This window comes from Macaca fascicularis, chromosome 14 (assembly GCF_037993035.2).
Source record: "Macaca fascicularis isolate 582-1 chromosome 14, T2T-MFA8v1.1".
NCBI classification, from domain to species: Eukaryota; Metazoa; Chordata; class Mammalia; order Primates; family Cercopithecidae; genus Macaca; species Macaca fascicularis.
The window spans coordinates 81,637,971-81,710,059 of record NC_088388.1 but is presented as its reverse complement, the minus strand read 5'-3'; the positions used below and the strand labels follow the sequence as shown (position 1 = coordinate 81,710,059).

At 39.4% G+C, this 72,089-nt stretch overlaps 3 long non-coding RNA genes across 3 annotated transcripts in view; all 3 read left to right on the top strand.

Moving 5' to 3' along the window:
• The window catches only part of LOC141408498 (uncharacterized), a 21,748-nt gene extending 16,081 nt beyond the window's left edge, over positions 1-5,667 (top strand). Inside the window, exons 3-4 of the long non-coding RNA XR_012423573.1 lie at positions 5,050-5,095; positions 5,416-5,667. This is a non-coding gene — a long non-coding RNA (uncharacterized lncRNA). The remainder of the gene's footprint in view (positions 1-5,049; positions 5,096-5,415) is intronic.
• Positions 5,668-39,910: 34,243 nt separating this feature from the next.
• On the top strand, positions 39,911-41,478 carry LOC141408499 (uncharacterized). Its single transcript, XR_012423574.1, has 2 exons — positions 39,911-40,029; positions 40,756-41,478. It is a non-coding gene; the product is annotated as an uncharacterized lncRNA (long non-coding RNA).
• Positions 41,479-42,572: 1,094 nt separating this feature from the next.
• LOC102129235 (uncharacterized) lies at positions 42,573-44,601 on the top strand. Its single transcript, XR_006692195.3, has 2 exons — positions 42,573-42,699; positions 44,083-44,601. It is a non-coding gene; the product is annotated as an uncharacterized lncRNA (long non-coding RNA).
• Positions 44,602-72,089: the final 27,488 nt, after the last annotated feature.

The following is a 72,089-nucleotide window of genomic DNA, read 5'->3' as shown; positions in this document are numbered from 1 at the left end:
CTGGTCCCTAGAACTCTCTACATAGAAATCTCCAAGCCATTTCTCCTTTTGTGGTGTGATGCAGATGAGCACAGCAGTTTTGGAATTCATGTGTTGAAGATGGAACCACAAGATGCAAGGAATCTGGGTCTTCAAGTCACCTTGGAGGAGAGCTACCTGTCCATGAGGAACTCCTCTTTTGGACTTTTCATAGCAAGAAGTAAACCTCTAAGTGTCTTTGAGTTATTATGCATCTTTGTGTTTGTTAGTTTGTCATAGCAGTTAGGGTTACCTGAATGAATATAGTTGTGGTTAATCAAGTGAACAATGAAAATCAGAGACAGATTTACCATGAAGCCAATGAAGCTCTAGCTTCAGGGATCTTCATTTGCGTAGGCCCTTTCCAAGGTCCAAGGTGTGGATGTGAGGAAGTGGCGGCCGGGGAGGGGGGCGGGGGGGGTTGGGGGAGGGGGAAGGGGAGTCCCCTGGCAATGTGTTCTTATGGTTATGTTTTGTGAAATTTGCAAAAGTAAGATATTTTCAACTGCATGAAATTGGTCAGGAGTGCTGCCTCTTTCCTTGTCAACTTCCCCTCCATCACATTTTACTCTGTGTTGGATGGTGTTGGGGAAGCATGGACATTTTGGGGACCCAGCTAAGGGAAGTTGAGTGGGAATACAATTAGTCTGAGTGTAGTTGTTGCATTGTCGTGGTTTTCTGTCTCTTTCATGTAGTTATTGCTAGCTGTTCTGGTATAAGAATGATTTCCAGGAATAATACTATGCCCACTGTGCAGCTGTGAAAACACGATGCAAGGTCAGAGGTTGTACTGTAATAGAGTCTGTTCGGGGTGCCTGGTTCAGGGAAAATGTGAGCAGAGGGGAGAAACAAGGCTTGAAATGTGTGTGGAGTCAGAAACTAGTCTATAGAAATTTCTTCTAATCCATTCTGATGTGTAAAACTGTAAGCAGAGAATTTAGTTCTTATTGATGCTTTGTCAAAATTGAATTTCATTCCTGTCAGGACACACTTGGTAATTTTTAAAAGCATATACAATTTTAAACATACTTTATATTTTCTCTGTTTTTTTTTTCATGGGAATAGCTTAGTTGATAAAGCTTGAATACAGCATTTAAATTGAATTTCCAAAAGACATTATGGAATGTTTTAATAGAAAAATGAGAAATTATGGATTTTTGATTTGGACCTTCTTTGACACTTTAAATTTAGCTATTAAAGAACAGAGAGAAAATTCAGATAAAAGTAATGGAATATTAAAGAAAAGCAATTAATAAGAGATAAAAATAAGAAAAGATCTGACTTTAAGAAGTGAGTTGTAACAAAAAATTCTTCACATCGTCCCCAGCACAGTAATTCATTAAAGGAAAAGATAAATTGCAAATAGAAATAATTAGTAGGCTCTTGGATTACTTGGTAATCCATTTACTGAAGAGGAGTAAATCACATGCACACATCAGAAATGATTTCAATTTCTTGCTGATTTGGTGCAAAATTCGTATCTATAAAGCTCACAATATGTCACTATGGCAAGAACATCAACAACAAACTAGTTAATGAGTGTAATCAACTCAAGAATGATTTAAGACTAGCCACTGCATAAGAAAATTTGAAATACAGTGAAATCTTACTGTTCAAATATGAAAGAATTGATAGAGTTCTTCCCACATATAACAACCATTCTAAAAATTTATATGGCACAGCCAATTACAAATTGTGAAGCTGAGAAACACTTTCTTAAACTATTAATCACCCATGCTAAAGGAAAACACATAATTTAAAAAATCAATCACTCATGCTAAAGGTAAGAGAATTTTATATTCTCTCTATTGAAAATATTATACAACCATTGTCATCATATGAAGAGGCAGTTACAGGCAACATAGCCAAAAGTCCAGGAGAAAAAGCATTTTAAGAGCAGTTAATTAATAAAAATACAATTGTGCACTGCATAACACTTCAGTTAGTGTCAGACTGCATCTAGGACAGTGGTCCCATAAGATTATAATGTTGTATTTTTACTGTACTTTTCTATGTTTAGATATACAAATACCATGCTGTTACAATTGCCTACAGTATTCAGTATAGTAACATGTTGTACAGATTTGTTGCCTAGGATCAAAAGTTTAGACCATATGGCCTAGGAACGTAGTAGGATATACCAACTAGGTTTATGTAGTACACTCTATGTTTGCAGAATGACGAAATCACCTAAAGACACATTTCTCAAAATGTATGCCTGTTGTTAAGTGACACGTGACTGTATTTACTTTTCAGTATTTTGAATTTTGTGATGTTTATGGCATCTGATAGATTTTATATGGCATCTGATAGATTTGTTACATTTTCATTTTAAACTAGTATTTAGTTTTGTAATTAATTTTGTATTCTTTTTTTTTTTTTTTTTTTTTTTTTTTTTTTTGAGACGGAGTCTCGCTCTGTCGCCCAGGCTGGAGTGTAGTGGCGAGATCTCAGCTCACTGCAAGCTCTGCCTCCTGGGTTTACGCCATTCTCCTGCCTCAGCCTCCCGAGTAGCTGGGACGACAGGCACCTGCCACCTCACCCGGCTAGATTTTTGTATTTTTTAGTAGAGACGGGGTTTCACCGTGTTAGCCAGGATGGTCTTGATTTCCTGACCTCGTGATCCACCCGTCTCGGCCTCCCAAAGTGCTGGGATTACAGGCTTGAGCCACCGTGCCCAGCCAATTTTGTATTCTTTTTGTAGTCATTTCTTGAGCACACCCCTAAAATAGAGTAAACTTCTTGTTCACAAAATCCAAGTTTACTCTTGGGACTGGAACATATCCATGGCTCGCAGTGAGGCTGAAGTTTCTCGGGAGACGAACTTCAGTGTCCTGATCAACGGGTGGCCCTGGCAGGAGGATGGAGGGCAGGAGACACAGTTTGATTTGCCCATTTCCCTGCCTCCCCGGCACTGGTTTCTAATTCTGGCAACAGTTGTGTCCTCTTTGGTTGTACAATGGTGTTTTATTGCTGCCTAACAAATCACATTTAGTGTCCTATAACAACACTCATGTATTAGTACACAGTTCTGTAGGTTAGAAACCCTGGTGGGCTCAACTGGGTTCTCTGCTCCGGGCTTCAGAGGCCTGAAATCAAGGTATTTGTAGAGCTGGTTCTTATCTGGAGGCTCACATGGAGGTGGGATCTACTTCCACGTTCATTCAGGCTGGAGGAATGCAGTTCTTGCGGTGGTCAGACTGAGATTTGCATTTGTTGGTTGGCTGTCAGCTGGAAGGAAGCTCCACACTGCTTCTGGAAGCTGCCTGCATTCCTTCCCACGTGGCCCTCTCTTCATCTTCAATGGACCAGAAACATCACATCAAGTCTGTCTCACAATACGAATCTTTCTGTCATCTCCTCTCGCTTTCCTCTTCTGTTACCAGCTGGAGAACGTTGTTTGCTTTTAAGTGCTCGTGTGATTTGAGTGATGTACTTGGATAATCTCCCTTTTTTGTAAAGGCCATTTGTGAGATATAAGGCATAATACAATGATGGAAGGATTCCTCATCACAATCAAAGGGTGGGGATCAGGGTTTTGACTCCTGGGGACATTCTCAGGAATTCTGCCTGCAGCAGGCTGTGGTTCCTGTTTGGTAGCTTAGCAGCTCCAGCTCTGTCCAGGGTCTCTAACACTGCTTCTTCCCTGGCTCCCTCATGCCTGGGCGTAGTAAATGCGTCTTGCTGTTTCTAGCGCCTGGGTCTTCGCCATCCCTCATTGGTTCCATTACCTCTGCCCATACATCTGTAAGTAGTATTTTTTGTGTGAAACTCTCTTTGGTTTCTCCCTTGGAGCATGTCATCCATTTTTGGCTAAGACTCTGACCGATAGAGCTGGGAAAATACATTTTGGTGAGAAGCCATAATTTTGTGTTCTCTTTATCCCTTGAGAAGATGTTAGATCTTAGGCCTGGGGCACTCACAAGGGAAAATAAGGAATTTTGCATCCATGGCCTGTGAGATTGAGAACGTATTGTTTCAAAGGTGCTGAGAATGGAATGTGGTAATTATATCAGACAGCGTGATTCAGACAGCACTGGGTGTGGGCTCAGATTTCTTATGTTCAAAACCTGACTCCTTCATTTATCAGCTGTATGGACTTGGACAAGATACTTAACCTCCATAAGTTTTAGTTTCCTCATCTGAAAAAGAGGGATATTAAGGATATTTCCCTTATTGGTGGACTAAATCCACGCAAAGCACTTCGCAGTGACTGGTGCATAGTAGGCACGTAGTCAATGACGTTGTTGTTATTGATATTATTTGATATTGAGGGCTACTTTGATGAAGTTGCTCTCTCACTGATTTGCCAGTACCAGGCTTGGTTAAAACAAAATTAGCCTGTTTCATCTTTAAGCTGTTTGCTCTTTCCTGTTGTTGCTCTCTGTTCTGATCCTTATATAGAGATCTGAAATTCTGCTATAACAAAGCGATATTTTGTATTTCTTTCACTCTTCCGTTTTTACTTATTTTTGAGGATATAGAAACACTTACTTACTTAAATCCAATGCAATATGCGGTGGGGCCCACCCTGGATGTTTGTACATGTTTTAAAGCAAATTATGATAGGAAGAGAAAATACTCAAAGATTACAAAGGAAGCTTACTACCTCCCTTGCTTTTCCTAATTTATGATTCAGAGAAGCCCCCACTCTATGAGGAGAGTTCCCACTAAGTGAGTAGTTTTGCCAGTCTAAGACTGATAAAAGCCTTTAGGATCCCTGACTAGCAGCATCAGTATCACCAGGGAATTTGATAAAAATGCAAATTTTGGAGCCCACCCAGGATCTAACATAGAAATTCCGAGAGTGGACCCAGCAATTTGTCTTCTAGCAAGCCCTCCAGGTGATTCAGATGAACCCAGAGTTTGTGAACCCCAGCATTGACACGGGATTCAGCCTTGCTTCAATGTATTAAACTACCTTGCCCTTGGGAAAAATCAAATGCTATAACCTGTCCACCTTACCCATCTGGCCACTCTTACATTCTCCTTCAAATGCTCCATTCACAAAACCTTCTCTTCTTTTTTTAGGTTGGAACTTCAATGCAGAGGGTTGAAGTGATCATATCATTTGAAGGTACATTATCATCACTGGTCTCTGCAAGTCTCTTTTCTTTTATGTATGTATATATATATTCATCTGTTCATTAATTTATTAATTCCACTTTCATTCCTCATTCTCCACCCCACCGTGTGTGTTTAATATGTATCTTCTTGGTATGTATTCTTGTAAAATGCATATTGTTTTGTGTACATGTGTTTTTATTCATATAAGTGGTCCTGTGTTATATACCTTGTTTCATCCTTTCTTTCCACCGTTCATCACCATATTTTAAAGACCTATTTGAGTTGCTCTGTGCTCACCTTGTATACTACCTCTGACTGCTCTACTCCAAGGTAGACACCTACTATGTTTTACCCAGTGGACACCCAGATTGCCTCCAACTCCCTGTCTCTGCAAACAATACTGTGATGAACTTCCAGCCCGAGGAACAGCAGCCTGAACTAGTCTGAGGAGGCACAGCTATCTGCTAACATAGAGGGTCTCGCTCAACAGAAGTCTGTTTGCTCAGGGGGTCTGAGAAACTTCCTAAAAAACTTCTATCCTGAGGGAAAAAGATGCCAAGCTGAATAAACTTGGCCCAGCAAGGAGGACTTGGTAGTGTCTTTTCTTTCAGTTTGTCTCCTCATGCAGTTCCCACTGGTTCTGGGTCTATGTTGCTTGGAAAGAAAGCAGTGGGTGGGAAGAGGAGAGAGGCTGTGGACCTCACATGCTAGTTGCCTGGCTTTGTTCCTGAGCACAGGTGAGATATGTTCTGGGGATTCTTAGAAAGACTCTGCAGTTACTTTGCAGGAATTGAGTTTACGTATAAAGATAGAAGAGAGAAAGTGTGGAATTTGGATTTTGACTGTTACTGTGACCCCATCCTCACTCACAAACAGAGTTTGAAGCTTAGGACAATACAAGATCCATGCAAAGAACTAGAAGGCTGGAGCGGTTGTAAACTCTGGGTTATCACACAATATACCAGATGCTGAGTTGGTGTCAATATTATGTGGCAGAGCTTGTGCTTCTCTCACAATCTGGAAGGGGATACACAGAACTCTAGTGCAAGGCTGACCTTGGACATGGATTATATTAGGGGATTCAGTCCCCAATGAGATGGTTTTGCAACACTAGGAGGATAAATTGAGATCTGTATTTATCAATATGGCTTAATCATGGCAGAAAAGACCCAGTAAAAGTTGCTGTATGTGCTTGGGCTAGAATGATTAAGAAATGAATCATTGCAACCACCTGCCCATTAAAAAGTAGGACAGAGGATGCTTGGTATGTCTTTATTTTTGCCCCAGGACTGTGATCTCCATGTAGTTTTCAGAGAAACAATTCCATTGTGGAATATACTTCAATGGACTTTTAATTCCCTAATTAAATCACTCTTCTGGATTATACAAATACATGTTCTAGGATAAAATGTTTTGTGAGATTTTCCTTTAATAAATCCCACTGCGATCTAACTGAAGCCTAATTAGCCTATTTAATTGGCATGTTCTATGAGAGAAGGCTCAAGCCAACTGCTGATACTAGAGCTTCCTCACTCTGCTAAGAGCTTCAGTCCCTGGTTTTTGGCGGTTTTTATTTACCCAGACAGATGGTGGATGGACCCGTTATCCCAGTGACTTGTGTAATTAGAAGAAGAGGAAAAAAATCAATATTCTTGTTCAAAGATTGACCTGAATCTCTACCTGGCATTTACTTCATTCTTGCTAAAAGCAATAATATTAATTAGCTCCCCAGAAAGTGACTTTATGAATTAAATGAGTTTTGTTACCATATTTGTAGCCACCATGATATAACTTGGGGTCATTCATGCAAAGCTTAATTTGCATAAAAGTGTGGGTGTCTGTGGGACATCTTAGGCTGCGGGACACCAAGTCTACTTATCTCAGGCCCCATTCATATAGCAGTTCCCTGTCAAATCATCTTTGACCTCCACTATAAGGCACACTATAAGGGGTAATATGGTGTAGTGAAAAGATTCTGGGTTTTAAAATGGCACCTAAATTTGTATCCCATTTCCACCAATAGTTAGCTTTGTGTTGTGCAAGTTCCTTAGCTTTTCTGAACCTCAGTCTCCTGAGCTATATGAAAGAGATAAAACAGGCCAGGCACAGTGGCTCACACCTGTAATCCCAGCACTTTGGGCGGCCGAGGCAGGTGGATCACCTGAGGTCAGGAGTTTGAGACCAGCCTGGCCAACATGGCGAAACCCCGTCTCTAGTAAAAATACAAAAATTAGCCAGGTGTGTAATCCCTGTAGTCCCAGCTACTTGGGAGGCTGAGGCAGGAGAATGACTTGAACCTGGGAAGTGGAGATTGCAGTGAGCCGAGATTGTGCCACTGCACTGCAGCCTGGGTGACAGAGTGAGACCCTATCTCAAAAAAAAAAAAAAAAAAAAAGAGAGAGAGAGAAAGATAAAATATTATAAACAGTGTTATTGCGAGGATAAATTCGGATATGCTAGATAATGAGTATCAGATATGAATTGTAGAAAACGTCACAATTTCATCTGTGCTCTTCTAAGCACATGACCTAAACCTCTGCCGAGCATTTACTTCATTCTGTCTTGTATTACAATCAATTTTAAAATTAGTTTGTGTAGGCTAGATTATGGTAACAAAAGGATTCATGCATCTAATGGTTCAACACAGATAGAAGTTTATTTTTTGCTCTTATAGCAGTTCAGAGGTCCATGGAAGAGTATCTGTTCTGTGCAACAAAATAAGATACAACTGAGAAAGTTAACATTATAAGGCACATAAAGATTTCTTCAATAAACAAAGGGAATTAAGCAAATACTAAATTAGGGTGTTATTTTCCCACTCAAGTCTTTTATTTCAGATGGCCTCAAGGTAGCTACTCTCATGTTGAGAGAGAGAGAGAGAGAAAATGAATCACGGGGACTAGTAAGGAAAGACATAAAACAGACTTCAGTACTGCGTCTAGCAAAGGGACTAGACTGTAGTAACATGCACATGGAAATGAAAGCAAATCATTTCCCGTCCATTTGGGCATTTGCCTGTCTCTTGTTAGAAAGCAAGTTCTTTGAGAGCAAAGATTTTGCTTAATATTTTCTGCCTCTTCCTTTATAGTACCTCACACTATAAATGTTGAATTGAAGTTAATTGAGACTTTTGTATCCTTCAAATGAGGAATGAGGAATATATTATGTATAAATATTGGAGACTTAAATGGCAGTGTCTGGACACGCAAGGAGGGAGGGGTAACTACAATAACCTCAAGGCTGGTGAAATGAAATGTGTCAAAGTAGAATTTCAGAGTGCTGCATCCAAGGAGGAGTGCTGTTTATTAAATGTGCCCACAGAAATTATTCTGCTACCTATATATTCACATATATCTCTAAAGAGGGCAGGTTACATTAGATGGCAAGACCTTTGTTCTTTTAGTGGCTTGTTGATTTTGGTGCTATAGTTTTGGATGTAGGGCTGTAGGGTGATATGGTTTGGATGTTTGTCCTCTCCAAATCTCATGTTGAAATGTGATTCCCACTGTTGGAAGTGGGGCCTGGTGGGGGGTGATTGGATCATGGGGGTGGATCCCTCACGAATGGCTTAGCACCAACTCCTTGATGATAAGTGAGTTCTCACGCAGTTTCTTCACCCAAGATCTGGTTGTTTAAAAGAGTCTGGGACCTCCTGCATCTCCTCTCTTGCTCCCGCTCTTGCCATATGATGTATCTGTTTCTGCATCAGCCATGAGTAAAAGCTTCCTGAGGCAGATGTTAGTGCCATGCTTGAATAGCCTGCAGAACCATGAGCCAATTAAACCTCTTTTCTCTAAATTACTCAGCCTTAAGTATTTCTTTATAGCAATGTAAAAATGGCTTAACACCTGGGGCAGAAAAATATGGAGTTCTGGGATTGGGGAGGTGGGAACAATTGGCAGGATGAGGTAAGGAGCAAAGAAGACAAGAGGGAGAAGTTTGAACTGGAGAAGCTGGAAGCACGCAGGCAAAGGGTCAGGAAGGCCCCTGGTGCAGAGCCTGAGGAAGGGTGAGAGATGATTCCTACTGGAAGCTGCTTCTGTGAGTGAAATCTTCCGCTGAGGTAATCAGCTTACATATGCACACGTGGTGGGAGGCATTCTTGTAGAGCTTAAAGGAGAGAAAAGGTTCACATCTGGAGAAAATGGTGGAAACCAGAGAGAGATGTGCAAAAGCAGGTATCTAGAACACAGAGGAGATGAGGAGAAAAATACCCACCTCTCACTTCCTCATACTCAAGGGCTTTGTGATTTTGCGGCTCTTGGCATTGAAGTCATTGGCCTAGATCTCCAAGGGCTGGTAGATCTAGATGATTTCTTTTCCTCTGAGGAGAAGGTGGCCAGGATTTGAATCTCAGACATTGCTTGCTGTGACTGTATTCACTCCTATGTTCTGGAAGGTGAAGGGGCAGTCTTAGTTACCACATGGGCTGTTGTCCCTACATTTCTTGGTGGGTGTTACTGCCGTTGGGCTGAAACACCAGTAAGTGTTGAGGTCATTTTTTTTTTAACCCAGACTAGAGGCCAATCTGAGCAGCTTGCCTTGTGCTTCCTTCCTTCTTGCCCCTGCCATGTTGCCGTCTTGGAAGGACCTAAGCTATATCAGACACAGGGCCTTCATATCATACCAGCTGCCTGGAAAACTGATAGGAATGGAACTAGAGGTAGATGGATGGATAGATACAACTCAGAACATAAAGAGGTGCAGAAGAGGCCAAGAAAGGACTTACGCAGTGCCTTCAGACACAATCTCTTAGCCTGGTGGCCTAATTTTATGTCCTAAAGTCTCCATTATGCCCCTGTGCCAATTTGGGAGCTCTTCCTCCTCTTTGAGAGGGTGACAGGTGGGGATTGTGGGCAGAAAGTCTTGAGCTGTGCCAGTATGTTAACCCTTGTGCCATGTTCCACGTGATGGGATTAGGAGGCCCCTTTTTGGCTTGGATCCCCATTTACAAATTTATTTTTCATCAAAATAAGTGATTCACAGCCCCTCCCAAGGCTTGAGTATGCTTACAACACAGAGTTCACAGAGTAGAGAGGGTAAGAAGGCCATGGTCACCCCATGCTCGGGTTTCTCAGGAGTCTTTGTGTCCCTGTGCCATTGTCCTTAGCATTCTGAGTTGTAATTTTTCAGTGTACGTGGGCGACTCCACTAGTTTGTGAGCTTCCCAATGACAGGTGTGCACATTATCCATCTTTCTATCCCACTCTGGCAACTTGAACAAAGTTTGTTAAATGGATTCTCATTTTAGTGGGTGTGTCGGGAAACACACACAGGGCAGAGTAGAGCAGAAACTTTAGTCAGAATCAACAGAAAACAGGAATCAGCAAGGGCGCATAAAACAAGACAAAATGTGGATTTGAAGTACGGCATAGGGTGGTTGTCACCTTAGTGGTCTGGGTCCAGGACTCACCCAGCACACCAGGTGCCAGGCATAAGGAGGCAAGAGTAACTTCAGAGCCTACTTGCAGGAGGGGAGAGGGTCGCTGCCGAGTTTCTCAGGTTTAACTTAGGAACTGGTAGTGTTTAAACCTGTCGTTTGAGGGTCCTCTCTGACTACAGCTGAACAGGGCAGAGAAAAATAAACACTTGTCATTTGTTGGGTTCTTACTAGGTGCTAGGAATTTTTTTATTTTTATTTTTATTTTTATTTAATTTTATTTTTTTTTAAAGACAAGGTCTAACAGCTGCAGCTCACTGCAGCTTTGACCTCCTGGGTACAAGTGATCCTCCCACATCAGCTTCCCAAGTTGCTAGGACTACAGGTACATGCCACCATGCCTGACTAATTTTTATATTTTTTGCAGAGACGAGGTTTTGCTGTGTTGCTCAGGCTGGTCTCGAACTCCCGGGCTCAAACCATCTGCTCACCTGGGCCTCCCAAAGTGCTAGGATTACAGGCATGAGCCACCTCATCCAGCCAATTCTAGGAATTCTTGTATCATTAATTCTTAAAGCAACTTTACAATAAAGTATTACTATCACTATTGTATAGATGAGTAAACTGGGTTCAAAAAGTTTAAGTCACTTGTCTAAGGACTCCTAGATAAGAAAGAATTGAGACTCAAGTTCAGAATATTTTATTTCTTATACATATATTTCTACTTATCATCCAAGTATTTATTATATACTTACAATGTGTTCAAAATTGTGCCACATGCTAGGGGATACAACAGTCTTCAAAACATAGTCCCTATTTTTATAGAGCTTACAGCTTAGATGGTGGGAATATAGGCAGAAAGAAGACAGCTAAACTCATAGGGGCCAAGGAGGCAGGGAGCTGGGTGACTCCTTCAGTCACCACTCTTTCATTTGCACCCATATGCATTTTTGATGTTGTGATATTCTGGCACCTACGCTAGGTCCTGGGGATGCTCTGGGAGCATCAGATATGGTCCCCACCCACTCTCATGCAGCTGTCAGCCTACAGGGGACACTCATTAATCCAATGATCACAGAAATATTTAATTTTGATCTGTAATAAATGCTGTGAATGTTACTTAAAACTGAAGAGAGGTGAATGACTGAATTTCAGGTATTATGAAAGGCTAGCTTGAGAGAGTTAATTGCAGACAGAAGCTTTTGGGACCTACTGAATCACTTCCAAGTAGGCAGCTTCTTTTTTTGCTACACAATATTCGGTGTGCAAAATGTTTAGACAAATGGCATTGCGGATAGAACTCACTTTTGAAGTCAGGTCAAATTTTGATTCTGTTTCTCAGTAGCTGGATCACACTGGGTAAGTAACTTAGCCTCTCTCTGCCTCAGTGTTAAAGGGTTAAGTGGGATTGATGATATTGATGATGCCTGTAGGTCATTTCTCCGGTTGGCCTTGAACCGACCTAGTTTAACCTCCTTTCTTGCATGAAGTTCTCAAGAATAGTTGTGGATGTGCAGGGGATGTAACATCCTAAAATAAGGAGAAACTGGCTGGAAAAGCCCAGGCTCTGTTCTAGTCCTGCCTAGAACTGTCCTTCAACACATTAGCCCAGAGAATCACGTTATGCCTGGGGTGCAAAACCCAGGGCAAACTGCTTTCTGGGCTTCCTCAGCTGTGGTGGATGTGGAGCACGTGCAGATGAGACTCCATCCACCCCAGGCAGATTTCCTGAGCCTTGAGGAACAAGGGTTAGGAAATGAATCCTAGGTTTCTATGGTCCCTTGCTGTCCCCTCATGTAACTTGTAGATGTGAGTGTTTTGTCTTGCTGAACTCAGGCAAGTAGTACAAGTGCAGCCCAAGATGAAGTGGGCTGAAGTGGTAAACAATGCACAGAGAAACTGCCTCACAATTATGATAATGATAACTAACATTTATTGAGGCCTTAGTGTGTGGTTGGCAATGTCCTGAGTATATGCACTCATTTAACAGGATTGCTGTGAGGGTTAAATCGGATAATGTATTTCAAGTTTGCAGCCCAGTCTATGGCACAAAGCAGGAGTCTGAAAATAGCAGCATAACAGTGATGCACCAAGGGTGCATGTTGGAAGTGGTTTACTGCATGTGTAAGCAATAAAGGAATGGTTTTCTGTATGGAATTCAGAAACAGTAATAAAGCTGTCTAGAAATTGATCTGACTTTTATTATCACCATAAATGAGCAAGTCTGTACAATGTCAATTACAAATACCTATCTCTAAAAAAAAAAAAAAAAGACTTACCATAGGTACTGTGGCATTTGAATAATTCTTTTTGACGTGTGAATTTATGAGATACAGGTGTAATTTTGTTATATGGATATGTCATGTAGTGGTGAAGTCTGGGTTTTTAGTGTCTCCATCACCACAATAACATACATTGTACTCATCAATTAATTTCTCATATTCCATTCCCCTTCCACTCTTTCACCCTTCTAAGTCTCCAATGTCTATCATCGCACACTCTACATCTATGTGTACACATTATTTAGCTCCCACTTATAAGTAAGTAGATGTGGTATTTGTCTTTCTGTGTCTGACTTGTTTCACTTAAGATAATGGCATCTAGTTCCATCCATGTTGCTGCAAGACACGATTTCATTCTTTTTATATGGCCGAACTGTATTCCATTGTGCATCTATACTACATTTTCTTTATCTAAACATCCATTGATGGACACAGGTTGATTCTATATCTTTGCTATTATGAATAGCACATGAGCTGCAATAAACATGTGAGTGCATTAATATATGCAGACATATTTGTTTTATACTAACATGTTTTTGTTATTTATCTTTTATTAAAATTTGTAATTTACATAGAAGTTAAGCTGGAGACCTCCCAGTTATTCAGGCAGCCTCTGACACGCGTAGACTCAGCTACATATGTGTGTTTGAAGGGTACATTCATAATCGTGTGGAATTGTTCCAGCTCCTTTTGGGCACAGTTCCCTGTGTCCCCAGTCCCTGTGGTACTATATGTTTATGCATTTAAACAGTAGTTTCAAAATAAATATTGATAGCACAATGATTTAAATGTGAAGAAACAGAACTTGAGTTATTTCAATTCTATCATTCTCTATGCAAATCATTCTTAGAACACTGCTTCTCTCGGAAGCATTTCTTAATTTGTTTACTACTCCCTCCTTAAAAAATAGGTGGTGAATGTAATCAAAAAATGTTAACGTATTATTTCTTTCCTTTTCTACTTTAACATTTTTTTCAGTTTTTATTTTTATTATCATGAATAATACAGTATAAAAAATTTCACTGCTTGCTTACCTTGTCTGATTATCCATTAAATACCCTCTAGAATTTAATTTATTATTTGCTTTATTTCATGGTTATTACTGAAAATAAATTTATTTTATTGAGGAGGGAGGTATTAAGAATGATCCCCACCAGGTATCAAATATGCTAGATACGGTCTATTAATATTATTCCATTCACTGTTCTTATTTCATAGGTCAGTTAAGAGAAGCTTCATTATCTTGGTTAGATAAACTTGTCAATAAAGTACTATTGTTCTGGGCTTCACTGCTTCAGTTTTGCTTTGGAAAAAGATTGACAGGGGGATGAGGCATGACTCATTGACTTTCCTGAGACCGCAGAAAAGATTCCTGAAACTCAGGCAATTAGTGGCTAAAAGACAGATCATTTATTCTAAAAGCACCAATCACAGGAGCAAAAGGGTGTGACAAAATGCATGAAGACCTATAAACCTCTCGCCTGGGGTGAAGAAAGCAAGGGTGATCATTGAATTGAAGAGCTGGAGACACAGGGGAACAATTCCCAGCTAGCACCTAAAACTGCCTCCTGGATAAAATCTTTTTGAGAGGCGTCCTGGGTAAGAGAGCATGTACTGCCTTTTCCACATTCAGTTTAGGGTAACCATTCTTACTGATGACTTGACTATGTGATGGCAGTGGGCTGGGTTGTTCAAGTTTTCACTGGGCAAGTTTGCATTGAGCAGTTACTACTCTAATTTACCTTCAATCTCTTCTTCCATTTATTGAGTGTCTCCGATGTGCAGCCACTGAGCTAGGAGGGGCTTTCACATGTGCCCTTTTGGGAAACTTGTGAGGTGGAATTAAGAGATGGCAATGTGTGAAGAGGCTGGCCTACGGAGTTCCATAAGCCTAGGATCAAATACAAGCTCTGCCACTTCCCAGCAGAGGGACCTTGGGCAGGTTACTTAACCTCTCTGAACCTCCACTTCCTCATTTGTAAAAGGAGAATAAATGATAACTGCCCTGTTAAGTAGTTGAGAGAAGTAAGGTGAAGTGTAAAGTAAAGCCCAAGCATAGCATCCGAGACACACAGGCCATCAAATGGCTACTATTATATCTCCTGTTGCAAATGAAGAAGGCCTAGAGAGGCGAGTGACCTGTTTAGAGTGTAACAAAACCAGCTCCTTCTACTTTACTTATTGTTTTCTTATTAGAGTGCACTCTGCTATGGTTGTTTCTTGGGGGCTTGGCAAAGCCACACTTCTTTTGTTAGTTGGGGTCTCTCCCAAACGGTGGTGCTGATAGTGGCTGATTCCTACCTGAAATTGCTCTTAGTTGCTGTGGTGATGAAAAGCAACTAAAACCAAGAAAGAGTTATGAAATATTGCCTTGAGAAAAGTTTTCTCCCTCTCTATCTTAAGTAAATGTGTTCAAAATGTACTCTTTGAATCCAGTGGGAAACTTCCATACCTCTTTTTCCCATTAATGGCAGGTCATATGACATGGATACAGTCTAAGATTATGTGGTTCTGTTGTTATTCAAATAGGGTTTTGGTATATTAGCTGATTTACCTTTTTTAATTGTAGTCACCCTTGTCTTGATCTGACAGGATTAAGAGTTACATATGGACTAGTTTGGGCTTTAGATTACAGAAATGCAGAATTTGGTCTTCTGTTTCTTTTTCTCTTTTTTAAAAAAATTTATTTTAGGTTCAGGGGGTACACATGTGTGTTCCTTACATGTTTGCTTCTTTAATACATGCAGGCTCAATAAATGCTCCTTCAATAGAATGAACAGGGATGCTTTTCCCCAGCAGAGGTGGTGTTGCAGAAGTAGATTCTGAGATGGTTATTCAGCTGTGCCTTTAGGATTGACACCTAATGAAGAGAGAGACTATAAGTAGGATTAGCCAGAGAGAGAAACTGAGCAACAACACGGGCCCAATATCAGCCCCAGCCCACCTTGTGGGAAGATCTGGAGCCAGAATGGCCCTTCAGAAGTCTCGAGTTGGGCTAAGATGGTCAAGCGTCTACACTACCGCCTCAGTCAGTCGTTGTTATGTGGGTCACTCTGGGGAGGGCGTGACCTTGGGAGAGGCAGCTTTCTGTAGTAGAGGCAATTTGTTAACAGCCGAAGTCTTTCCACATGTGCACTCCCAGCAGCAGGCAACAAGTCCTTCACTGAAGTGAATTGCAAGCAATGCACACCGTGCCTGCCATGCCTTGGTATTGTAAGGGGCTGGGGTTTTAAAACAATGTGTTTGTATTTGTGTGATTAACACTCATTAGACTGGACAAAGGAGACTGACCCCCCACCCTGTTTGCGTGGTTCAATTTGGATGGCATAATGGCCTTTGAACAAAAGGTGGCGCTGTAGTGTCAGTTTTGAGGTGCTTTGACGCAGCTAGGAATTGCGGCAGAACGAGAGTAGTACCACTTGATTTTCTTTATAAAGAACCATAGGAAAGAAGATGAGATGCTATTTTCAAGGTGTTTTTTCCCCTGACACTGACATACTTGGAAGAGGTGAGATCCAAGGGCTGTGTGTGTGTGCGCGCACACACATATGCAGGTACACATGTGAGTACATGTTGGCAGTGACAAAGGGGGTGGGAGATGGAAGACTTATTTTTTCCTCCTTCGCTCACTCCTTTTCTTCTTTCCTTCAGAAAATACCTTAGTGCTAGCTCCTAGGTTTTTAGCTCTGGGCTGTTCACCAGGGTAACAGAAATGAGCAATATCTGGACTTCTCTTCCGGAAGCTTTGATGGAACAGGGAAATGGCACCTGTATGTGCCTCATAAAATAAAAGCTTCATGGGTGCTTCATTTCTAAGTCAGAGATTAGAGAGTGATCAGGGGAGGCTGGAGAGAAGTTAAAACCAAGGTTTGAATGGTGATACTGAGCTCTCCATTCAAGAGGCGACTGTAGCACAGGGGCTGGGTCCAGGGTTTGGGGTTACGTCCCTGGGCCTATTTGTGACCCTACTATTCAGCTGTGTGCACTTAGGCAAATGACTTAATCACTCTGTGCTTTAAAATGGCCTCAGTTGGAAAAGGGGATCTTCCGATTCCTAATTACAGGGCTGTTGTGAGGATTAATTGAGAGCTAATAAATATAAAGAGTTAAGATTAGTATATTGCATATGATAGGGTTTAATAAGTACCAGCTATTATTTTTAATATTCTCTATTATTAGTTTCAAAACATTCTTGGGCGTATACATTATGCTAGGTCCTATGCTAGTTGCCTGAAAAACGAAGATGAACACAGCACCATCATGGAGTTAAAGAGGACAAGTGCATGTAGTACACAATTAAAACAAGGAGTGAAGCCCTAGGACTGAGATCCAGGCAGGGTGTATGGGAGCAGGTGGAGGGGCACCAAAGTCACCTTCGACGGGGAGGGGTGTTGGTGAGGAACCTGGGGAAAGCTTCCTGGCTGAGGTGCTTCTTCAACTGAGCCACTACATGATGAGTAGGGGTTCAACATCAGAGGGTGAGAGAGGATGGCTGGATGAGAGCAATCCATGCAGAGGGTGCAGAAAGGAAGCTAGTACCAGACACTGGTGAGCAGGCAATGACTAACAGTTCGGCATTGCCAAAGTATAGTTCAAGTGTGAAGTAGCAAGGGTTTGGGGTGGGGAGGGTCATGGCTGATAGGAAGTCACTGAAGGTTTTAAACAGGGTAGTGCATCCAGTGACCATACCTGGTACCCAGTGGGGCTTAAATGTTAATGGATGAATGAATAAAAGCTGAGTAGAATTTTAGCATATGAGTGTAGGGAGTATTGGTGAGATTAGGCCTAAGGTGGAAGATTGCATCAGTCCAAGTCTACTGACTTGCTCTAAGCGCGCGCGCGCGCGCACACACACACACACACACACACACAATGTATATTGTAAAGGTAATGTATGCTCATTATAAAAATAGTCAAATAGTACAGAAAGCCATATAGTGAGAAGGTAAAAGTTTTCTTTGCATTCATTCCTTCAGTTCCTTGGAGGTAACTAGGATTAAGAGTTTTCTTGGGTATCTTTCCAGACAGATGTAGGCATACACACCTGCACAGAAAAACACAGAACAGTGTGATGCTTAGATGCAAGGATCTGGAGCCAGCCTGCCTGGGTTCCAATGATAACTCTTAGTCTCTGCTATTACAGCTTTATGAGCTTACCCTAGTTACATAACCTCCCTACACCGTGGTTTTTCTATGTGTAAAGTGAACACCTACCCCGCAGGGTTGTTATGAGGATCAGATGAGTTATGTATAAAGGATTTACAGCTCCTGGCATATAGTCTTTGTTACTTGTATAGATAATCTCTTTTCTAGGATAACACAATGGAGTCAAAATAAAAAATATAGATAATCTCTTAAAATGATAAAATAACATATTTTAATAGTGCTTTGCAGTGTGCTTTTTCTCACATACTAAAGAATCTTTCACATCTTTCCACATCAGTAAACATAAATTTACCTCATTGCTTTTAATGCTGCAAGGCACTGTATGGGATGCATATACTATAACTTATTTAATCACTCTCATATTTATGGAAACTTAGGTTGTTTCCATTTTTTCACTCTTACAAACAATGCCACAATGGCTATCTTTGTGCACATCTGTAAGGTAAATACCTACAAATCACGTCGCTTGTATAAGGGAACCCTACCATAGGATATCTATTTTCTTCTTCTTCAATGGAAGCAGCTGCCAACCGATACTACCCTGAACAGGCACGTGTTGAGGGACACATCTTAAATCTGCACATGTGTACCAGGCTGTGATCCTATCCTGGATGAAAGGTGCCATGGAGTCACTGGGAAGTTCAGGGGAGGGGTTAGGCCAATGGACGTAAGAAGCTCATCTGGAGGCAGGGAGTTCTACCTCTCCCACCTTTCCTTCCTGCACTCATTTTCTCCCTGAGATTCAGAGTTTAGGAGAGGTTTTGGGGTGGATGTTGATGGCCTTGCCTATCTTATCTATGGCCTAATGAATTTCCAGAACCCAGCCCTCTTACAACTCTCTTGCTGTCATGGGAAGTAGCTCTGAGAGAGCTGAGAGAACAGCAGAGTCTGTGACAGTCAGATGAATGGCTCTGGTTTGGCTGTAACACTCACAGATTTTAAGAGAACCATAGGTCACTGGAAAGGGTCCCACACCAACCACTCTGGCAGGGACCAGGTCTATTACCATACTTGGGACACTGCCTCCCCTACCTCTGAGCCTTCCTAGGCCATGTTTCCACAAGTACCAGAAGTCCCACCACCCACCACTCCCAGCCTGTGAAGGGCAGACTCTGGACCTGCACCTCTGCCACTGTGAAGCAGCCTCCAGACCTGTCTATGGAAGTGGAGTGGCTGTATGAAGAAATCTAAGTTTTGACCTCAAAGGTCCAGTGTGATGAGAAGCCCTCTTCCTTGAGCTGACTCTTGGAAGTGGACATTTCACGCTGTTGAAGAATGCCAATCACTGAAATAGGGATCATAAGGGCAACAGGAGCAGTGGGGCAAGATTCATCTGAGGAGCATTCCAGAACTAGATTTCAACCTGATTGGAGCTGTGGTGAATGAGAAACACTGGAGGAACAGACACATCCCATTTTAGTTCTCTTTTTGCTGGAAGCTGTGAGCAGGGCTGGCGCCCACCCTCACCTTCTGACTGTGGAGCCCTTGGACTTTCAGAAAGTTGGGACAGGGCTTCAGGAAAGAGATTCTGGACCTCCACATGAGACCATGTGTATTAGTTCCTTTGTGTTTCTGCAACACTATAACATACCTGTGACTAGGCCATTTGGTAAAAACAGAAATTTATTTCCCTGACAGTTCTAGAGGCTAGGAAGTCCAGGATCAAGGCACCAGCGGGTTTGGTGTCTAGTGGGGGCCCTGGTCTCTGCTTCCAAGATGTCACCTTGAAAGCTGCATCCTCATATGGCAGAAGGACAGGAGACAGCAAACCTATTCTCCCAAAGCCCTTTTATAAGGGGACTAATCTCATCCCAAGGGCTCTGCTCTCATGACTTCATCACTTCCTAAAGGCTCTACCTGTTAATACTATCACAATGGTGACTAAGTTTCAGCATATGAATTTTGGGGAACACATTCAGACCATAGCAGTATGTATATTTAGAAACAAAAAAGATGCTGGTATTTGCACTTTGAATTGGGGTAGATGTTCCCAAATTCTTCTTTTAAAACTTGGACCAATTTTTACTCCCACAGTGTATGCAAGTACCTATTTCCCCTTATCTTTGACAACAGTGAATTTCATTAAACTTTAAATATTCTGCCAAACTGACAGGGATATAAAGTGCTATCCCAATTTCTATTTAATTTGTATTTTCTCAATTGTGAACGTAATCAAACATATTAAAATCTATGTATGAGACATTAGCATTTCTATTGGGTGGTATGGCTTTTCCTTAAGATTTGGAAAAGCTCATTTGATAAGCAAGAAAATTAGCCCTTTGTCTAGCAGATGTATAGCCAATATTCTCCTAAGTCCTTTGTGTCTTTTAACTTGTTTTCTTGTGTGCGAGTATAAACAATTTATGTCGTCAGATTTATCAGTCACTTCCTTTAGGACTTCTGGGATTTATACCATGCTTAGAAAGGTGTTTCCCACTCCAATACTATAAAATTATTGACCTATTATTTTCTGGTATTTCTGTGATTTTATTTCTCTAGTATTTTTTTAAAACAAATTAAAAAACAATTCCTGAAATAATATTTATTTGTTTAAAACAGAAAAGGATAAGGAAGAAAACAAACAAACAAAATCCGCCTATTATCCTAACACCCAGAAAATCTCTATGTTAGCAGAGATTAGCACAATTAAGAAAAGATTATACATGCATAAGATTTTTAAAAGTAAACAATATAGAATGTAAATATTAAACAATATCTCTCTTTCTCACCCACACAGTATTCTACCATCCCTCTCTCAAGAGGTTTACCTATCACCAATTTCTCATATTTTTTTCAAAGAAAAAAATTTAAGTTTATAGCATATATACTTTGAAAAAATGTATACACTATACTGTTACTCTACATCTTTCCTTAAAAGTAAAATTAATGATTAACAATAAAACTAATAATTATTAAAAATAAAATTAATAATCATTAAACAATTAATAGTTACACCTTTTAATTAATCTGGAGTTTATTTTGGCACAGAAAGTGAGGTAGGGATCTAACTTAATTTCCTTTTGTAAAGTGGTCAGCCAGTTATTCCAACACTATTTATTGACTAAGTTTGTCTTTTCCCTGTTGACTTCAAATGTCTTCTTTTTTTAATGTATCAAAAGGTTTCACTCTCTTAGGAGATCTGGGTATTGTCCCCAGCTCTGCCACGAATTTCAGTGTGATCTTTGAAAAGCTCTGTCCTCTTGGGGCTTTAGTTTACTCCTGTGTAAAATGAAGGATTGGGAGAGTTAGTGTTTAAGTTTCCTTCTAGTCGTTATGCTGTATGTTGATACCAAAACTCCGCTGTGATTTCAGATCCTCCTCCCTCTTGGATTGTTTTCAACCCATTGTCACGATGGGCTCACCTAGCACCCAGTGCCTGGGGGCAGTTTCCAGGGCTGTGTCTGCATCACTTTTTAAAACTGTCTTTTTCTTCACAAAATCATTATGCTGGAACCTTGCCACTTAAGCCCTCTCTTACGAGCTACATGAATTCTTGTGTGGCCTGTCACAGTGAGCTAGAAGGCACAAAAAGGGTCTTAATAAGTGGTTCTTAACTTGGATCTCTGGGACCTCTGAGGCGATGGCGTATTATGGGAGGTGTTCTTTTAACCCTTGAAAAGCTTTATGAAAATTGGGACCCAGCAACTAGTTTCAACATTGCCATCTTTGATTTGGGTCACAAGTCTATCTACACAAAGAGCTCACACTGATGGTTCATGCTGGTCAGGGAAGAAGCGAACAAATATTTGCTGAGTTTCGTATGTTCTGTATACAGTCACTGATTTAATTTGGTCCCAGACCTTGCCAGATCAGTACAGTTATGCCCATTTTGAAGGCATGAGTAGTAACTTGCCCTAGGCTACCCGGGTCAGTAGGTTTTAAACTCTAGGATTTAAATTCAGGTCCGCACCGCAAAGCTTTTGCCCTGTACTTCCCAAACTCCAGCTCCCCAGTGGGGTAAATCTGACTGGAATGTATTCTTGAATAATTTTTAAAAAGGGGTAATGCTCCCCGCCACCGCCCAGACTATGACGGCTTTGGTGCTGGGATTAGAGTAGTTGTGGTGGCACACAGTTCCCATCAGGTGGCACTGTGAGTTCAGCAATGGAGTCAACTTTCCCTGCAGCATGACCCAGAGCCCACAGGCACCTCTGGGGACCTGGCTGTAGATTCACCCTCTCCTAGCAGATGGAGTTTGCCTGTGTATTTACTCTGAACTCCGCCAGGCGGGGCACAGCTGTGTTGTTTCTCTTTGGGTTAAAGAGGGCCCTAGGTAGTTCCTCTTCTTTTATGACCTGCAGCTGGTACAGGATCTGTCTCCCTGGCAAACAGGTGGCCCAAGATGGGGTTCCTGTGGTACTGGGTGGTTGCACCTCCAGTTTTAAAAGGTGGTGGACTTCAAATTGTAGGAAGATCCTTCTGCCACAGCTTTTGCTGTGGTGCAAACAGGAGCATTTACTAAATATGGATTGGAAGGGCCTACTGGAAAGAGCGGAGTGAGTTTAAACCAAGAACAGCTGTGTTAGGGTTGAGCAGCAAAGAGGAAACAGTATAAGAGAAGGGAAGTATCATTTATTGAGTGCCTACTCTGTTCTGGGCACTGGGAGGGGAGCTTTCCCCATATTATCTTATTTAGTCCTCACAATAATTCTGTGAGTTAGCTACTATTACTTCCCCATTTTATAGATGAAAAACTAGCCTTGGATAGATGAAAGGATTTGACCAAAGTCACAAAGCAAGTTAGCTTTGGAGACAGTATTCTGTCCCAGTCCAAGACCCCAGGACCAGATCTCAAAGACCTGGAAGGAAGGAATAAGTAGAGATTTAAAATCTGTCATTTAATTCTGTAGCTAGCATGAACCTTTCTTTTACTTTCTCAAAACTTTGGTTCTTTAAAGTGTTTGAGAGACTCTTTGTAAAAGAGGCATAGGCTGTATTATCACCTTGTTATAGATTAGGAAACAGACTCAGAGGGGTTATACAACTTGCTCAAGGTCACACTCAGTAGTAAGTGGCAGCCAGAATTCAAATAAAAATCTATGTGATCAGAACACTTGTTCTTTTAAAAATGCAAATGAAGGCCAGGCACGGTGGCTCACGCTTGTAATTCCAGCACTTTGGGAGGTGAAGGCGGGTGAATCACTTGAGGCCAGGAGTTTGAGATGAGGCTGGCCAACATGGTGAAACCCTGTCTCTATTAAAAATACAAAAAGTTAGCCAGGAAATGGTGGTTCATGCCTGTAATCCCAGCTGCTTAGGAGGCTGAGGCCCGAGAATTGCTTGAACCTGGGAGGCAGCGGTGGAAGTGAGCCAAGATCATGCCACTGCACTCCAGCCTGGGCGACAGAATGAGATTGTCTCAAAAAATAAATAAATAAATAAATAAAAATAAAAAAGAAAAAGAAAAACAAAAAGCAAATGTAGTAATTGTAACATAAGCATTCATTCATTCATTCGTTTATGTAACCAGGCAGTATCTAACCACCAGGTATGGAAGCAGTTACTTTTTCTTAAGATTAGTTCTATCTATTCTTTAGTCCGGCAGGTTCATGCTTGTATCATCCATCCTAGCACAGTGCCCTGCCATCATAGATGGCCAATAAAGGCTTATTGAATTGAATTAAATGGAATTGAACTGATTAGATGCAACTGGAGACTTGAAGTGGTCGAACTCTTAGGATTTTCCTTTCCAAGTTCCCTGAAACCAAATTATTGAAACTATTTGATTTAATTCAATATGGCCAGCACTTGTTGAGTGCCTGCCATTTTGTTCCTTTATTATTTAGCTAATTTTGGCCACGCCTCCCAGCCTATTGCCCAAATCAGATTGTATACTGAAATATAAAGCTACATTAAAGTCTAAAGTAAAGGCAGGCGCCTATGAGCCTCATACTGCTGGAAGGTAGAAGAGGAAAAGCTGAAACTTTAGGCTATGGGAAGGTAGCATTTTGTTTACAAAAAGAAAGAGGTATTTGAAGTTTGGTTATCCTGTTAACTATCTGTGTGAACCTGAATAGGCAACAAAACATTTATAAACATCTGTTTCCTTTTTTGTAAAATGCGTTCCTCATCTTATTGGATTATGACCAACATAAGCTCCTTGAGGGCACAGTCTGAGTATTTAGGGTGATATTTTTAGTCCCTGACAGAAGGCCTGGCACATAGTAGGTGCTCAGTGAGTATTAAAAAAAGGAAAACTGTTCTTTGAAGTAGGTAAAGCCAATTCAGTTATTCTAATTTTATAGCCAGGGAATGATCTTCCTAATTGGCAGGGGTGAGGGCAAGAGATGGGCTTGAGTTAGACTTTGTAGGATAGGTAGTGTTTAATTAGGCAGAAGTGAGGACGGAGAGCATTTCAAGGTGAGGAAGTCACTGCAGCAAGGTGTGAAATGTGTAGGACAAGCTCAGAGTACATGTACACTCTGAAGAAGGTACATGTTGGAGAGGAGTGAGACAGCATGTGAAGAGGTATGCGAATGTATTAATAAGTTATAAAGGGCCTATCTATTCTCTGCCCTTGGGGGCTTACAACATTTTCTCCATTGCCTCCAGCAGATTCTAGGGCAGTGCTTAGCCGGTGGGTGTTAATGAGGCTTCCTGTGGCTGCATTTGGTAAGGAGTTGTATATCAAACATAGTGATGAGTTTGCATTTCAAGCCACTGTCTAGGACTCTCAAGAAGAACTCTTTTGGGGCTCTTTGTTTATTGCTATTGTCCAAATGTGCCCCCTTCCCTAAATTCATATGTTGAAACTTAATGGCCAATGTGATAGTCTTAAGAGGTGATTAATTCATGAAGCCCTCATAAATGAGATTAGCAACCTTATAAAAGGGCTGGAGGAAACTGGCTAGGTCCCTTTTGTCCCTTTTGTCTCTTCTACTATGTGAAAACTCAGTGTTAAAGGCACCTTTGGAAGCAGGGACAAGGCTGTTACAAGACACAGTACCTGCCAGAGCCTTAATCTTGAACTTTCCAGCTTCTAGAACTGTGAGAAATATACTTCTATTGTTTAAAAATTACCGAGTCTTAGATTTTGTTATAGCAGCACAGGCAGACCAAAACAACTACAATAAGAATGAAAGAAGTTATTTACCCCCTGAATGATCAGTGGAGATAGGTCTATTATCCTTCTTTCAGGATGAAACAGACTCTTTATTCCTTTACTACACAAGAGCAAATTCAAGGCCGTGATCCACTTGTCCAAATGGAGGGGCTTCCCCAGTCATTCAACATTCTCTGGACCAAAGCATATTGCCTGAAATTATTTCCTGATGCCCTCTTTTCTTGCATAACCATGCCAGGAGAGCAAGCTACCTTTGAGTGACTACAGCCTTGCATTTCCAGTTATCTCCACTGCTTCTGGGAAATCTCCTTGATTGGGTATGTAAACACAATTCCACCAAGTACCCAGTTCAGTACCGGAATGCTTTCCTCTTTGTCCTTAGTCAACCCAAAGAACTCATTCTGTAGTGGGAATCACTTGATGGTCCCCACATAACAGGCCATTCAGGTCCATTTGACAGTGCTGGTGGCATACCCTTTAATGCAAACTAACCATTCAAACATCTAAAGATTTCCCTGGCTTGGAGACATATGACAGCCACCCTGGAGGCAGTCCAGTTCTAGTTTTGTGTACTCATACACTTGCTCCTGCTGATGTTTTCTTCAGGCCCCTGTTACATATGCCATATACTATGGTCTTTATGTGTTTCCCCAAATTCACGTGTTGGACACTTAATCTCCAACTGTGTTGGGAGGTGGCACATAATGGGAGGTATTTAGGTCACGAGGGCTGTCATGAATGGATTCATGCTGCTATAAAAAGGCTTTACAGGAGCAGGTTTACTCTCTTCTGCTCTTCTGCCATGAAAGGATACAGCGTTCATCCCTCTTTAACCCATCTGTCCTTTCTGCAATGTGAAGACACAACCAGAAGGCCCTCGCAAGATGCCAGTGCCTTGATCCTGGGCTTCCCAGCCTCCAGAACTGTGAGAAAGCCAATTTTTGTTTTTAATAAATTACCCAGGCTCAGGTATTCTGTAATAGCAGCACAAAACAGACTGGAATGAGTGAACCCACACCACTTTTTCATTCATGAGTGAATGCCACTTTTACATGGTACATGGTAACTCACATTGCTAATGGTATATGGTGTTAACTATGAAAAGAATTGTTGAGAATGATGTAAAAGCATAGGAGTACCATGGAGCCTGTACAGTTGTACAGTGAGGTGTGTTTGGGCTGCAGAGCTGAATAGTGTAGTAAAAAGTGCCTCAGTAGAAAGATGTTGTTAACTGCTTTACACATTTACAGGTAAAGCCGGAGGACTGGGGGAGGGGGAAACCTAGTTTTCTATGTAACAAAGAACGTTTTCGTTGAAGAAATAACCCTGAGAATCCTTCCAAGTTTAGTTAGGGGGTTTGTGAACCAACCTTGTTGTCAGTGGAAACTTTATTATTATTCTTTCTAGTTGAACTAGTTTATTGTAAAGACTTCAGGGAATGAGGAGGAAAGGGCTGTCCCTGGTCATTGGAAACCAATGGTTTGTCTTCTCTTAAAAAATCACATGCATATTCTGGTTCAGAAGTACTAAATTCCCTCCACTGGGCCACAAATTATCCCTGATTCTCACAACTTTGCAGCTCAACTCTTTTTTTTTTTTTTTTTGAGATGGAGTCTCGCTCTGTTGCCCAGGCTGGAGAGCAGTGGCACAATCTTAGCTCTCTGCAAGCTCTGCTTCCCGGGTTCACACCATTCTCCTGCCTCAGCCTCCAGAGTAGCTGGGACTACAGGCACCTGCCACCATGCCTGGCTAATTTTTTTGTATTTTTAGTAGAGACAGGGTTTCACCGTGTTAGCCAGGATAGTCTTGATCTCCTGACCTCATGATCCGCCTGCCTCAGCCTCCCAAAGTGCTGGGATTACAGGCGTGAGACACCGCGCCTGGCCTGGAGCTCAACTCTTAAGTCATTTCATTCTCATTGTCTTGGGCTACACACCACAGGATTTAAAAATCAGATTTTGGGTTTGAGTATATGCTTGGCCACTTGCTAGCTGTGTGGTCTTGGATAAACCATCACTCTTTCTGAATCTGTTTTCTCATCAGTAAAATATCTCACTCTTGGGGCTTCTGTAAAGATCAAATAAAACAATAAATGTCAATGCTCTTTGCAGACTCCAAGGCACTTTACAAGAGTTTGCTATGATTATTATTGCTACCTGCAAAATTCTAGGGAACCTGATGGTACATAAATGGCACTGTTTGGCATACCCTGCAGCAGCTGCTCCAGTTCTGTTTACTGCACATGGGTGAACAGTTTACTCCAAGGGAATATTTTACTCATTACAGGGTTGTAACTGCTACAAATAGCACAGGGTGCCTCCCACCTAATGTAGAACACAGGCTACGCCATCCCAAGAGCCAGCCAGATGCCAGATGCCACACTATGTGTGCAATAGAGAGTGGCCGAACCTGCTGTCTTGTAAAAATGAAATGGCAGGTATCTAATGTGATTAAGGCTTGGAGGAACAAGCCTGATTCAGTGACATGTTGTTCTGAATCCCACTACAGACATTCTTGGACAGCAAACTCCATTTTTCACCTGATTGCCCATATGAGTTTTCCTAAATTTGGCTGCGCCTTTGATTTGCTCTTCATTTTAAGCAATATGCTGTAGTGGAATGAGCTTGTGCTTTGGAGAGACAATTTTGGGTTCAAATCCCAGCTCTGCTTATTAAGAGCTGAACGGCCTTTGGTGAGTTACTATAACTTTTTGAGCCTTGGATTTCTCACCTATAAAATAAGGATAATAGTACCTACCATGAAGGGTTTCTAGGATGATTAAGTAAGATAATGTATATAAGCACCCGGTCTAGTACCAACTGAGTTGTACATATGTGTCAACTGTCTAACAAATGGCCAATGAGCAATTTGCAACCCACCTGACCCCAGGGTTGGATCGCTTTGTGACTTGTTGTTAAGCATGTTCTAGTGCTTTTCAATCTTCGATGTGCCTGCAAAGCAGCTGAAGCCCTTGTTAAAATGCAGGTCCAGATCCAGTAGGTCTGGGGTGGGGCTTGAGATTCTGCATTTCTAACAAGCTCCCAGGTGCTGCTGCTGCCACCACCCAGGGGACATACTTTGAGTAGTGACACTCTTTAAGTGCACCCAGAATGTCTAACACAACTGGCCAAGAGGCCCCAACCACCTGTTTTCTACTGTTTTTGCTTAATTCAGAAGTTTGCAATCCCTAGTTGTTTAACTCTCTCTGAATCAATTCTAAAAATACAGATTCCTGAATCCACCCGAGGAGATTCTATTTCTGTAGGTAAAGGATATGGCTTAGAATCTACATTTTAAAAAGGCACCCTAGATGATCCTGCTGGGAACTAGCTATAAAACAACTACGGCCAGGTGTCAGGCCAGCATGTTGAGATCCATTCGTCATTATACAGTATTTGAAGCTAAACATGACTCATGTATAATCCTGAGAGTTACATCATGAAATGGGCACCATGAAGGTGCAAAATATTCATATGCCTACACATACATGAAATTTTGATCATGTGGCCACTAACAGGAAAACTTGGCTGCTCCTGACTTTCACTTTATAGGTCAGCAATGTGCAGTGTTTAAGTGCTTAGACTTTGGTGTCAGATAGATCAGGGCTTACATCCTGGCTCTACATCTGAAAAGGTGTGACTTTGGATAAGTCACTTAACCATGCAAGCAACAGTTTCCTCATATGTGAAGTGCAGATAACATTACCTGTTTCATAGGTTTGTGGTGAGGATTATCAAGACAGACAATTCTGTTCTCAGTCTTTCTCACATCAAGTGACAGCAACTCTATCTTTCCAACTTCTCAGGCCAGAAGTCTTACAATCATCTTTGAATCATCTTTTTCCCCTATGTCCCACATTCAACCCATTGGCAAATTCTGTTGGCTTTACTTTCAAAATAAACACAGAATCCAACCACTTCTTACCAACTCCTCTGCTGCCCTCTTGGTTCAAGCCATTGTTGTTATTTTTGTCATGGCTTCCAAACTGATTTCCCTGCTTCTACGCTAGCCCCACCATGGTTTGTTCTCAACACATTAACCAGAGTGATTGTATTAAAAAGCAGGCGAGATGATGTCACCTCTCTGATCAAACTCTCCAACAGCTCCCCATTTTTCTCAGAATACAAACCAAAATGGTGTTTACAAAGTCCTGTACAATCAGATTTACTGTTAAATCTCTGACCTCATTCCTGATTACTCTCTCTTCTTTTTTTTTTTTTTTTTTTTTTTTTTTTTTTTTTTGAGACAGAGTCTTGCTCTGTTGCCCAGGCTGGAGTGCAGTGGCCGGATCTCAGCTCACTGCAAGCTCCGCCTCCTGGGTTCACACCATTCTCCTGCCTCAGCCTCCCGAGTAGCTGGGACTATAGGCGCCCGCCACCTCGCCTGGCTAATTTTTTTTTTTATTTTTGGTAGAGACGGGGTTTCACCATGTTAGCCAGGATGGTCTTGATCTCCTGACCTCATGATCCACCCGCTTTGGCCTCCCAAAATGCTGGGATTACAGGTGTGAGCCACCGCACCTGGCCTACTCTCTCTTCTTCACTCTGTTCCAGACACAAAAACATCATCAATTTTTGACAAACATTTCAAGAATACTCCAACCTTTAGTTGTTTGCCCTGGACTCATTCCCTCTGCCTGAGGCGTTCTTCCCCCAGATATCTGCATGACCAATTCCTTTCTCCTCCAAGACTTTGCTCCTCCAGACCACCCTATTTAAAAATTTTCCTGTCCCATTCCTGTCCTCAGAACTTTCTTTACTCTACTTTTATTTTTTCCCCACAATTTTCTTACACACTATAATTATGTTTGCTATTCATTGTCTTGCTCCAGAAGAATGTCGGCTCCAAAAGGGCAGGGAATTGTTTCCTCTGCTGATATAATCTATGTACTAAGCATGCACCAGCATTTGTTACATAGGATGCTTAATACACATCTTTTAAAAGTAAGTGAATTATGCATGTAAAGTACTAATCACAGTGCCTGGCACATAGACAGTATTGAGTAAGTGGTAGTTTATATTATTTTTGCAACACCTGAAAAGCTATTTCTGTCTTGGTTGTCCCAGCCTAAAGCTCTGCATAGCACATATTTGCCTCTCAGTGAGTTTATGCCTCACCATAGCCCTGTGAGGTGAGTGAGACTGAGATCCCTCTGTATTCTGTCAGGGATAAGCAACAAAACTCACAGGTGCTAAGTGATTCATACAACTAGTGTGCTATAGAACCAGGACTGAATAGATTCCAGGTCTCTCAGTTCTGAGCCCAGTGCTCTTTCTATGCTGCCATGGAAATTAGAAAGGAGAGATGACTTCTTAACACCAAGTTCTTAACTTCCTCAAGCCCAGCTTATGTGTTAATCAAACACCCAAAGTGCTGATGTGCACAGGTGCCAAGATAATGTCAATAGTCTAACATGAGCCTCATTTATCTGCATTACCTTGAAACAAAAGAGATCTGTAAATGTGGCAGACATTGAATTGAATGACAAGATCAATGACAAGAACTTTCACACAATGGATTAAAAAAAATACTGATTCCCCAGAGTGTGTAAATGTCTTGTTTTTTGCTGTTGTTTGGATAAAAGACGGTCAGTTTAGGGTAATGCCAAGCTCTACTTAAAATGTACTGGAAATTTAAAAAATGAAAAGAAAAACCCACTTATAATTCCGTCACCCTTACAAATGAATAGTTGTTATTTCAATGCTCCCTTCCACACTTTGCTTATATGCATATGGTATTTTTGCATAGTACAGACATTTTTCTTTTTAAATTTAGTATACTGTGAACTTTTTATCTTTATCTAGTGTTTAGAAATATATTTTACAAGTTACATAATATACCTTCTGGTTGATATACCACAGTTCATTTAACAATTCCCCTATTGTTGGATTTGTAGGTTATTTTCAACGTTTCACTGTATAAACGGCATTGTAATGAATGTCTTTGTATATATAGCTTTTCCTTTAGGTATTTCCCCTCTTCCTATAGCAATTCTCAAGAGTGATACTACTAGATTTTAAAAAAGTCTTTTGTGACTCAATAAATATGGTTCCTTTTTTGCTCCTTTTTACGGCCTTAGGTGATTTTATCAAGTAGCTAATATATATTTTATAGACGGGAAGTTAGAAAACGATTGATCACTATTCCTTGCTTGTTAATTTTCTCATCAAGACATCAATCTATGATACCTACATTCCTGAGATGATACTGTTGGAATTGTTTTATTCAGTGGGAATTGACTCAGTAAATAAGGAGGTTTCTTTTTTCAGAGATGCTATTGTCTGATTGTTTGTGTCCTATCAAAATTCAGATGTTGAAATCCTAACGCCCAAGGTGATGGTATTAGGAGGCCTTTGGGAGGTAATTAAGTCATGAGGGAGGAGTCCTCATGACTGGGATTAATACCCTTATAAAAGATTCAACAGAGAGCTAGCTAGGCCCTTCAACCATATGAGAATAAAGTGGGAAGGCATTGCTGTCTATGAAACAAGAAATGGCTGTCACCAGACACCAAATTGCTGGTGACTTGGTCTGAGACTTTCTAATCCCCAGAACTATAAGAAATACATTTCCTTTGTTTATAAACTAACCACTCTATGATATTTTGTTGTAATGGCCCAAACAGGCTACAGAAATACTATGTTAGGCAGGGCACAGTGGCTCATTCTTGTAATCCCAGCACTTTGGGAGGCTGAGGTGGGCAGATCACGTAAGGTCAGGAGTTCAAGACCAGCCTGGCCATCATGGTGAAACCCCATCTCTACTAAAAATACAAAAATTAGCTAGATGTGGTGGTGTGTGCCTGTAGTCCCAGCTACTCCAGAGGCTGAGGCAGGAGAATTGCTTGAATCCAGGAGGCAGAGGTTGCAGTGAGCAGAGATTGCGCCACTATACTCCAGTTTGGGTGACAGAGTGAGACTCTGTCTCAAAAATAAATAAGTAAATAAACAAAAATACTACGTTGTCTTCCTTCAGACATCCAAAGTTTGGTTTAGAGTCCCTTTAGTCAGCCTTTAGTTGGGAAGAGGCCTAGACCTGGAGTCAGAAAACTTGGATTTAAATCTTAGCTATGCTATTTATAAAAAACATTTTGTAAAATTCTTCATGTATCAAGGTGTGTTACTTCATTCTCATACTGCTATAAAGATTGAGATAGGGTGATTGATAAAGAAAAGAAGTTTAATTGACTCACAGTTCTGCAAGGCTAGGAGGTCTCAGGAAACTTACAATCACGGTGGAAGGTGAAGGGGAAGCAAGGCATGTCTTACATGGTGGCAGGAGAAAGAGGGAGAGAGAGAGAGAGAGAGAAGGGGGAAGCTCCAGACACTTATCAAATGATCGCATCTTATGAGAACTCATTATCATGAGAATAGCAAAGGAGAAATTCGCCCTATGATCCAATCACCTCCCACCAGGTCCCTCCCTCCACACATAGGGATTACAATTGGAGAGGAGATTTGAGCGGGGACACAGAGCTAAATCATATCAAAAGGTGTTATAATCTTTTTACTGTGGAGAAAGAAGCAAAAATCAAATGATCCAAAATTGACTCTCAAATTCCCTAAGCGTCTTCCGAGTGTTTGAATCTCTGCTTTGGCTTTTGTGCCTAACTCATTAGAAAGGTGTATCTTGTGGTGTATGTGAGATTGTGTGTCTTCTATTGAGTTGATTGTATGCAGTGGAAAAATAGACCTGGATTTGACTCTAGCTCCATTATTTACAAACTGGATGAATGAGGGGGAAATTTGCCAACCTCTCTGAAATGGGGATAATAACAGGATTAAGGGAGGAAATAAAAGAGGCAGTATATGTCAAACATCTAGTAGAGTGCTTGGCATTTGGGCACCAGTAGTGTAAGTTCTTCTGTCTCTTCCACCTCGATGCTTTATGGAACGTTAATAGGTATTTTCACAGATGATTCAAGGCAGTAAGATTGTATCATAGCATCAATGTGTTTTAGTTTGGTTTCTATAAAATATTTAGGTATTTTAAGCAGAATTTTCTTATTTCAAGGGCATATTGAATTATTTCTGGAGATAGACTGGCTCGGTTGTCTATTTTCAGCCAGTCATAGCCAACATTTAAGCTATTTATTTCAGTATATTTGCTATACAGTGTGTCTTTCCTGTTGGTCCAGATAGAATGGATTTATTTTCAAGTCAAGATGAATGCTTAAGCCCAGGGCTGAGAGTTTGGATGCAGAAGTGTAGGTATTAGTAGTTTAAGAACATAAATACTGCCACAACTTGTCCATGAGATGGAAAGTAATAACTTCTCTCATCCACTGCAATCCTATCTAAAAAAATCTTTGTTTTACTATTGAAAAATATAAAAATTCTTTCTATTTCTGTATCACACTACACTTTTATATAATAGGTTCACATGGATTACCCTAGCCAAATCTTACTCCCCTGAGGGATTCAGATTCAAAAAGCATTTATTATTAAACACCCACTATGTGTTAGATTTGGGGGCACTTTCACACAACTTTTTTATGTAGTCTTCACTTTCAGCACTTAATGAAGGAAAAGTAATTGGAAAGCAGAACTTTTGAGAACCGGTACTCAAACCTAGATCTTAAATTCCCAGTTCAGTTGGTGTCTTTTTTGTAATAATCTTGTTCCTCAAGGAGATGATGTGATGCTATGGAAAGAGCACCAGCCTGCATCAGGGAACTGTGTTCTAATTTCAGCGAATGGTTCATGGTGGGCTTTTGGGGAGTCATGCACCCTCTGGGAGTTAATGAGGCATGATGACCTCTTTGGTCTCTCTGTGCCCTGACAGTTCATGTGTCTATGGAACACACTCTTATAACGGGAATAATACAGGAAATATTAATAAATTATTATAGGCAGATAGAGAGTGTAAGGACAGCTCCTGAAACATGTTTTTTCTAATAGAAAAGTGGCTTGAAAAGCCAGGCCAGCAAGCTTTGATATGCAAATGCCAGCAATTAGAAACTGGGTTCATCCAACATGGTGATTCCCGCCCTCTTCTCTTTGACACCATGTGTGGCCGCAGTGTCATGGCCACCTGCAGATGACTCCATGTGTGCATGACATCATGGCGACCTGCACTGGCCTATTAAAAGGCTAGAGTGGGGCCAGGGGCGGTGGCTCACGCCTGTAATTCCAGCACTTTGGGAGGTCGAGGCGGGCGGATCACGAGGTCAGGAGATTGAGACTATCCTGGCTAACACGGTGAAACCCCGTCTCTACTAAAAATACAGAAAAAAAAAAAAATTAGCTGGGCATGGTGGCGGGTGCCTGTAGTCCCAGCTAGTCAGGAGGCTGAGGCAGGAGAATGGTGTGAACCCAGGAGGCTGAGCTTGCAGTGAGCCGAGATTGTGCCACCGCACTCCAGCCTGGGCAACAGAGAGAGACCCCATTTCAAAAAAAAAAAAAAAAAAAGGCTAGAGTGGGAGGTCCAGGTTTTTTGTAGGCTACATGAATGACACAGCTGGTCAAACCAATCCCCTGGGCTTATGCAAATCAGACACTGCCTCCTCCCAATATAACTGACTACTTTCCACGGCACACAGGGTGTTTCTCCACTTGGAGCCCCACCCCCCAACTCCCCGTACAGGGGGAGACTTTCTTCTTGTTTCTTGACCATTAAACTTTCTGCTTCTTAAAACCACTCCACCTGTGTCCATGTTGTTTATCTAACTGGCACAAGACAAAGGACCCTGGTGTTTCTCCATTCATTGGAGCCATATCATTTTGGTGCATTGGCCAGGAATCCAAAGTACAACATTCACTTGGAGTGGTGAGTATGGGGTGAACATCAACTTCAAATCTGTCTTTTAATTTCAAGGCTCTCTTCCAGCTATCCTGTCACCAAATTTCTCTCTCTCTCTCTCTTTCCCCCTCCCCTGCTGCGCACCCCCCTCGGCTTTTGTCTGGCCAGCGCATGGTATTTCCAACCCAACAGTACCACCTAGTGGAAATAGAAATCCTCTTCATAAGACACATGGCTGGTTCTCTGCAGTAAATTGTAGTTTCACAACTTTTCCTTGTTGCGTCTTTTTACTGGAAACTAGGCATTAGGCTACTTCTGTGAACGGGAGAGCTCTGCCTTCAACAGTTAGGAGTTAAATGTTTTCCACAGCCAAATTTTAGTCTTAATATTGTCCCATCAGCAGGAAAACAGCCATTTGATTCCTATGTTCTTTTAAGGCACCTATTTCGTCTCCAATTAAGACAGTACTTAATTAGTAAGAGGACTTTAAGTCTGGAAGTTAACTGAAACCATTTTTCTAAGGGTAGATGCTTTAGCATGGGCCATAATAGCAGGCAATCTAGCAAATTTCCTCCATTGAGGGAGCCTTGCCTTTTATATAGTCTTTCCCAAGATCCATGTTTTTTCTTTGCGGGGGGAGGCACACAGGTCACATAAGTCTAGGAGGTCAAAGGGAAATAATAGGCAGAGGACTAGGACTACTTGGGTAAGCATGACTAGGCCTCAAAAGTCTAGTCCCTCTGGTGTCATGGCTTGGAGGGTCATACCTACAGCCATGGGTAGCACATTTAACAGGGTGCTAGGACCCAGGAATCAGAGAGGGAAAATAGTTGGGGGGATGCTCCCACTGTTTTCTTCTCCACCTTGGGTCACATATGGAAGGGAAGGAGACTAAAGGGATGCCTTCTCTCACTTCTCTTTCTGGATGGGTAACAGATTGTCTTCAGCAGACACTCCCCTGGAATGTATTTTAAAGCACTGGCACTCTTTCGACCCTGAGTCTTTGGAGAAAAAGCACCTCATATTCTATTGCAGAAGGGCATGGCCTTCTTGATTTTAATATTATCCACCAGTTAGATCTTTTCTGCAGACGGAAGGGCAAATGGACTGAGGTCCCCTATGTACAGACTTTCTTTGCCCTGTGAGATAACCCAGACCTTTACAAGTTCTGTACAATCAACCCAGTTCTTTTAGTAGCCATGGCAGGCAAGTCCGTAGAGCTGAAGTAGATTCCAGAGGTGCAATCTGAGACTGCTATTGAATGTTCCAGTACCCCTCCAATCATACCATCAGCCTCTCCAGTTCCACCATCTCCAGTATTACCCACTCTCCCCTCTTCACTCTGACCTCTGGAGGAAATGCCTGATGGGAATGGTGCCATGAGGGTTCAAATTCCCTTCTCGTTACAGGACCTTAAGCAAATAAAGGCAGACTTAGGCCAATTTTCTGAAGACCCCAATAAGTATATAGAAACTTTCCACAATTTAACTCAGGTCTATGGTGTTTTTCCTTCGTTCACAGTTTAAAATGGTTCTTTTATAATGTTCTTTCAACCTGGGAAAAGTTAATTTTCCAAACCTTAAAATGCATGGCTTAGAGTTGAGCTAGGGGGAAGGGAAACCAGAAGCCTGATATGCTGGCAAAAGGGTAAAATTTTTTTACCAGTTGGGCTTTTGGCTTCCCTCTTACTGTGCACACTGGTAAAAGGGATAATAAGGATTATTGTTTGTATTCTCTGTAAAGTTTTAATTAATGAAAAAGGATACATGAGGTTGGTCTTAAGCTGTAGCTAATCTGATGTGCTTTGTGTGTCTTTCTGTATGGTTCTGTCAAAAGACAGGGTACCTTAAATTAGAATGCAGGCCCACGACCCCATAAGCCTGCTGTTCAAGCCAGTCAAACAAAATGGTCAGTAACAAACATGGCTACAAGCCTCTATCTTGTTTCTTGTCCTTGGGAGCATGACCTGTAACTATATGGCAATTCTTTGTTTTAGTTGCCATGATTTTACAATGGTGGCTGTCTTCTTGTGCTAAGTCAGTTCCTGGATGAAGGCCACAAAATCAGATAAGCCAATTTATTGATCTGTTTGGTGCCAGCTAATCCATCAAGGGCAGGGTTTACAAAATATCTTAAACACTAATCTTGAGAGCAGTTAAGGGAGGATCAGAATCTTGTAGCCTCCAGCTGCGTGACTCTAGGTCATGGTCTCTAATCTTGTGGCTAGTTTTTCAGTCTAGTCCCCAGGCAAGAGGGAAGTATATCTTAAGAAAGAACTGTTACCATCTTTGTTTTAGACTATAAACTGTAAACCAGGCACCTCCCAAAGTTGGTTTGGCCTACATCCAGGGATAGGCAAGGACAGCTTGGGGGCCGGAAACAAGATGGAGTTGGTTGAGTTGGAAGTCTTTCACTATCTCAGTCACAATTTTGCAATGATGGCTTCAAAAGCTGCCTATCACCCCCTTTGAAAATATATTGTACACTCATGATTAAGTAATAATTAAGGCTTGTTGATTTCACCTGTGAGGTTACTTTTCATGAAGTTCACAAGCTGAAAATTATTAACTGCTTGGCATGGCTAAAGTCGAGTAATAAGGGATTTAAAGAGCACTCAGCTTAATTAAAAGTGAATATTCAAGTTATAGGTATATTTAAAAGGCCTTTACATTTTTCTCTTCTTGGATCTTGTTTTTCTGGAAAAAGGTTTTTTTTGGTCTCAGTTGACTAAATTATTTTTCTCCATTTTTTGTTTTGTCACTCTTAATGCATGCATGAGAGGGCCTAAGATAACTTCTGGTAGCAGGGGACTCCATGGGAAAACAGAGGAGCTGCCACAGACCCTGTTTTGTGAAAAAACTTCTGTTTTTCTCATGAAAGCCCAGGAATAAAAGCAGATAGTTCCCTCTCGAAATCAAAGGCTCTGTTCTTTAATTTTAGGGATCTGTCTTTGCCTTCAGTGGTGCTTGCTTATTAGGCCCTAAAATTGCATGCTATCTTGCCCCTGCTCCTCCCAGAGCTCCATCCTGAAGCCAGCAATCCAATTAAAAAAGTGACAGATGAAAAATCTTACAAATGCTGAATCTTCAGTTTGTTTGTGTCACTATATATGTGCCATATATGTGTTATGTGTAGTGTGTATAGAAAGAGCTCAAATTAATTGGCTTAAAAAAATAAGCACTTAAATCAAATATTTTTTAGTTCACATGACTTTAATTTTTAAACTGGTACGTAATTAAAATTGCTTACTAACCGAGTTTTTCACCAAAAGTAAAAGTTGCTAAGAGTTAACAGTGCAGTATGTATTTGAGATCATTAAACAGTTTTACATGCAAGGCATATAAAAACCAGTAAAACACATTTTTTAGTAAAAGATTATAAGAAACATGGAAATGTAAATTTTGCCTAAGGATAAGGGATTATCTTAAACTTAATAAGATAAAGCTGAACATTTAAGTAAGTTGTGGAAACATTGTAAAAATTAATCTTACAAAAATATATAAACATTAACTGAATTCAAAGGGGTATTATATGGTCTTTTCATAAATTGAGCATTAAAATAAAAGCACAAAAATGGTTTTCCTATGATGGTAATCTGCCTTTAGCCAAAGGGGTTATAAAGGGCTTGTAAAGATTTTGCCTTACAGTCAAATTGGTTAAGATTAGATGGAATTGTCTATAAGGTTTTATTTAAACAAATTGGGGTTAACATTAATAAACTAATGCAAGGGTAAAATTTGGCTTTGAACAGGATTTTCATGTAATAGTAAAGGCTAATGAAAAGTTTTTTTATTTTTTTGAATCATTATTTTGGCAAAATAAATAATTTGTGCCAATTTGGAATTCTATTTCATAACATCAAGTGTTTTAAACCTCTAACATTTAACGGCCATCTCAAAATCAAACTCCAAGTTTCAAAATTATCTTTCCTGATGTCTGAATTTCTGGATGGTTCAGAGGGCCCTTGAAACATTCAGAAAAGAGATGAAACAAATTATTTAGCATTTTTTAATCACATGAGATTGCCAAAATAATGTCCAATCTTCTTTCAGTTATATTTTGGTGAATACTACTAATATATTTTATAAAATTGTATGGGGTTTCTAAAATTCTAATGTCTGAATATATGCTATCAATCATAATTGAGGGTAAAATTACTGTAAGCTATGGAGATAACTAAGCTTCTTTGTCAGTCATGTTTTTAAATGTAACTACCCTGGACATTTTGTCATTCACAGACAATTTTTGTCTTGGTTTGTTCCTTCTCAAAAGATGGTTTATAATCAAGCTATATTAAGGACTTTAACAGGTGTTCTCAAATGCAGGTGTCAAATAGCTTTGAAGATTATGACATTGGAATAGAGAAAAACTGTACAGGACTCACAGAGAACTGGCATGTTCATGAATATCACGCAAAACAAGAAAGTTAAAGCAACTTTCTGGACTTTTGCTTAAAACATTGCTGATCCTTGTTTTGTTTTTCAAAGTTGAGGACACTTATTTTGAACTATTTATGGCCTTTAATAATTAGGTAAGGTATACTCCTGCAAACAAAATTTGGAGCATGTTTTTTTCTCTCTGCCTGGTTCCTCTAGAATTTGGAAACTATCTGTAAGTACTCTTAACCTATGACAATATAGTTGTTTGCATCAGTGCAATAAGAATCCATTTTTCTTTTTCAAGAGGACACAGTTGGAAAAACTGGTTATTTTACCAAGGCTTTGACTGGAAGGGTGTGTTTCCCTTTAAGGAATTAAAACCTGACAGGCAGAGGCAGTAAAAGCCCCTTGGGGCTTGAGAACTGGCCTCATATCTTATCTACACAGTCCCTGCAAAGGGTTCCTAACCTGTGGTCAGTAAAGAATGTCACTTTCTAACAGGTCCAGGAGCTCCAAGTTTATCTTAGGACCTCAAGAGAAAAGGATCACCCAACTTACAGGTATTTGAGGATATAAACCCATGGCTGGGCTCAGCTTTAACAGGTCTTATCTGAGATTACTTATGGAACAGAGTTCCATCAAAGGCAATCAAAAAGGCCTATGTGGAAATAATTATTCTTGTTGTGCTTTATGAAAATAATCAGGCCAAGTATAAGACTTAAGTTTATTCTACAAATAACATGGTCCTATCATAATTTGTTTTTACCAAAAATGAGGACTAGAGAGAGAAATTATGCTTGAAAGCTTATCATGCATTAAATCCTAGTCTTATTGATTGTTCTTAAGCTTTTTGTCTACATTTTAGACTAACCCTGCTTATTCTTGTGAATCAAGTGGTGATCTTCTGCAGTTTGGAAGAAACAAAAAGGAATGGTAATGTAAAAATCTGGATCAGTATGCTAGTTCTGGGCAATTATCCTATAAATTCTGCCAGGCAATGAAAGTGAGTAGGGTGCCCGTAACCCAGAGGTTTCTTTGTTGAGGGAAATAGAATGAAGAAACTTCATGGATCCCCCAAAAGGAAATTCTATATCTTAGCAAGTATAATTTTAGATGGAAATTATCCACCACACCACACTTGCAGGAATTGCTATAGTCTCTGTACTATTTGTAGTAGAGCTATACATGGTGGCACATTCTAACTGAAATATTGGACAGAGAGTTTCCATCATTGTAATATTTTGCTTAATTATTATCCTTAGAGCAGGGTTAACAGCCACCAACAAAAAAGAAGCATGAGAGTTTTACTATCACTGAGTTTGCTAGACCTTCTTATTGAGTTTGGTAATATGTCACACCCTGGCTATGAAAAGAAGGTTCAGGAAAAATCTAGCTGAGGCTAACACTAAAGTTACTCTAGCCACCCAAATCCAAGGTCACTAATCCTAAAAGGAATGTTACTTTATATTGTTTCTAGTAATGTACAGCGATATCTAGTGGAAGGCAACAGGTATTACAATCCATTAGTGTAACTAACAGGTATCAAACTCTTCTGTCAGTTATGGTCTGTAGGACCCCCATTAACAGTGGTAGTCTTAATGCTCATATTGTGACCCTATATTTTAAACTTTCTTGTAAAATTTATCTCTTTTCACCTAGAAGCAATCAAATCCCAAACAGTGCTGTGAGCAGAGCCACACGTGGACACGCCATTCTTCCGAGAACCCTTACATCAACCTCAGGAGACGGTCCAACAGCTGTCCCTCCAGATGACACCCCTTTTCAGCAGGAAGTAGTCAGAAATAATCATCATCCAACACCCCCTAACAGCAGTTACGTTTACTTCTCTTGAGGGAGGAATAATACAGGAGTTATTAAGAAATTATGTTAGGGAGATAGGGTAAGGAGTCCTCGGAAAGGCTTTTCCTTTGAAAAGAATCAGCTCCTGAAACATTTCTTTTCTAATAGAAAGGTGTGTTGAAAAGCCAGGCTGGCAAGCTTTGATATGTGAATGCCAGCAATTAGAAACTGGGTCCATCCAACATAGTGATTCTCACCCTCTTCTCTTTGTCACCTTATGTGCCAGGTGTCATGGCCACCTCCAGATGACTCCACACGCGCAGGATGTCATGGTGACCTGCATTTCCGTATTAAAACGCTAGGGTGGGAGGGCCAGGTTTTTCATGGGCTGTGTGAATGACACACCTGGTCAAACCAATCCCCTAGGCCCTATGCAAATCAGACACCACCCCCAGCCTCCCAGTATAACTGGCTACTTTTCTGCTGCATACGGGGTTTTTCTCTGTTCGGAGCCCGCCTCCCTCTCTATACGGGGATACTTTCTTCTTTCTTGCCTATTAAACTTTCCCCTCCTTTAAACCACTCCACGTGTATCCGTGTCATTTATCTAACTGGTGCAAGACAAAGGACCCCGCTGTTTCTCTAGTTATCAAAGACATATCAGGAAGATTCTGAGGATGTGTTTTCATAGGACACCTGTCCATATTTGGAAAGAAGTTTATGAATTTCAAGTTTGGAATGATCTGGTAACCTGTCTCTACCGGCCTCATCCCAGCAGTCTTCACTTTCAACACTCACAGAGAGGCTGTCCAGGGTAAACCAAAAGTTTGGAGCTTGATCTGATCCTGTCTTCCTGTTTAACACAGACAGAAGTTTTTCTCCATTATTCCTAAGGAAAACAATGATAAGAGAAAATGGAAAGAATTGTGATCTCTTTTTATAATAGCCTTCAGTGCAGAAACCATTACTGCTAGAAGAGAATTTGGAGAAGATTTGTTTCAACTGAATAGTTTAAAATACTAGGAAACTGAAGCCCAGAGCAAGGGAGTGCAGGAAGGTCCAAGTCCCAGGGGGAGTTAGAGGCAAACTAGAACCCAGGGCTCCTGGCTCCTAGGTCAGTGCACTTATACCCAATAACTGGGAAGCTGGAGCAATGCTTATTTTTAGATTCATGCTAGCCAGCAAGCACATAAAGTCATGGGCTGACTGATGCAATCTTAGATTTCTTTAATGAAAGCAGTAGAAATACAGTGTAGGGTACTGCTAAGAACATAGGCTTTGGAGTTACCCAGGCTGGGGTTACCGGCTTGTGCACTTGGGCAAGCTAGTTAATTACTTTGAAGACATGCAAGTATTATAGTACAATTGGATCATAGGAAGATAGTGGTGGTAGGTGAGACTGAACAGGCAAGCAGGAGAAACACCAGGGAGGGATTTTTATTCCTGGATGTTATATCTAGAAAATCAGCTGTCTATATCTTTACCTTTTTCATATTTGGGGAATGGAAAGAGAAGAGTATTTAAAATGGGAGACAGATTTGAGAATTGCCTCCATCATTTTTCAACTTGTGTTACTTTGGGCAAGACAATCTCTATAAATCTTAGTTGTTTGACCTCTGTGGGATCCTTTTTGTAAACTCATTGCCTCCCATTCTCTTGGCCTCCTCTCTATTCTAGCCACTACTAGTGTAAACTGTTCTGCCCAAGTTCCTACCAGTTTTACCCTTGATGGCACCTCAGTTAAGTGTGTGCTGCTTTCTGTCCCAGTGTGCCTGCAGGAGCCTACTCAACACTCACACACAGGTAACCTGAATGTACAAGACAGTTAGTGTCCCAAGGAGGATTCCACAATCAGAGGGAAATGGAAGTGGGGAGTACTTAGAAAAATGGGAGAGGATGAGCAGTACAATGGAGGCCAGTGGATAATGCCTTCTTGAACTGGCTTTTTCTCTCTTTCCTCCATTCATCACTTCTGTTGCCTGCCACTGGTTCTCAAATTACTGCACACAAGCCCTTGGCTCAGGTTCTGCTTTCAGGTGGAAGCCAGGCTAAGGCAGCATCTGTTAAATGGGGGTCAAAATAACAATACTTTCCTTGTGGGTTGTTAAGTGAGCTATGTATGCACACAACATAAAAAAGATCAATGAGATATGCACATAAATATGCACATGAAACACATAGCATGATCCTTAGCACAGTATTAGTGCTCAAGAAGCATTATGTATTGATGTGGCTACTGCTTCTGACCATGGGCTTATATGATCAATTCTGGTGTCTATATTACATATCTTATTTGTGAAATTATAGGCTGAATTTTAATATAGTGATATGGCTAGGCTGTGTCCCCATTCAAATCTCATCTTGAATTGTAGTTTCCATAATTTCCACCTGTTGTGGGAGGGACCTGGTGGGGAGGTAATTGGATCACAGGAGTGGTTACCTCCATGCTCTTCTCATGATGATGAGGGAGTTCTCAGGAGATCTGATGGTTTTATAAAGGGCTTTCCCCAACTTTACTCTGCACTTCTCTTTGCTGCCACCAGGTGAAGAAGGACATGTTTGCTTCACCTTCCACCATGATTTTAAGTTTCCTAAGACCTCCCCAGCTCTGCAGAATTGCGAGTCAGTCAAACCCCTTTCCTTTATAAATTACTGTGTCTCAGGTATTTCTTCATAGCAGCATGAGAATAAAGTAACACATATAGTAATGCGCTTTTTGTTTTCCAGACCATTTTAGTATAATGTTAAAAAATGTAATAAAACATTTCTCGGGATTCATTCCACCCACTATCAAGGGACTTCCAGCTTTACTACTTTTATTTTCTCCAAGTTGTTCTTGATGTCTTCTGAAGCAGACTTTCATGTATTTTCTGCTACTGGAGGTAGTCTAGCATTTTTTCCTGCTGCATATTTGAAGACAATGTTTTCCATCCATTTTGCTAATGTGGAAATTGAAGCTTAGGTGTTTTCTCAACTTGTTGAAAGTCATGCAACTAGTGAGTGGTAGACTCTCAAATTGAACTGACTCTAATTTCAGAACCCAAGTTCAAATTTGTTTTCATTCACTGTATTAGCTCAATTGGATTGTCTTCAACATTTCCAGTCCATTGATCATGATTCTATTATAGCCACCCCTATATATCTGGAGAGTGTAGATAATTTTTCTTTTCTTTTTTTTTTCCCCAGAGACTAAAACAACTTTACCAGATTGAAACACTCAAGACAAAGGAGCCCAGGAAGCAAAATTCATCAGAAAACTAGAGGAAGTTTTCATGGAGTTGCTATGAGTTAGAAACTTTTAATGAATCCGGTTGTATTGTTTACCAAGTTAAGATCCTCTCAGATGTCAGGAGATAGATGTGTAGATGTCAGCTTATAAAATACAACTTTGCTGTGATAGCAGAAATATAAGAGGCTTGAATCCCTCCATGCCAACAGATAATGAAGGAGGCCTGAGATAAGTTGGAAGAAAAACTGGCTACAAAGAGGGATAGCATTTTTTTTGTTATTAAATCAAATATTTATGAGACTGGGCTTTGATTTCCCCATGGTTTAACAATTCAAGGGAAAGATAATTTTTGAGAGATACTTAAGGTATTGGAGTAATTCAGATAACTGTACCTTGTGTGAAAATAATTAATCACTAGAGTTTGGAATGCATACAAATTGTGGTGGGAATAGAATAAATTTTGCAATGTTAATACATGATGATGTAACATGTTCAAATGATTAGAATATGTCCTGGTGTCATAGACATGATTCTATCGATTGTCAATACAGAACATTTGGTTTTGATTTTGGATTTTACTAATGTTTGTTAAATGCCTATCATGTGTTGGACGCTTTTATATTGGTTTTAAAATTTTTAATGATTACTAAATCCATTAAATATATATTATTTCATATTTTAGAGAAGAAAACTGATATTCAGATAAGTTAAATGGTGCTCAAAGACACAGAGTTAGTAAGGTAAAAGTTAGACTTGATACTCAGGTCTGTATGTTTGTATGACATCAAAATCCATTATCTTTTCCTGATATAATGGTTTTTTTGGAGACAAGGTCTTACTTTGTCTGTCATCCAGGCTGGAGTGCAGTGGTGCAATCTCAGCTCACTGCAGCCTCCACATACAGGGCTCAAGTGATCTTCCCACTTCAGCCTCCTGAGTAGCTGGGATTACAGGCACATGCCATTATGCCTGGCCTAATTTTTGTATTATTTGTAGAGATTGGGTCTCATTATGCTGCCAAGGCTGGTCTTGAACCCCCAGACTCAGGCAATCCACCCAGCCTAGGCCTCCCAAAGTGCTGGGATTACAGGCGTGAGCCACCATTCTCAGCTCCATTTCTGGCATTCTTAACCTATAATTTCTGGATCAAAGAAGATTATGGAGACTTGGCTTGAGGTCTGCTGTCATGGTGGAATGAAACAAGCAATAGATTATTTTGAGTGGGAATGAAATAAGGGAAGTCAAGGTCATTCATCAACTGTGCCCAATGATTCATCGTTGGAAAAATTGTGCTCATTAACTTTGTTAAAAAATGAACCAAAATCTGTTAGAGCTAAAGGATCATGGCAGTTGTATGATTCAACCTCCTCACTTCACAGATGTGAATCCTGGGGTCCATAATGGGGAGGTAGTTTGTCCAAAGTTGTTATGTGATGAATCAGTGTCAGAGATCACTCACAAAATTTCTAGCTTTCTGTAGCATATTCCTGGATCTATTCTCTGGAACTACATGAGAAAAGACTAATACTCCTTCCACATGAAAGTCTTTCAAATATTTGGTAACAGTGCTCATGTGCCCTCTGGGTCTCCTGTTTTTTAGGTTTCTCAATGTTCATTGTTTAAGCATTCCCATCATGGTAGAGTTTCTAGACTCTTCATTACTTCAGTGTTTTCCAGAAGTGGACCATATTGTCAATTTCCCTATCAAACTTTGGTATCCAGAAATGAATGCATTGCCCCAGGTTGTATCAGTAAATAATTTAATTAAGGAAAGTGGATATACTTTCTTGCAACTTTCACAATTCAGATTGAGTTTTGTAAATAGTTTAGTGTTATAAAGGAAATTTCATGCTATACTCATTGGTTTCAGAATTACAGAATCATGAATATGGCAAATTGAGTGAAATCAACAATTGCTTTTCCTATTTCAAACTTATAAAAATATCAGATAGAATATGAGAAATTTTATTTGCATCCATAGCTGAAAAAGAAATTAAGAACAGAAAATTCCCTGGTGCTGAAGAGGTAGCACAAAGTTAGAGTAGATAGTGGACCAAAAGCTGAAAATGCTTACATGGTTACTGTAACATCACATAGAGCTTAAAACCTGGGAACCAGGAACTAGGATTCTCTGATAGTGGCATTAGGAAGACATTTAAGGCATCAGAGCTCAAGCTCATACTATAGATAAATTACCTGCCAAATAATAGAAGCCATGAAGATCTGCTCAAGCTCATACTATAGATAAATTACCTGCCCAATAATAGAAGCCATGAAGATCTGCTCAAGCTCATACTATAGATAAATTACCTGCCCAATAATAGAAGCCATGAAGATATCTGTTCATTTCTGGAATAAGGAATAGAAGAACCTGGCCTGCCTTTCCTGGGAGACAGCAAAGAAGTTTGCAATCCACCTGGGGTTGTGTCAATAAATAAATCACCAATGCAGAATCAGAACCCTAGATCTGCACCACACATAGTTGTGAAATATGGCTTCAAATACCCATGGAATATGGATATCAAAACAAAAAGCTAACGTAAAAACTAGTCTAGTACTAGTGCAGACCATAGAGAATAACAGACAGATGTAATGAGTTCTGTAGAGACACTTTCAGAGCAGCAAGACTCCCAAAGTGCTGTTGAAGATAACATCACAATCAAATATTAAAAATCACGCAAATCAATATAATTAATTTGCACAAGGCAAATCAGCAAGTGAAATGAACATCAGTAAATGAACTAAATATTGCCTCTGGAAATATAAGTAATAGAACAATCTAAAAGAGATACTAAAATAAGCAGATTAAACTGATCAAAGAGATAAAAGATTAAAGAATAATAGAAACTAAGACACAAAAAGAATAACTTAAAAATAGGTAAATTTGAAGCAGAATTAAAGTATAATTCTAGAAATGAATGAAAAGGTCAGTAAAATAAGTCACTCAATTGATAGATAAAGAAATAAATAATGATTTTAAAGATAGATCTGTGAAAAATAACATTGGTAGTTTGATAGGTATTGTACTGAATCTGTAAATCACTTTGGGCAGTATGGTTACTTTAATGATATTGATTCTTTCAATCTATGAGCATAAAATGTTTTGCCATTTGTTTTTTTAAGATTTCTTTCAGGCCGGGCGCGGTGGCTCAAGCCTGTAATCCCAGCACTTTGGGAGGCCGAGACGGGCGGATCACGAGGCCAGGAGATCGAGAGACGATCCCGGCTAACACGGTGAAACCCCGTCTCTACTAAAAAATACAAAAAAACTAGCCGGGCGAGGTGGCGGGCGCCTGTAGTCCCAGCTACTCGGGAGGCTGAGGCAGGAGAATGGCGTAAACCCGGGAGGCGGAGCTTGCAGTGAGCTGAGATCCGGCCACTGCACTCCAGCCTGGGTGACAGAGCAAGACTCCGTCTCAAAAAAGAAAAAAAAAAAAAAAAAAAAAAAAAAAAAAAAAAGATTTCTTTCATTAGTATTTTGTAGTTCTCCTTGTAGAGATCTTTCACCTCCTTGGTTAAATGTATTTGTAGATATTTTATTTGTATGTGGCTATTGTAAATGGGTTTGAATTCTTGATTTGGTTCTCAGCTTGTTATTGGTGTATGGAAATGTTACTGATATTTGTATCTTGAAGCTTTCTTGAGGACATGAATTAAATCTAGGAGTCTTGTGGAGGAGTCTTTAGGATATTCTAAGCATAAGATCACATCACAAGCACACAGAAATAATTTAAATTCCTATTTTCCAATTTGGATACCTTTTATTTCTTTCTCTTGCCTGATTGCTCTAGCTAGGACTTCCTTTCTAAGTTGATTAAAAGTGGTGAAAGTTGGCATCCTGGTCTTACTGCAGTTCATAGGGAGAATGTTTTCCACTTTTCCCCATTCAATATGATGATGGCTATGGGCTTGTCATATATGGCTTTTATTATTTTGAGGTATGTTCCTTCTATGCCTAGTGTGTTGAAGTTTTTTTTAAATCATAAAATGACACTGAATTTTATTGAATAGTTATTTCTGCATCTATTGAGATGATCATATGATTTTTATTTTGTATAGTTTATGTGGTGAATCACATTTATTTGTTTGTGTATTTTCCACAGAATTAGAAAAGCCTAAAATTCGTATGGAACCAAAAAAGACTCAAATAGCCAAAGCAATCCTAAGAAAAATGAAAAAAGCTAGTGGCATCATATTACTTGACTTTAAAGTATATTACAAGGCCACAGTAACCAAAACAGCATGGTATGGGCATAAAAATAGACACATAGATCAATGGAACAGCATAGAGAACCCAGAAATAAAACTACATACCTACAACCAACTGATCTTTGACAAAGTCAACAAAAATATACACTGGGGAAAGAACACCCTATTCAATAAGTGGTGCTGGGAAAATTGGATAGCCATATGCAGAAAAATGAAACTGGACTCATATCTCTCATCACATACAAAAATTAACTTAAGATGGGCTGGAGACCTAAGTAGAACACCTGATGCTAAATGAATATCCTAGAAAAAAATGAGGAAAAACTCTTCTGGACAATGGCCTAGAGAAAGAATTCATGACCAACACCTCAAAAGCAAATACAACAGAAACAAAAATAACAAATGGGACTTCATTAAACTAAAAAGCTTCTGCACAGCAAAAGAAATAATCAATAGAGTAAACAGACAACTTACAGAATGGGAGAAAGTACTTGCAAATTAAGCATCCAACAATGGACTAATATCCAGAATCTACAAAGAACTCAAAAGACAAAAACAAATAACTTCATTAAAAAGGGGGCCAAGGACATGAACAGAAATTTTTCAACAAAAGACATACAAGTGGACAACAAACATAAAAAAAAAAGCTGAAGGTCACTAATCATCAGAGCAATGCACATTAAAGCCACAATAAAATACCATCTTACACCTGGATGTAAAATACCATCTTACACTCTGGATGGTCGCAGAATGGCTATTATTAAAAGCCAAAAACAACAAATGTTAGCAAGGATGCAGAGAAAAGGAGAAAGGAAATACTTGTGCACTGCTCATGAGAATGTAATTTAGTGAAACCTTTATGGAAAACAGTATGGATATAGCTCAAAGAACTAAAAATAGAACCACCACTTGATCCAGCAATCCCACTACTGGTATCTACCCAAAGTAAAAGAAATCGTTCTATCAAAAAGGCACCTGTACTCATATGTTTATTGTAGCACTATTCACAATAGCAAAGTCGTTGTGTTCATCAGTCATCAGTGGATGACTGGATAAAAAAAGTGATGTATATGTATATATACATACACCATGGAATACTATTCAGCCATAAAAAGAATGAAATCATGTCTTTTTCAGCAACATGGGTGGAACTAGAGGCCATTATCTTAAGTAAAATAAGTCAAAAACAGAAAGTCAAAAAACTCATGTTCTCATTTATAAGTGGGAGCTAAACAATGGGTACACACACACATAAAAAGGAATAATAGGCATTGGAGACTTCAAAAGGTGGGAAGGTGGAGGGGAATGAAGGATGAAAAGTACCTACTTGGGTACAGTGTTCACTATTCGGGTGATGGTTACACTAAAATCCCAGACTTCGCCATTACGCAATATGTCCAGGTAACAAAAATGTAGTTGTACCCACTGAATCTATAAAAATAAAAAAATTAAAAAGATATACCTTATTATCCAGAATGTAGCACAGAGAAACAAATATATGGAAAACAAAAAAAAAGATTGAGAATGGAAACCAGAGATTCCAACATAATAGAAGTAACAGATGAAGATAACAGAGAAAATAAGATAGATACAATATTGAAAGAAATAATGGCTGAGACTTTTCCAGAATAAAATATGCGAATTTACAAACCGAAAGAGCACAGAAGTCCTGATCAGGATAAGTTAATTAATTGATGCCAAATACCTAATGAGCACTTACAAGCCAAACACTGTTGTGCCAAAAACTTTTACCCTTATAGACCTTACATTCTAAGTGAAGGTAAGGAGAAATGGAAAATAAACAAAGCAGACAACAAAAGTCAAGAAGGGAAGTGGGGTACTGTGTTTACCTTCTGATCCTCTGGTGACTATGTAGCTTCTCCATTCATATGTTTTTGCTGTTTGTTGAGTCAGAGATTGGTCCTTTTCCTCCCTGCACATCATGAAGCATGGTCTAATTATAGTTCCCAACAACATCTGGATGTCCTATAAAATCAAATGAATTTATTGGAATTAATTTCTCTACCATCTTTTTTTTTTTTTTTTTTTTTTTTTTGAGACGGAGTCTCGCTCTGTCGCCCGGGCTGGAGTGCAGTGGCGCGATCTCGGCTCACTGCAAGCTCCGCCTCCCGGGTTCACGCCATTCTCCTGCCTCAGCCTCCCGAGTAGCTGGGACTACAGGCGCCCACAACCGCGCCCGGCTAATTTTTTGTATTTTTAGTAGAGACGGGGTTTCACCGTGGTCTCGATCTCCTGACCTTGTGATCCGCCCGCCTCGGCCTCCCAAAGTGCTGGGATTACAGGCGTGAGCCACCGCGCCCGGCAATTTCTCTACCATCTTTATCTGTATCCAGTTTTATGCTCTGGTGAGTTTCCATCTTGATTTCTAAGGCTGTACTCATGTGTTCTTGGAAGGAAGTAACCAAGAATTCCATTATTTGCCCGTCCACAGCCATGCCTTCAGAATTGTCATTCTCATTTTGTGCCTGTTCACTCATCTAGATCTTTACTGCTGCAACCTCAGTTTAGTGCTCATGGTTTCTTTCTTAAATAATTGCAACTGTCCCCTAATTAGTCTTCCTTCTTCCAGTCTCTCTCCCCTCTAATTTATTATCCACATTGGCAGTTAGGATGACTTTACTAAAATAGGTTTGAGTATGTCATTTTCCTGTTTGAATTACATCACTAACCCCCATAGCTTTTCTAAACCATACAAGACACTCTGTGATCCAGCTTCTTCCTGCCTCCCCAGTCTCCCTTTTCCCCAGCCTCCATTTCCACCCTATGTGCCATCCATATAAAATGTATAGATGGTACCTTGAATGGTCATGTGTTTTCAATATGTTTCTGTCCCTTTATTTATTTGGCTACATTTGTATGACAAACTTTTTTCACCTTAATTTCTATTGCTGACTGCCAGACAAATATATACTCCTCTGGAGATTTGGTTCAAGTTTCACCTCTTCTGTAATACTTCTCCTGACCCCCATCTTGTAGCTGAACTAATCCACCAAAATTTTTTGAGACCCCTTGGACTCTAAAGGCAAGTTTCTCTCATAATGTCCTCACATTATCTTGCAAATTTTTTGAGTGTATTTGCCCAAATACACTCTTCTGTTATTCTGGAGGGTGGATACCATTTCTTATTTTTTCTATCCTCCCCCTTGCCAAATATCTGACATATACATAAAACCAAGTACGTGCTTTTTTTTTTTTTTTTTTTTTTTTTTTTTTTTTTAAGAAAATGGATAAAGGAATGATGGCCGAAACAAAGATGTCCATTTCGAAATAGAATTGGTTGTCTGACTCTGACCCTAGAGGCCTTGTTTCTATTCTTTGGCCATGGAGAGCTAATCAGAATGTGTGGATCTTTCTTGAGGCACGACTGCAAGTCCTAAAACTATGGTGTTCTTCACTCTGACTTATGGGAAACCTCCAGTCACTTGAGGACCTTGAAAGTTCCCTCAAAGGTAAAGAATGACCACATTTGCTTTAACCACATAAACAATTAACTCTCCAATAGTGTGGAAAACAGCTTTTGAGCTGTATTTATCGATGCATAGATTTCACAGAGCTGTGATATTTGGAGACAAATAGCTGTGTCCATAATTAAGACTGCTGAGGAATTGGCAGATGTGATATGATGGAAGACTCAGGTTTTCCAAGGGGGCAAGATTGGTCAGGGTAATACAGTCTCTGTGACCTTGGTGCCCTCTTCCTAGTCATTGATTTCCCAATCAAATACAACCTCTCATTCAATCATTCCCCATATACTGTAACTTATGGATGCCCTGCTGTAGGAGGTCAAGATGACCTCCTGATGAAACTATAGGGGATGGTGATCTCAGCTTATTTTGTTTTATTCAATATAACAAGGTGATGAAGAAGAGATTCTCCATTAATGACCTTTTTATTTTTTAAATCAAGATTATTTCATTGTGTAGTAAAACTCATGGAGTGGGCAGCAGTCATCCTTGTCAAGAGTCTTGATTTTAGACTGGGTTTGTGTTCTAACTCCACCACATTAGATGTTTTATTTCATTTAATCCTCAAAAAAACTTTGGAAGGTATTGTGACCTCTCGTTTTAGAGATGGGGAAAATGAGTCTTAGAAAGATTAATTGAATTTTCTAAAATCTCCCACTACATGGTGGAGCTATTTAGTATTAAAAGCTGATTCTAGAGAAATAAGAATATGTATTCTATTTTTTTTTAATTTGAGTGTCAGTCTGACTAGCTATGCTAATAATTAGGAATCAAATGGTTTTCTATCTCTCACTTCTACTCACTGGTTAGTACTCAGCCAACATACTGAAATAAAATTTTCAAATGAAATTAAAAGAGTTTCTTGAACTACTTCATTCATGTAGACTTATTTGAATTCCCCAAGTTGTGTTAGGGACCGCTGATACACAACTATAATATGCCCCATATCCTACTGTTGAATTCATCACATTATAATTATTTATTTCATCTATTTTTAACTAGTCTGTGCACTCTTTCAAGGAAGGATTATGTCTTTGTAACTTGAGGGCTTAGCAGAGCAACTACCACTTTGTAGATCCTTGGTATATACTTGCCAAATGAATAAAAGATACTGACATATATTCACTTAAATAAATTTATGATACTATTTTGATAGACTCAGCTGGTGGATTAATAGGCTCTCCTGCCACAGAGGACTGAAGTGAGGGTGGGGCTCAGGAACGGGTTCTTGCTTCTCTGGCACAGCTAGAATGCATGTGCTGAAGGTGGTCAGCCTCCAGGCTCGGTCCCTTTTGGGTGTAAGGTGATGAGCACTGTGGTGAAGTGTTGACATTTTTCTACTAAATGGAAGCAGAATTTGAACTTGATTTCATTTTCCTTATCCTGTTATATGTTGTGTTTAGCATAAGACTTAGAAATGGGCATGTCTGTTGTGAATTTGCCTTTTCCTGAAGACCACGTATGTGCATTTATGCTTTATGACTGTCTATGCCATGAAACTTTCCTTAGAGATCATTATTGTCCATGCTGTTCCTTGAACCTTCAAGAAAGCAAATCCTTGGATCTCTAACCCTTGACAACTCCTATGGTCTGAGGTTGGATTCAAATTTTCTGCTTATAAAACTGACTGCTGTCCAGCTTTAATCTAGATATATACTAGATAGGTAGTGACAATGAATATAATGAATGGCCACAGGCTCCTGCTGCTGTGTTCCATCCCATGAAATCAGACCCCCTTCCTGCTGATGCTAGCCTGGATCTCATCTGAATTTTCCAAGTTCATTTGAACAGAGTTCCTCGGACTTCTTTATTTAAGGCTTACTTCATTCCTGTTTCTGGATCACATTGAGGTCAAGCATATGTTGTGACTGAAGTTTTTTAGTTATGACACAGGAACAGGGAAAAGGTAGGAGAGGTTTTCTGTGAATTTTCAGGACTTGAATAGCTCCATCTGGATGAAAACAAAACAAAGAAAAATTCTGATCATAAGTGTAATGCTTTATGCACTTTAGGGAGATAGTTATGTCAACACAATAGTGAAGAAGAAATTGAATCATTCGAGAAATGAAGATACACAGTATTTTTGAGTAAGTCAGCCATTCTCATTGCTATTTTGGACAGGGTCATGCCTTTTATGGGAATTTTAGAAATCTGAGAACTCATTCACTGGACTGGCTTTAATCAGACTGCACCATTTTCTCTCTTGTTTCTTTGTCATTGATGAGAGTTTGGTCATATGTGGCTTCCTAAGCACATAAGTCATAATGCAGGTTTTTATGCAAGGTGTGAACAAATAGGTGACAGATGGTCCCTGAGATGCTTGAGAAGATTGCCTTATGAATTTACCCTCAGCAGGCTGACCTTCACAAACTGGAAGCATCATCTTTGCAAGGGCAGGTTCAGTGTCTGCTTTGAAAAAGTAATTTTCTTTTGTGAATAACATGCTGTGTCATGGTTTATAACAATGAGAGGAACTGAAAGCTATAGAACTCAGGAGACAGAAAAGGGCTGTCTCTCTAAGGAATAACAAGAACTGATCGTGTTCCCTGCCATATAGTGATGAAAAGGCATCTGGTAAAAGCTTTTAGTTGATTTTCTCTTCTCCTAATCGTGTTCAGGAATGCATCTAAAGCATCGTGTGCCTTTGAAAGAAAAAAGAAGAACCATTTTAAAGAAGAATGCCTTCATTTAAAAAGATTTTATCTAATGAGAGTTGGGGACATGGGCTCCTTATAATGTATACAATCCAACACTGTGCTATAGGAACATAGAAGAGTTAGAAGGAATTCTTTTTGGGAGTTTGGAAAGGTTTCACAGAGAGGTGATATTTGAGCTGGTCCTTAAAGAGTATATAGGAGTTTTCCAGATGAAAACAAAAGGGAAACAACCTCCCAAACAAGGAAAAAACCATGTACAAAGGCACACATAAAAAACATTTCCAAAAATCTCTACATATATATATATTTTTGTTTGTTTGTTTGTTTGTTTTTTGGTCCTGGAGTCGGTATGAGAAATACTGCTTAGGTTTCCAGAGTAGCCAAAAATGCTATTTTTGGAATCATGCACCTAAAATATTAAATTACAATTTCAACTGTATTCTTTAATTCAAAAAATATTTATTGAACATCCGATGTTGTTCTAGCTATATAGCAGCCAAGTGATATAGCATGAACAAAATAAAACAAAAAATTCCTTCCCTTGTTGTATTTAAGGGCTTCTGAACGTTATAACATTTCTGAGAGTTTTGATTTGAGGATGCTGGGAAAACAGGCTCCTTCTCTCTCTCTCTCTGTTACTCTCTCTCAGTGAAAACATACAGATACTTCTGAGCTGTTGTAACAGGAGGTAACTCAATGTTAGGGATGGAAAATACAGGCACATATTCTCTTACTTCCTGCTCTTGCTGCTTTTTCAGACGTAACTAATTAAATATGACTTGGTTTCTTATAAGCCTGGATCCAGCCCCAGAATCTTTCTTAAGATAGCATACCAAGTAACCACTTCCAGCTAATCAGAACTGGCTTGCCAGATGAAAGCTCTAAGTCGACTACTCTGTGTAGTTCTAAATTTGGGAGGATAAAAGGGCTTTCAGAAGGCTCTATCCTGGGTGAGGGAGTCAGTCCATACTAGTTGCTGATGATAAATATTTAGCCTTCTATTTAATTCAGTTCAATACAGAAATTTCTTGGGCACGTAATATGTTCTGGCATAAGTTAAGGTCCTTATTATCAAGGAGATTAAAGTCCAGTGAGTAAGGGAGAGAGATATGTTAGCCAAGCCTTGCAGTATGGGTTAGTAAGTATAATGGAGACTAAGATAAAACATGCAGAGAAACAAAGGAGGGTATAATCCACTCCATGGGGGGATGGAGAAAGGGTGATGGAAGACTCAGAATGATATTTCAAGTGTACACTTGGCCTCCGTCGTTTCTGCATCCATGGATTCAAGTAACCACATATCAAAAATATTTGGGGAAAAATTGCATCTGTCCTGAACATATACAAACATTGTTTTCTTGTAATTATTACCTAAAAAATACAGTATAATGACTATTTACATAGCATTTACATTGTATTAGGTATTACAAGTGATCTAGAGATGATTTAAAATATATGGGAGAACGTGCATAGGTTATATGCAAATACTCTGCTATTTTATATCAGGGACTTGAGCACCTGCAGATTTTGGTATCCAGGGGAGATCCTGGAACAAATCTCTCACAGATACCAAGGGATACAAGGGATAACTGAATATATATATGTGTGTATATATGTGTGTGTATATATATGTTTGCTTTACATTCTCTTTATTCACCATTATTGAGGTATGATTGATGAATAAAAATGATATATGTTGAAGGTATACAACATGATGTTTTGATATATGTATACATTGTGAAGTATATGATTGCCAAAATCAAGGTAATTAATATATCTATCATCCTACAAGGTTATCTTTTTGTTGCAACAAAACTTAAGATTTATTCTTGTGGTGGTTAATACTGAGTGTCAACTTGATTGGATTGAAGGATACAAGTATTGATCCTGGGTGTGTGTCTGTGAGGGTGTTGCCATAGGAGATTAATATTTGAGTCAGTGGGCTGGGAAAGACAGACCCACCCTTAATTTGGGTGGGCACAATCTAATCAGCTGCCAGTGCCGATATAATATAAGCAGGCAGAAAAATGTAAAAAGAGAGACAGGCCTGGCCTCCCAGCCTACATCCTTCTCCTGTGCTGGATGCTTCCTGCCCTCAAACATCGGACTTGAGGTTCTTCAGTTTTGGGACTCAGAGTGGGTCTCCTTTCTCCTCAGCTTGCAGACAGCCTGCTGTGGGACCTTGTGGTTGTGTAAGTTAATACTTAATAAACTTCCCTTATATAAACAAACTTTAATAAACTTAATATATATATATCTTTATATATATCTTAAACTTCCCATATATATATAATTGATGAATAAAAATGGTATATATATGGAGATATATATATATCTCTCCATCCTATTAGTTCTGTCCCTCTAGAGAACCCTAATACAATTTTCTTAAGAAATTTCAAGTATATAGCACATTATTATTAACTATTGTCACCATGCTGTGCATTGTATCCAGAACTTATTCACCGTCTTACAAATCTTACAAATGCAAGTTTGTACCCTTTGACCAACATCTCCTCATTTTCCCATTCCTGACCCCTGCTAACCATTATTTTACTCTCTGTTTCTATGAGTTTAAATATTTTAGATTCTGCATATAAGTGAGATCATGTAGTATTTGTCATTCTGTGTCTGGCTTGTTCTACTTAGCATAATGTCTTCCAAATACACCCATTTCATTTCAAATAGCAAGAATTCCTTTTAAACAAAAGTTGACTAATATTTCATTATGGGTATTCATATCCACATATTTATTTCACGTTCTTTCCTTCCTTCCTTCCTTCCTTCCTTCCTTCCTTCCTTCCTTCCTTCCTTCCTTCCTTCCTTCCTTCCTTCCTTCTTTCTTTCTTTCTTTCTTTCTTTCCTTTCTTTCTTTCTTTCTTTCTTTCTTTCTTTCTTTCTTTCTTTCTTTCTTTCTTTCTTTCTCTCTTTCTCTCTTTCTCTCTTTCTCTCTTTCTCTCTTTCTCTCTTTTTCTTTCTTTCCTTCTTTCCTGACAGAGTCTCACTCTGTTGCCCAGGCTAGAGTGCAGTGGCATGATCTCAGCTCACTGAAACATCTACCCCGCAGGTTCGAGGGATTCCCCTGCCTCAGCCTCCCAAGTAATGCTTTAAGCCTCCCAAGTAGCTGGGATTACTGTCACCACGCCTGGCTAAATTTTTTTTCTTTTTTTGTATTTTTAGTAGAGATAGGGGTTTCACCATGTTAGCCAGGCTGGTCTCGAACTCTTGACTTTAAGTGATCTGCCCGCCTCAGCCTCCCAAAGTGCTGGGTTTACAGGTGTGAGCCCCTGCACCCAGTCGATTTCACATTTTATTTGTTGATTCATCCATCAACAGACACTTAGGCTGTTTCCATATATTAGCTTTGTGAATAATGCTGCAATAAACATGAAACTGAAGATATCTCTTCAACATATTGATTTTGTTTTCTTTGGATGTATACCCAGAAGTAGGATTGATGGATTGCATAGTGGTTCTATTTTTATTTTTATTTTTTGAGAAACCTCCAAACTGTTTGCAATAACTCTGTACCAATTTATCTTCCCCCCAACAACATATACGGGCTTCTTTTTCTTCACATCCTCACCAACACTTGTTACAATCTGACTTTTTGATAATAGCCATTCTAAGGAGTATGAAGTGATATGCCATTGTGGTTTTGATTTGCATTTCTCTGATATCAGTTTAGTAATGTTGGTTCATTTTCATAAACATTTTGGCCATCTGTATGTCTTTTTTGAAAAAATGTCTATTCAAGTTGATGTGATTTCGCTATTGTCCTCACCTGAATCTCACCTTGAATTGTAATAATCCCCACCTGTCAAGGGCAGGACCAGGTGGAGACAATTGAATACTGAGGGGCCGTTTTCCCCATACTGTTCAGGTGATAGTGAGTGAGTTCTCGTGATAGTGAGTTCTCATGAGATCTGATGGTTTTATAAGGAGTTTCCCCCTTCGCTTGGAGGCTCTCTTTCTTCTCTCTCCTGCTCTCTTATGTGAAGAAGGACAAGTTTGCTTCCCTTTCCACCAGAATTGTAAGTTCACTGAGGCCTCCTCAGCCATGCAGAACTGTGAGTCAATTAAATGTCGTTCCTTTATAAATTACCCAGTCTTTATAGCAGCACGAGAACAAACTAATAAACAGGTCCTTTGCCCATTTTTTATAGAGTAATTTTGTTTGTTTGTTATTGCTATTGAGTTGTATACATTTCTTGTATATTTTGGATATTAATCCCTTATTGGATATATGGTTTTCCAATATTTTCTCTCATTCTATGTGTTTCTTTTTCATTTTGTTAATTATTTCCTTTATTGTGCAGAAACTTTTAGTTTGATGTTCTACTTGCTTATTTTTGGTTTTGTTGTCTGTGCTTTTGGTGTCTTACTGAAAATAATCATTGCCAAGACCAATGTCATGGAGCTTTTCCTAGTGTTATTTTCTAGGACTTTTATGGTCTCAGATCTTATATTAAGTCTTTAATTCATTTTGTGTTTATTTTTGTGTGTGGTGTAAGAAAAGGATTAAATTATATATTTTTGCATGTAGATATCCAGTTTCCCAACACCATTTATTGATGAAACCATTCTTTCCCCATTGTGTATTCTTGGTGTTTTTGTCAGAGATTTGTTGGAAGTATATGTATGGGTTTATTTTTGGGCTTTCTATTCTGTTCCATTGGTCTGTTCCATGTGTCTGTTTTTATCCAGTACATACTATTTTTATTACTATAGCTTTGTAATATAATTTCAAATCAGTAAGTGTGCCACTCCTAGCTTTATTCTTGCTCAAGATTGTTGTAGCTGTGCATGGTCTTTCTTGGTTCTGTATAAACTTCAGGATTGTTTTTCTACTTTTGTGAAAAATGTTATTGGAATTTTGATAGGGATTACATTGAATATGTAACTTACTTTGGTCAGTATGGGCATTTTAACAATACTGATTCTTTCAATCCATGGCACAAGGTATCTCTCCATTTATTTTCAATTTATACCATCAATGTTTTATAGGGTTTAGTGTACAGATTTTTCACCTTCTTGGTTAAATTTATTCCTAAGTATCTTATTCTTTTTGACATTATTGTAAATGGGATTGTTTTCTTAATTTCCTTCTTTCTTTCTTTCTTTTTTTTTTTTTTTTGCATAGGTTGTGTTTAGGGTATAGAAAGGCAACTGTTTTTTGAATGTTAATTTTAGATCCTGCAACTTTACCGAATTTCTTTATTAGTTCTAACCTTTTTTGGTGTGGTACCTTTAGAGTGTTTTCTGTATACATTATCTGCAAACAGAGATAATTTCACTTACTCCTTTTCTATTTGGATGACTTTAATTCTTTTTCTTGCCTAATTTCTCTGGCTACGACTTTCAATACTGTTAAATATAAGTGATGAGAGTGGAAGATATTGTCTTATTTCTGGTCTTAAAGGAAAAGCTTCGAACTTTGCACTGTTAGTTGTGGGTTTGTCATATACAGCCTTTACTCTGTTGAGGTACATTCATTTTACACTAACTTGTTGAGCATTTTTATTATAAAAAGATGTTAAATATTGTTGAATGCCTTGTTTGTGCCTATTGAGATGATTATATGATTTTTGTTGTTCATTCTGTTAGTTATGTATCATATTTATTGACTTGAGTATGTTGAAGCATCTTTGCCTCCCAGAGATAAACCATACTTGATCATGGTGGTGTATGGTTCTTTTAATGTGCTGTTGTACTTTGTTTTCTAGTATTTTGTGGAGAAATTTTGCTTCTAGATTCATCAGGAATAGTTACCTGTAATTTTCTTTTTTTGTAATATCCTTGTCTGGTTTGGTATCAGGATAATGCTGGCCAGAAAATGAGTTTGGAAGAATTTTATTCTCTTCAATTTTTTTAAATCAGTGGGAATCCATGTTTGGGATTTTGATCTTTATCTTAAGAGCAAAAGAAAACCATTGACAGGTGTTATTCAGGGGAGGTAATAAGATGACCACATTTGCTTTTTGAAAATCACTCCAAATACACTGACAACAGATTGGAGGAAGACCAAAGTAGATAAAAGAAACTAGTTGTGATAGTTCTAATGTGAGGTAAAAGTGGCTTCAACTAGGATTATCCCAGTGTGCGTGGAGATAAATATACTCAAGAAATATTACTGGCTAAACCAAAAGGACTTGGTGACTAATGAGATATGGATACAAATAGAGAGGGAGATATCAAAGATCAGTCACAGATTTCTGACCTGAACTGTTGGGTGCATGATGGTGACATTCCTTGAGATATTTATCTTGAAAAAGAACCAGATGTAGGTGCAAACCATCTTCCATTTATACATTTCACCTGAGGAACCCAAGGATTAGAGGAGTTAGGTGAGTTGCTTCAGGTTATATAACAACTTAGTGTTGACCAATATTTAGATTTTTGGACTCATTTTCAGTTTCTCTTCTTCCTCCTCACTGACTCACAACAGCCTTCTAAATTAACTCTATGTGTATAGACTAGTCTCCTTTTAACTTATCCTCCACTCTTATACACTACTCTGTCTAAAACCCTCAGTAACTCCCACTTTTTGACTAAAGCTTAAAGTTAAGAGTCCTTTCATAGCATATGAACCATTTCTTCACCTGAAAGAAACTGTGAATCATTAAGTTTAGTTAAAACAGAACGTAAGGGTGAAGAGAGATTAGAAAACAGACTAAAGAGTAGATTAGAATGTAGATTAGAAAGACTTATAATTTTCCTATGTTTAGAATATAATTTAAGAGAGAGAGTTATTAAATAATTTTTATTTAGCATTTATTTTTATCTAGTTGTGTATGCACATAAAGACTCAATTTTTTCTACCATGGTTTTATTTTAAAAAGGCAGTCTTCAGCTCTGCAACCTACCCCATTTTCCCAGTTTAGAGAGGTACACACTTTTAACTGTTTTGATTAAATTATGACTGATTTTACATATTTACCTTCAATTTTCTAAATCATATGCCTATACTGCTACTCATTGATTGTTTAGTTTTGGGCATTTATCTATCAACTTCCCACCATAGAAGATGAAAATTTAGCCCTCTTTCACTTTTCATCTCTTTCCTGGCCCCATCATAGACATACACACTTACCATCTGTATTAGTCCATTTTCATGCTGCTGATAAAGACATATGCAAGACTGGGGGGAACAAAGAGGTTTAATTGGACTTACAGTTCCACATGGCTGGGGAGGCCTCAGGCACTCAGGTGAAAGGCACTTCTTACATAGTGGCAGCAAGAGAAAATGAGGAAGATGCAAAAGCTGAAACTCCTAATAAAACCATCAGATCTTATGAGACTTATTCACTACTGTGAGACCAGTATGGGGGAAACTGCCCCCATGATTTAAATTATCTCCCACCAGGTCCCTCCCACAAGATGTAGGAATTATAGGAGTACAATTGGAGATGAGATGTGGGTGTCATATCATTCCCCTCCTGGCCCCTCCAAATCTCATGTTCTCACATTTCAGAACCAATCATGGCTTCCCAGCAGTCCCCCCAAATCTTAACTCATTTCAGCATTAACCCAAAAGTCTACAGTCCAAAATCTCATCTGAGACAAGGCAAGTCCCTTCCACCTATGAGCCTGTAAAATAAAAACCAAGCTAGTTACTTCCTAGAAACAATGGGGGGTACAGATATTCGGTAAATACAGCCTTTCCAAATGGGAGAAATTGACCAAAACAAAGGGGTTACAGGGCCCATGCAAGTCCAAAACCCAGTAGAGCAATCAAACTTTTAGCTCCAAAATAATCTCCTTTGACTCCAGGTCTAACATCCAGGTTACACTGATGCAAGAGGTAGGTTCCCATGGTCTTAGGCAGCTCCAACCCTGTGGCTTTGCAGGCTACAGCCTCCCTCTCAGCTGTTTTCTTGGGCTGGCATTGAGTGTCTGTGGCTTTTCTGGGTGCATGGTGCAAGCTGTTGGTGGACCTACCATTGTGAGGTCTGGAGGATGGCGGCCCTCTTCTCAAAGCTCCACTAGGCAGTGCCCCAGTAAAGAACTCTGTGTGGGGGCTTTGACCCCACATTTCCTTCCACACTGTTCTAGCAGAGGTGCTCCAGGAGGGCTCCACCCCTGCAGCAAACTTTTGCCTAGGCCTTCAGGCATTTCCATACATTTACAGAAATCTAGGCAGAGGTTCCCAAGCCTCAATTCTTGACTTCTGTGCAGTGGCAGACTCAATGCCATATAGAAGCTGCAAAGGTTTGGGGCTTGCACCCTCTGAAGCCACTGCCTGAGCTCTATCTTGGCCCCATTCAGCCAGAGCTGGAACAGCTGGGATGCGGGGCACCAAGTCCCTAAGGCCACACACAGCATGGAGGACCCTAGGCTTGGCACACAAAACAATTTTCTCCTAGGCCTCTGGGTCTGTGATGGGAGGGGCTGCCAGTGAAGACCTCTGACATGCCCTGGAGACATTTTCCCCATTGCCTTGGGGATTAACATTGGGTTCCTCATTACTTATGCAAATTTCTGCAGCCAGCTTGAATTTCTTCTCAGAAAATGAGTTTTTCTTTTCTATCACATTGTTAGGATGTACATTTTCCAAACTCTTATGCTCTGTTTCCCTTTTAAAACTGAATGCTTTTAATAGCACCCAGGTCACATTTTGAATGCTTTGCTGCTTAGAAATTTCTTCTGCCAGATACCTTAAATCATCTCTCTCAGGTTCAAAGTTTCACAAATCTCTAGGGCAAAATGCCACCAGTCTTTTTGCTAAAACATAACGAGAGTCACCTTTGCTGTAGTTCCCAACAAGTTCCTCATCTCCATCTGAGACCACCTTAGCCTGGACCTTATTGTCTATATTGCTATCGGCATTTTGGGCAACACCAATCAACAGGTCTCTAGGAAGTTCTAAACTTTCCTATATTTTCCTGCCTTCTTCTGAGCCCTCCAAACTGTTCCAACCTCTGCCTGTTACCCAGTTCCAAAGTTGCTTCCACATTTTTGGGTATCTTTTCAGCAATGCCCCACGCTACAGGTACCAAGTTACTGTATTAGTTCATTTTCATGCTGCTGATAAAGATATGCCTGAGACAGAAAAAAAAGAGATTCAGTTGGACTTATCGTTCCACATGGCTGGGGAGGCCTCAGAATCATGGCAGGAGGTGAAAGGTACTTCTTACATGGTGGCAGCAAGAGAAAATGAGGAAGACGCAAAAGCGGAAACCCCTGATGAAACCATCAGATCTCCTGAGACTTAATCACTACCTAGAGGACAGTGTGGGGGAAACTGCCACCATGATTCAAATTATCTCTCACCAGGTCCCTCCCACAACATATGGGAATTATGGGAGTACAATTCAAGGTGAGATTTGGATGGGGACACAGCCAAACCATATCACCATCCTCCAACTTCCCAAGTATATCATAAGTTTAAGTAAATATTCAGAGTTTACATTATTATGACTATGTCAATTCTCTTCAGAGCTAAGCAATAAGGTAAACTTTTTTTTTCCTGTTCAACTGATTATTTTACATGTGGTTAATAAAAGTCTTGATTTTTATTTGCTTAGATTTTTAGGTATTTCAAATAAATTCATCTATCAATTCACCCAAAGTTGAGTAAATATCCTCATAACATATTGAAACACATCAGCTATTTTATTAATTTTATCTTCTTAAAGAAGTTTAGTTCAGAGTCCTTTTTTAAAAAATGAAGTCTGTACTTTTGAGTGGTCACCCCAGAATCTCCTGTATCATCATCCCCTTTGCCTTTTGCTAACGTTGGAGGCAGGTCATTATATATTGATTCTGTTTCTTGTTCTTTTATTGTTTAAAACTCACATATCCTCTAAAACCTTTGTAAAGAAAAGTGCATTAGAGGTAAATATTTTAAAACCTGTTATGTTAGATAATGTCTTTATCCTATCCTCACACATGATTGATAGCTTGGTTGGGTATAGACTAATCAGTTAAAAATAAATTTCCCATTAAATTTTGAAGCCTGTCAGGTGCATGGCTCCCACCTGTAATCCCAGCACTTTGGGAGGCTGAGGTGGGTGGATCACTTGAAGACAGGAGTTCAAGATCAGCCTGGCCAACATGGTGATACCCTGTCTCTACTATAGATATAAAAATTAGCCCAATGTGGTGGTTCACACCTGTAATCCCATCTACTCAGGAGGCTGAGGCTGGAGAATTGCTTGAACCTGGGAGGTGGAGGTTGTAGTGAGCTGAGATCGTACCACTGCACTCCAGCCTGGGCAACAGAGTGAGACTCTGTCTCAAAAAAACAAACAAACAAACAAAAAAATTGAAGCTGTTACTCTGTTCTAGTTTCCACTGAGAGGTCCAATGAATCAGAAGATTCATTTTCCCTTCTAAAGAACCAGTATATAGCTTTTAAAATCTTCTTGTATAAAACTTGTATAAAACGTTTAGCACTTTTTTCCTTATTCTTATAGCTCGGAAATTTTTTGTTGCTATGCTTTGGTATAGTCTGTTACTATCTATCCTTCTGGGCTTTCGGTGAGCCCTTAAACATATAAAAACTTCTATTTTTTTTTTCAGGAAAATTCTGTATGTCCAAGGTGATTTCTTTTAAAATTTTTTTCTTTGTTTTTTCATTCCAGCACTTCTAATATTTGGATGTCAAACAAGAAGAACTAGTCTTTTAATTTTACATTATTTTCCTCCCCCTCTCTCTTTAAAACATTCTGCTTTCTAGGATAGCTCCTCAACACTGTGTTCCCATTCTCTACTGAAGATTTCATTACTTTTACCATAGTCTGAAACTTCCAATTCCTATGATTTCTGAACATTTCTTTTGATTTTTAAATAAAATTTTATTTTTGTCTTATGGATGTGGTGCCTTTTCTCATCTTTTCAAACATTTTGACTGCATTTTTTTTTTGGCTTTATCTCCCTTCAAAGTTTTATCTTCTCAAGTTGCTAATTTCTGTTTGCCTTAGCCCGTATCTTTCATTTTAAAGTGTTTTTCTCAAATGGCTGGTGATTACTGTTGACGATTTATATTTAAGAGTAGAAAATAAAAAACTAATTATGAGCTCTGTGTACATTGGTAGGGTTTCTTGTCAACTGTGGGCTTTACCAAAGAGAGCTCTGGCTAAACAGTTTCATTGGGAAGTCCCTGATACTGCTATCTTTAGTTTTTTTTCCTTAGGCTGGTCGGATTTTGCTGAAGAGAATCTTCTCGTTTGCTGCTTGAGATGTGTTGCAGTTTGGATTCTCTGGGCAGTACAGATTAGCAGATAAGAAATTTATTAAGGAACCCTTGGGATAGACACTTATGGAAAGGAAGGGGAAAAAGTGGAATTGGACAAAGAGAATTTGGACTATGAAGCATTCTCAATGAAGACCTCTGCTGACCCTATGGGAGTTTTACAGCTGGAATGGGCTTTCTAACTTGTCTGCATTGAGATAAGGAGGGCTGGACCTTTATGTTTTCACACTGATCAATCACTGGGCTTTGACAAGTAGTAGCTCAGATGATTGCTTTGGATTTGGGGGATTCTTCAGCTGAGACATTCTTGAGCAGGACTGACAGCTGAGGATTGTCTGCTGACACAACTTCTGGCACCTGGGAGAGAAGTTTTTTAGTCATGAAGGGAGATCTAGGTGGCACACCACATCATCCAATGTAATGGTATTAGCCTGGATTCTAGAGTTTTGCAAGCCAGGCAGTGTTAATATTTAGTATGTGTACAGAGTTCCCAGATCACGAGAAAAATTTAAGTAATTACTAAATGGAAATGTGTATATTTTATTCTTCTAAGATCTATGCAGAGGATAACAACAGAGTTCTCTAATTGGAAAGTTAGAGATAGGGGCCCACTATTCCCTATTTTTTCTTTTCCTGATATTTTTTATTCACTATTTTATATCGTTAGAGCTTGTAACTATCTACTTTTGATCCTTTCTACCTGGCAGAGTCCTTGATACACAGCAGTTGCCCAATTAATGTTTCGTTTATTAGGAATTGCTTATTACAACAATATATGTATTGAATTAATATTAAGTTAATATTCAATTATTCAATTAATATTCAGTATTCTTCTGAAACTGATGCTTTCTCATCATCTTGCAGCCAAACAACTGGGTGAAATAATCAATGGAGAGAGGAGAAGCTGGTAAAATCTGTTCGTGAGCTCCCTGGGCCCTTAGCTTAACTGAAGACCTTTCCTCCTCCTACTCTTCTCGAGTGGCTTGTATCCTCTCCTTGGTGGTCTTGTGTCCCCTTCTTGGTGGTCTTTTAGGTGAACTTGCTGGTAAGATCACTTCTTGGTCTTGGCTGGGCTTCCATTGCTGCTTTTGGGTGGCTGCAATGATAGCTGCACTGACTTTGCTCCTGCTCTCCCTCTGAGGCCTGGGCTGTCCCTTCACTCCTACAGCTGCCAACCTGTCATCATTTCCCCTGGGCCTGCAATCCTTCCCACTTCCTTGCTCTAACAATTGCTCTCACTGGGACTAGGAAATGGCCCTCTCTATGCTAGTCCTTTCTTTGTTTCCTAAACAGAGAAGCTTTGATCTCCGTTTCTTACAGTGCTTCTACTGTTTCAACTTTTATTTATCGACCAACTTTTATTTGGTTGAGTGTGTTCTGTTTTTGTAGTTTTTTGAGTTTCTTATATCAGGAATGAAAAAAATATTCTCTCTAGGATGAGTGATGGGATAATGTTAGTGACACAATATGGCCTCTTTCTCTACACTGTCCCCTTCCATTTATGGTTAGCCAATATCCTTGTACTGACCTTAACTACTTTAGCTATTTCCTACTTCAGGGCAAATCTGTTGCCTGCCTGAGATTTTCTCTGAGAGGCAGGGGGAGGGTGTTGTTCCCTGTCTTTGATTGTGAGTGCCAGTCGTAAGGCTGAGTTCGAATGTACACTAACACCTACCAAGCAGATTCCTGAACTGACACCCTTCCATCCCCATCACCTTCCCATTGCCATAATAGATAGCTACATTAGGCACCTTCTGGAAGGCTCTGTACACAGGATCTATGAAACATGCATTCAATGAACTATATGCATGAAATTGTGTAGCAGAATGCCTGATATGTGATAGCAGTTTCATAACTATTAGAGGAAAAATCAGTAATTTTTAAATATTCACCATAGGTATATTAGTCAGGGTTCTCCAGATGAATAGAACCAATAGGATACACACACACACACACACACACGTGCATATATGTGTGTGTGTATATATATATATCTGATATGTCCTATTGGTATATAGGTATATATCCTATATCTGTACCAATAGGAGAGAGATATATATATAAAGCTGCCAGCACAGCTAGAATAAAGCAGGCAGAAATATGTGGAAGGACTAGACTGGCGGAGTATTCAGGCACTCATCTTTCTCCTGTGCTGGATGCTTCCTGCCCTTGAACATTGGTCTCCAAGTTCTTCAGCTTTTGGACTCTTGGACTTACACCAGCAGTATGCAAGGAGTTCTCAGGCCTTTGGCCATAGACTGAAGGCTGTGCTGTAGGCTTCCTTACTTTAGAGGTTTTGGGACTCGGACTGGCTTTCTTGCTCCTCAGCTTGCAGATGGCCTATTGGGGGACTTCACCTTGTGATTGTGTGAGTCAATACTCCTTAATAAACTCCTCTTCATATATGTATACTATCCTATTAGTCCTGTCCCTCTAGAGAACCCTGACTAATACATATATATAAGAAGATTTGTATATATGAGAAGATTTCTTCTGGGAAATGGCTCACAAAATTACTGAGGCTGAGAAGTCCCATGATATCCCATCTGCAAGTTGGTGAACCAGAAAAGCCTGTGGTATAATTCAATCTGAAGCCAAAGACCAGAAAACCAGAGGGGCTGCTGGTATAAGTTCTAGGTCTGAAGAGACCTGAGAATCAGAAGCCCTGATGTCTGAAGGCAGGAGAAAATGGATGTTACATCTCAAGAAGAAAGTCCTGCCTTTTTGCTCTGTTTGGACCCTCAATGTATTGGATGATGCCTCCCAACATTGGTGAGGGTGAACCTTCTTTCTCAGTCTACTAATTCAAATGCTGATCTTTTCCAGAAAGATAATCACAGACTCACCCAGCAATAATGCTTTGCCAGCTATCTGGGCATCCCTTAGCTCAGTGAAGTTGACACATCAAATTAACCATCACAATAGGTAAGGCAATGTGCATGAGATTTATAGTCTTTGTCTTCTTTAATCCTTTAAAATAACCTAAAGCAAATGTCAATTATCCACATCTTACCAATGAAGCTTTAAGTTTCAGAGAATCTAATTAGACTTTTCAATGTCACATAACTAGCCAGTGGAAGAACTGGGGTTCCATCGCATGGTTGCCTGGATCTAAAGTTCATGCTCATTTCATAGTGCCTTGCTTTCTGCTGTTTGAAGTTGAGTGTGAACCTGAATGTCTGTATCCAAGGAACATTATTGTTACACACATATATGTATATATGTAACTATATAGAACACACATATAAAACATATGTTATATAGTTACATATATACATATATGTAACATATATGTATGTATATATGTATATCAAAGTCTACGTATGTATGTGTATATGTATATATACACACACACATATACACACATGTGTATATATACATATACACATATATACGTAGACTTTGATATGCCATGTATAAAAAAACTATGCTGTAATTACTCATTCCTTATTCTTCTGTGCTGGAGGACATGGCAAAGGGACTTTGAATGGAAGGATTATTTTGAAATAATCTCAAACATTATTTCAAAAGAGAAGGAGGAGGAGAAGGAGGAGGAGGAGGAGGAGGAAGAGGATATGATGAATAGAAATATTAATTTACAGAGTAAGTCTTTGGGGATATAATCTTTAGGAAGAAAAACAGAACATAGATTATTTAAATCCACATTTGTTTTATTGAGAAAGTATCAGAAATATGCACGGAATGCATGTTAACTGCTCAATACTTGAGTGCTGAATGCAAATTAATTGCTAAAACCATCTGGAAATCATTTGAATCTGGCAATAAAAGTGGTAAATGAAGCATTTATCATTAATCTGAAGGCACATTTTTCTAATGGATTTTTTATTCATGTTTTATGTTTCTGTTGTGAATTTAAGATTATTTTCTAGCCATACAGTGCTTCCAACTTCCATTTATAATTAGGGTGATTCCAATAACATAGTGGTGGCACTAGAAGTAATATTGTAATTGATCTTTATTGATCAATAGTACATGCACCTCTTGACCCCACAAAGTAATGCAAACTTTGATTAAATTAGGAGAAAAACAATTCACATACTTTGATTGTAAGAAAGAACTTATACAGATTTCAGAATTTGCATAGAAGTATGTGTGTGTGTATGTGACATATGTGTGGCTTAACAATGCAAATTTAAATTTTTATTGTGTCACATTGCATAGATGCTTATCTACGTTGACAATGGTATGCTCTTCAGGAAGATGGTGAAAGGAAATAGCATCTTTAGTATCAAAATAATATCCTCAGAAAGAGTATCATCCTTTGACTGGGATAAGAGAAGTCTCTATAGAAGATAAAACACCACCGAAATAAAATTTATTAAAGAGCACATGGATATCTCTTTCACTTAGAATCCAGTGATCACCCTGGCACATTGTGCCCCATTACCCTAAAGATCAGCTCTTATGATTACCACCATTCAAGTCTCGGGGAAACGCATCTCCATATCTTTTGCCCTATATTCTCAAAAGGCAACTGAATATGCGTGCTTGAAGTTTTGTGACTGCCTCAATTCATGTCAAAATAAATGCCTCTTTTGAATGGACAGAGGATTTGAGTAGCGGAAGCTTTAAGTAAAGAGAAAAGGCAAAATAACGATTTTGTCAAGTCTTTCCTCTTAGGTAGCATGAATGCAATAGTTTTTTGCCTAAAATGCACTGTTTTATAGTACTGCCCAACAATCATTAGGAAATGTTTCTTTTTTTTTAAATATATGGTTCAAAAGGTTCTCATGAATCAGCATACTATTTACAAGAACTGGACATAAATATTGAGTAGCATTTGGGGATATCAATCAAAATTATTTATATAAAGATGAAAATTTTAATCTAACTTTTTGAAAGTATAATTATTAATATTTATAAAGCAGGACTGTTTGTAATTCTAGTGTTCAATGTCTACCTATTTGCCAATGTGAAGAATCAATCTCACACTTCACTAGTTTATGTCAAGACCTACATCTGTACAAATTGGTAGATAAATTTTGAGTGTCTTTGGGGGTCAATTTCAGGGCTCCTAAAGGTAGAATTAATGAGGGAAAAAATCTGGGTAAAAATGATCACAGGACATTGTCTAGATAAGGAGATAGCTAGATGGATAAATAATAAAAAACAGAAAATTTTATTTCTGTTGCATTATTGGTGTATTAGTTTTCTATAACAAAATGATACAAACATAGCAGTTTAAAAAACACAAATTTATATCTCAGTTTCTGTAGGTCAAAACCCCAGGCACAAAGGAGCTTAGCTGCTTCTTTCTTTAGTGTCATAAGGCCAAAATCTAGGTGTTACTAGGTGTTAGTAGCTTCCTTTTTGGAAGCTCTGGGAATGAATCTACTACCAATATCATTCAGATTGTTGGTAGAATTGGGTTCTATGTAGTTTTACAGAGACTGAGGCCCCCATTTTCTTACTGACTGTTGACCAGGGGTGGTTCTATACTTCTAGAGGCTACCTGTATTCTTTGGCTTTTGGCCTCCTTCCTCCATCTTCAAAGCCAGAAATTTTAGATTAAGTGTTTGTCAAACTTTGTCTCTCTCTGACGACCTCCTCCTCTTCCTGATCTGTCTTGTTTTCTTCTTCCATAGCATCTTTCCAATCCATTCTCTGCCTTTTTCTGCTTTTAAGGGCTCGTGTGATACTGGGCCCAGTGCATGATCAAAATAATGTTGCTATCTTATTGTCAACTGATTAGTAACCTTAATTCCATCTGCAAAGTCCATTCACAGAAGTACCTAGATTAGTGTTTGATTGAATAACCAGAGGATGGGAATAATTGGGGTGTGAAAGGAGCATATCATTAGAATTTTGCCTATTACTAAGTGCCTGATGAAAATAATGATTTCTAATGTTTATACAGAACTTTACTTTTTCTGATGACTGCTCACATTCATTAATTTGTTTGAGTCTCACAACAACTCCATTAGGGAGTGTCATCTCCATTTTATAAGTAAAGACTAAGCATAGAAGATATTTAATATTTGTATGTCAGTTCCAGTCTTGGTATCTAATAGATACTTCATTCTTTTGCTTTGCCTTCCAATCTTGGTGTCATAGTTACTTTTAAGACTTGGAAACTGGGAACCAGCCTCAGGACTCGACCTTTTCTTTTTTCCACCCACATTCCAGAAGCTATTTTTATTTCTGTTGCATTGATTTCCCAATTTCAATGGGTGTAACATATACCATATTTCACTGACCACTGGACACCTTTATCTCAAGGATGACATAAAGGGCTAAGATTTTTTTTTAAATTTCAACTTTTATTTTATATACAGGGGTGCAGGTTTGTTACATGTAAATATTGCATGATACTGAGGTTTAGGGTATGGATAGTTTTTCAACCCATATCCCCCCTCTCTCTCACCTCTCTAGTAGTCTGAATTGTCTATTGTTCCCAT